Here is a 72,089-nt window from a genome sequence, read left to right on the forward strand (position 1 = left end):
TGACCAGCAGCCCATATGAACCCACAAGTGGCTCCCAGCTGTAGCGGGGCCTAAAAAGAGGCGCTGTGCTTAACTTTCTCCAGCCCACTTGCTCGTCTGAGAACATGTGTGAGGTACGAGGGAACAGGTTTGTCTTTGATGAGAGAGTTTGTTTTTGGTTCTCAGTGAGGAGAGAGAGGTGGCATAGTCTGGCTGCTGACGTAGCCTGTGGGACAGCCGAGACCGTGTGGGGGGTACAGCTCGCCAGGCAGCTGGGAGCTCCTGTGCTGGGACGTCTGCCTGTGGATTTAGCTCTCTGTGGACATGTCTAGATACTGTGTCTTTAATTCCAATGGCCAACCCGCTGGACAAGAGGCCTGTACTGTGTGCTCTCCGAAATGAATGCTCCTCTGTTAGAACTTTTCCAAGCTGTGCCAACTGTCCTCTGACTGTCTGATGTCTGCAAAGCTGACCTAACACGTAGTTTAATGTACCAATTAGGGGCGTGATGACATTTTGAAAATGAATTTGGTAAAAGAGATGCAACAGTTTACTCAGTATGTTTCATAAACATCACATAATTCAGTTGAGTTTATATAAATGTTCATACGCTACGGCATCATTCACAAACATGCTTCATCAAGTCCTGTGTTTCCAATAAGGTTACAATTTTCAAGACGTATGTTTTTGTGACGAACAATAATTTGTTTCACACCTAACAGAAAGCAGGGCTGGGAATCAATTATTTGCATGATTCAATTTGATTCCGATTCACAAACTCCCGATTTGATTCCACTTTTGTTCAGTTTCAATTTTTTTAGACAGCCTATTCTGAAAATTATAGCGTGCAGTGTTAGAGATCCGGCTTAGGAAATCGGGTTACATTTCTCATGCTGTGTCTTTTGATTTACTAAAAAAACAGTCCATAAGAGTCGTTTGATTCGGGAATCCGACTACTCTGGTCGCACTGTATGGCTGCGTCTGAAATTGCATGCTCTCTTGGGTAGGTACTTATTTTGAATAAGTAATTACTTCACGAATGCTAAATATGTACGTTCTATATAGTACGAGTGTGTGTATGAATGTTTTCTGGACATACTACAGCCGCCATGTTGTCGACCAGCGTCAGTTGCGTCGCTTCACTGCCATTCTCAAACCCTCTCCCGTGGCCTCATGGGATAGTAAAGTGTCCATCGTACGCACACTTCAGAATGTTGCGTGTTTCCTGTACCACTTTTCTTTGTCGCTGCTGTTTAATTTTCAGTCCCACTGCAAATTTTTTTTTTTATATCTTACCTGAGTTATGAATGTGATTTATCAGTGTGATCAACTAAAAAAATCGATTTGAAGAATCAATATTGGAACCGTTCAAATGATGATCACGACCAGTACAATGTACATTATACATAAAATGTATATTTTCCCCAGTTCTAACTGTTTTCCAACCATGAATCACACCAATATTGCCAGTTATAATAAAACAACACCCATTTTATTGTCTTTGAAGAACTCTCTGCAGTGGCCACTCACTGAATCCTGGGAGCGGAGAGGAAGGTCCAGGCTGCTCATGGCCACAACCTGATTAAGTCCACAAAGTGTGCCCGAGGTTGGAGTCAGACAAAATAAGTGTCAAGCGAGCGTGCTGCTAATTATGCCTTGACTATTACCTGGACTGACAGCAAGAGAATGGGAGGAGAGGGGGTGGGTCCGGAACATTTAGTCAAGCAGAAAGTTCCCAAACGCTGAGGCTAACACAGGTCAAGTGATTTGGCGCCTCGGGTGTATTAAAGCTATTTACAAGAGGCAGAGGGATTTATGGTGCTTTTGCACAGTCTGTTCTTTTATATGACCTGGCACTAGGTGGTCATGCTTTCTGACCTACTCAATCATTATTTCGACCCAATAAAAATCTTTCTTTTCATATGTATTTAGGTTGCGTTTTAGAAACTCGAAGTGTTCAACGAGAGAATCTCTGCAGGCACCATAATCTCAGTCAAGCTGTCTTTTTCAGAATGACTCTATAAATAACACAGGAGCACAAATGTTTTTGTACTGTTTTACAGTTGTTATAGCGTGGGGTCCACAAGTTATTGAAACTCAAACAAAGAAGTGTTATGATCTAAAATAATAAAGAAATATTTAAGATTCTCCACTAATCCAATAAGTCAATTTGTGACATTGATCATGTGACTCTGTGGAGAAACTCAAGTTGCGCGTTGAATCATCTCAAATCACACTGGAGAACATGATAATTTGACACAGTTTTCACACAAACTTCTGGAATTCATGCAGCTTGTTGATGTCATTAATGCAAAAGAGAGACAAACCAAATTCTAAGTATTTTTTAGTTCAGCTTTTTAATCAGTAATATAATTTATCATTAATAAAATGCAAATATAGGCTATGTATACGTGTCATAATTAATAGATATATTTATTTGTTACATGTCTCATGATGATTAGGTTTTAGATTTTCAAAATTATGGAAAAAATATATATTATTTTTAAAATCTAAAACCTAACGTTAAAAGAAATCTAATGGAATGCAACCACTGATTGGAGAGGCAGGTAATCCATGAACTCATTTTTGCAGCTTGCTTATACTTCCATCTAGTGGACATAAATGATAAGATGGATAGAATATAACTGCGATGAAACGGATTTGTTATAGAGTATAAATCTTAATTGTGTCTTTCTTTTAGCAAATCATGGTATATTTTACTGTAGATTATTATTATTCCCATAAACAATAGGCTATATATATATATATATGAAGAGTTCAGATGCAAAAGCCTCTAAGTGCCATCTGAAATTTTCTTCTAGAATGATCATTTTTATCAAGCTTGTATATTTAAGTTCAGTAATTTCACTTAAATGGCAATGAAAATGACCTATTAATTGTCATTTAAGTGAAATTACTTAACTTAAATGTACGAGCTTGATAAAAATGATCATTCTAGAAGAAAATTTCAGATGGCACTTAGAGGCTTTTGCATCTGAACTCTTCATATCCATTAACAAAAATACAGAAAAAACTGTAATATTGTGAAATAATAGGCATATTAAAAATCAAAATAGTGGTTTTCTATTTTAATATACTTTAAAATATAATTTATTTCTGTTATGCAAAGCTGAATTTTCAGCATCATTACTCCAGTCTTTAGTGTCACATGATCCTTCAGAAATCATTCTAATATGCTGATTTTATTATCAATGATGGAAACAGTCGTGCTGCTTATTATAACCTGTGATACTTTTTCAGGGTTCTATGATGAATAAAAAGTAAAAAAACAAACAAACAAAAAACAGCATTTATTTAAAATAGAAATCTTTTGTAACAATATATAGCGTTGGAAATTTTTGGGGTCAGTCATTTTTTTTTTTTTTTTTTTGAAAGAAATTAGTACTTTTATTCAACAAGGATGTATTAAATTGATAAAGATTTATATTGCCAGAAAAGATTTCTATTTTGAATAAATGCTGTTCTTTTAAACTTTCTATTTATCAATGAATGCTGAAAAAAGTATCACAGGTTATAAAAAAATATTAAGCAGCACAACTGTTTCCAACATTGATAATAACTGAGTATTAAATCAGCATTTATTAAATATATATATATTTAATGTGTGTGTGTGTGTGTGTGTGTGTGTGTGTGTGTGTGTGTGTGTGTGTGTGTGTGTTTAGCAACACATCTGGTCAGTGACATAACATCTGTCTGATTGCTCAACAGGGTTCGTGGCCCCCGGTGTGCAACCAACTGAGAGCGTTGCCATGACGACACCAGCTGCACAAGTGAGATAAAAATAGTATGAAAATCAGAAATACATGAAAAGGTTCAAACATAATTTATGTGATTCCATATATCTCATAATTAATGTATTAATGAATTTGTTTTGGATGTGGGCTTAATGTGGGATGGTTACAGAAATATGTTAATTACAACATAGGACAAAAAACCTTCAGTCTATTTCTGTTGTGCTTGTGGAGTATTTCCTCTTTATTCAGGTTCTTGCACGTTATGTTAGTTTTCCTCAGTTGCACATATTGTAGTGACAAGTGTTGAATTCTGACATTTTTGTCCTTGAATATATGTTATTGAGCTCAGTTGATAGCTCATCTGTCTGTCAAAACAAAAGGTCAGTTTCTTCACTCACTTTACATGAAGAGCACATCGACGGACACATGACAAAAGGTTAAACCTCTGAGAATAAAGAAGGTAAAAAGCATTTTTTTTAATTTTTTTTATTCACAGTATTGAGCCATTCTTTCCTAACAACATTCTTCAGTTTTAAGGACTTTTCTTTTGAGAATTAAGCTAAATTTACTTTGTTGGTGATGAAGAGAGATTTAATCAAAGTATCCAAAAATTGCAGTATGTGAATGATATTCACTCTGCATAATTCAGTTTGACTTTCAAGGGATTTTCAATTGCATTTTACTTTAAATAAACCAAGTGCCCTTTCACTGGTATTTGCATAACCAGGATGATTTGATTTCCTTATCCATGTATGATAAGTTTGTGATTAAGCAAACACGATGAAGGTTTAACTTTTGGATGGAGGTTTGACAGTTAGAAATTGGATTCTTGCTCATCTCAGAACAAATTGCTTTGTCATATTGAACTACTTTAACCACTATTTTACCAATTTGTTGAATAAAGTTGCATGCAAATAATGTGTGCATATGTAGCCAACAGACTGTAATACACTCTTAAAAAATAAAGGTTCTTTTATTGGCATAAATGGTTCTATGAAGAAAGTTTAACATCAATGGAAACATTCCATTGCACAAAAGGTTCTTTATAGTGAAAAAATGTTCTCAGATTATTACGTGAAGAAAATAAAAATATTCTTCACACTAAGGTTCTTTTAAGAACTGTTCACAGAAAGGTTCTTTGGTATTCTCATAAATACCATATTGCATAAAACTCTCTTTTGGAACCTTTCTTTTTAAGAGTGTACTTTTTATTACAAACCTGCTGACATGTTTCTTGTAGACATTAGTCGATTTTTACTGTACTTCAGTGACTTCATCTTTCAGGCACACTACATGCTTCTCTTTTGAGGACGGAGAGAGGCCAGAGATACATGGCTCCTCCCCTCAGTGTAAGTAAAAACATTCCAGCCAAGCGAGAGAGCCAGCGAATATGAAACCCTGGAAGTCTCTGATTCCGGTCCCTTCTCCTTGTGAGCACTCACACGCTTACTAGAGGACAAGGACGCCCCATAAACAGCTGCAGCACATCTTTTTTGAGACTTCTTTAGTTTTGTGGAGTACCTGAAAGCGTCCCTTATCCAAAGCCACCATGAAAGCCACCATATTTTTCATTCTCTTGACCGTATTGGCTCATTCCAGAGGCCAGTACCACTACCAGGGCCTGATGAACTACCTGGAAAACAGGATGATTGCTATGGAGGTAAGATCATTTTGGTTCATCTGGCCACGTTTCAATATACTGTCTGCAGTCCTGCTAGTTTTCAGCCATTTTACAGAGACGTCCACTTTTCTAGGAATACGTCAAAACTCTGAAACCATGCTAATTCTGAGAGTTCTTTACATTTATTCAACTCGACAACACTTGAAAATGTTGGCAATATCTGTAGCACAGTTTGTTCAAAGTGAGAGTACACACACTCTGAAGTAACTTCTCAAACCAAAGAACCATAGCTTAGATCAACAGACAAAACAAAAAGTCTTCATCTATGCAAGTGCTGGCTCACATTTACTTAAGATTTAAGTCTTAAGTAAATGGAGACTTAAATAAAGTGTTACCAAAAAACTACTTCAAACTTTCAAAAGTAATGAAGATTTAAGTAGTTTAACTTTATTACATGTAGTTACTATAGTAATAACTATAAATTACTAATCCTAACCATAACCCTGTAGTAAGTGCACATAGTTAGTTAATATTACTCCGTTATGTATAATTACACTGTAACAAAGACACCTTAAAATAAACTGTAACCCTTTTTTTCTTGAGTGAAGTTGTACCCCAGTGCAGAGAAACATTTTCTTGATTGACAGAATAGTTTATCTCAGCATTTTTGTTCAGTGAAGCTGTGCTGAAAAAATTCTAACACTGATTCAATAAGCAAAATAATTACTCATGATTAAGTAGACACTTCATTAGAATAATGAGTTTATTCTGTCAATTTACTGTCATAATTTCTGTCATGTGCAGACAGGACTTGATTACCTGAATCAGCAGGAGTCCACTGAACATGCTGTTACTCTTAAAATGTGTGTGATGTACGGTACAAGAAGACTAAAAGCCTTCTTTCTGGTTAGAAAAGTCACTTTAGATTAGGGTACAATTCTCACTATTAATAACTATTAGCAACAACTTTTTGCCTCAATAAACTTCTAATTACTGCTTATTAATAGTTAGTAAGGTAGTTGTTAAGTTTAGGCATGAGGTGGGATTAGGGATGTAGAATATGGTCATGCATAATATGATTAAGGCATTAATATGTGCTTTATAAGTATAAACAGCCAATATCATAGTAATATCCATGTTATATGAGCAACTAGTTAATAGTGAGAATTGGACCCTGATCTAAAGTGTTACTGTTTTTTTTAAATCTGGTCCCAAAGTAAGGACTAAAAAAAAAAAAAAAAGATTTTCAATTAATATTTATGGAGCAACAACATTTATGAGAAACAAAGTTCGTTTTGATTCAAAATCATGCAATATTAAAGTCAGCTTGAGCAGCTAGCCTACAGCAAAAGGCCCCTGGGGTGGCCACACTGATATGGTATACATATTTAATGAAAATTCTGACAATTCGGCACCATATTCAAGTACTTTTAATATAGTAATACAGTATGGGAAGTTTTATGACTGTAGCTCCGGCAACAAGGAGGTACCTCAAATCATTTCACTCTTTTGGCAGTTTTTTAATAAGAATTAATAGTGGGAATTTTTATTTTATTTTTTTATAACTGATTTGTGGAACTGAAGGGTCTCGAAGATTGTAGACCCCTTCAACTCTGCAATGATTTTTCACAATTTGTTAAAAATATGTATTGAATTTTATGGTGTCCTTGACTGATAGCCTCAGACATCACTCTGAGGTTCTCCTGAATTCAGATACGAATTGATTTTGCCTTTGACTGGGCTAACACATGCTGTCCAGAATTACTCAACACTTCTGAACCATTATTCCCAGCAGGCTTATTCACCATTGGAAGAAAGAAAGAATTTGCTGCACTTTTTGATCTGGCTGCAGAGTCAGATTATCTTAAACAATTATGTGACTCAGTGCATTTGTCATTTTTCCAGGAACGCATTGCCTTGTGGCATGAACAGAACAACCGCTACAACTCCGACCTGAAGGAATTCAGGCAGCAGGCCGCAGACCTGTTGGAGAAGTTGGGCAAGGAGCACAGTAAACTGCGTTCCGACATGGAGGGCGCAGGAGCACGGGTAGACCGCGTGGAGCGTGAGATGGACTATATTGAAACCAAGAATCCACCTAAGCCTTGTGTGAAAGCAGCAGACAAAATGGTGGAACAGGACCCGGTTTTCAAAGAGAGCAAGAAGGAAGATTTCTTTGAGCTGTCTGGTGAGTCGGGGAAATCAGGTTTTGAAAGCTGAAGCCCAGCTTTTGATCATTTACTTTCAGTTTTAGCCTTGACATACTCTTGGTCGAGGAGATTTAGCTTACCGTTACAAAGCAGTAATTTCCAGACTTTTTGTATTTTTAAGACATTTGTATTTTATGAGAACTAGCATCCCAGTTACACTCATCCATATTGGGATTGTGCTCAACAGTATAATGGTAGAATTTCTGCTAATGCTTGGTTGCCTTACACTGAGGATTTATTCGTTTATAGGAAAAATGTGCTGCATCTTGTTCATTAGGAAACAAGGAACAAAGAATCAAGCCAGTCAGTTCACTAGATTAGCCATTTGGCTTTTGTGGTTAAAATGTTATGCAATTGTTGTTGGGTTCTAGCCTATTTTGTTATCCAGAAGGCTGGAATCAAAGCAGATGAATGGATTTGTGTTTCATTTGCCTATTCATCTGACAGCTTTACAGTTCATCTGTCTCCTCTGAAGTACAGTGTTGTTAACCAAAAAATCCACTTTAAAGCTGAAGGCTGCAGGCAAAATTCCAGTCCATTACATTTATTTATTTCCTTTCAAACAAAAGATATATTTTTATACTTTATTCACTATGGTTCAAAGGTTTGGGGTTGGTAAAACAGTAATATTGTGAAACAAATACAGTAAAACAGTAATATTGTGAAATTGCATTACAATTATAGAATGTCATTTATTCAGCATCATTACTCAGTCCTCAGTGTCACATGATCCTTCAGAAATGATTCTTAAATGCTGATTTGGTGATCAAGAAACATTTATTAATATTATCAATTTTGAAAACAGTTGTGTTGCTTAATATTTTTGTAAAAACCATGATATACATTTTTAGAATGTTTTGATGAATATAGAAAATATAAATGCACAGTATTTATTTGAAATATATTTTTAACACTGCCTCTGCTGTTACTTTTGATCAATTTAATGTGTCATGCTGAATAAAAAATGATAATTTGTAAAAAAAAAAAAAAAAATTATCCTATTACTGACTCCAAATTTTTGAACACCAGTGTATATATTATCAAAAACATTTTGTAACAAAGAATTACTGGCAAGGGAATCTATCTACAAATAAAAAGTTAATTAAAATAACATTAACATTTTATTAATCGAATGATTGATATAAGCTTTATTTTATATATTTTTAGAACAGCCTGACTCAATTTATGTTAATAGAGTTTCAGCTACAAATGTGACAGATCATGACAGGAGACACTAATAAAGTTTCAATTTTTTTCTTTGAAATTAAATATCTTAGAAGAAATAGATAAGAAATAGTTCCCAAAGGCCCGTATATTAAAATGAAGATATATTAATAATAATAATGCTTGTTAAGCCCCACACAATCCTGCACATTTATAGAAGCATACATGACATTTAAGGGTGAATCTCTCGACTGTGGAAGCTTTTCACATTCAAGTTGTCTAGGTTTATTTCTTCCATAAAGAAAAATAAGGGTTCAAACTCTATATTTTTTTCATAATGCTGTCTTCCAGTGCTTGTGCAGACTAAGCAGTCTGTATAAATTGCTTTCAGAGTTCGCAATATTAATCATAGTATGGTCCCTGTAGACATTAATCATGTTTGTTTTCATTGACAGTGTGCGTGAACATTGTATCCAGACTAAAAGCAATGAAGATCCTTAAAAGGTTGGGGAGCCCGAAAGGTGTCTGGACCAAAGATGCCAGGTCAGCAAAAGTCTACATCTTTAACGGCACATCCGACAACACGCTGTACGAATTCAACTCAGTGCGAGAGCTCTCTGCATCATCAGGCGTGTCTAAAGGCAGGCAGATCACCGTTCCCACTGCTTGGAATGGGACCGGTCATGCAGTCTACGATGGCTTTCTCTATTATATCAGTGAAAGTTCAGAGCTCCAAGTTATTAAATATGACATCAAGAACGGTTCGGTTGCAGACAGTGCAGTGCTTCCCATGGAGGACCGCAGCCCAGTGTACCAACTCAATCCAGAGACGCTGGTGGACCTGGTGGTGGATGAGGATGGGCTATGGGCGCTGTATCCAGCTGGAGACACTATCAATCTTGCTAAAATGGACTCTAACTCTCTGGACATAGAACAGATGTGGGACACGGCGTGTCCAAGAAACAACGCTGAAGCTGCTTTTATTGTCTGCGGCACAGTCTATGTGGTTTACAACACCAAGCCGCCGAGCCGCTCGCGTGTGCAGTGTGTGTTCGATGTGAATGACATGGTTAGCAGTGGCGAAGCTCCTCTGATTTATTTCCCCAGGCGCTTCGGGGCCCATTCCAGCCTCAAATACAATCCTGAGGAGCGGCAGCTCTATGCATGGGATGATGGGTACCAGATTCTGTATAAACTAGCGCTGAAGAAGAAGCTATGGGCGATAATGCCACCACCTGAGGAATAGTGGACCTCTTACGTTCTCAAAGGGCTTTATTTTCCTGGCTACAAAAGGTTACTGAAAATGAAAATCCTGTCATCATTTACTCACCTTCATATTGTCCGTATGACTTTTTTTCTTCCATGGAATTCCATGGAAAAATGTTGAAGAATAAATGACAACCCAGACTGCAATATTAGTGTTGGCCCAGATCCGGCCCACATCTGGTACGCATGGAATCCACATGTACCAGATGTGGCCCGGATCTGGGCCGGCACTATGTTGCTTTCTGGGAATGGATGAGGATTGAGACATTCAGTCGTCAAAAAGGACTCAAAACCACCATCAAAGTACTAATCCAGTTCACAAAACCAGTCTGAATGTTTTGTTCACGACTGAATCTGTTCTCAAGTTCAATTCACTGATTCAGTTATTCAGTTGCAGCGGTTAAAGGCTCACTGAATTATCTGTTAATGTTAAACAACTTGAATCTCACATAAAGCTATCATGACTTTTTGTGAAAAAACAAACAAACAAAAAATTTAATAAAAATATGAATCTGAAGTTGAATGATGGTTTTAATTACCTGTACCTGATTTATGCTTTAATTTGAACTACTCTTTTTCTACAGTACAGAATTCATTTTAAACAACTTAAATTTTTACATGAAGTTTTTATATGACTTGAAATATAGTGGCTTATATAATTTGGAACGACATGAGGGCAAGTAAATGATGGCAAATGTTTAATTTTTGGGTGAACTAATCATTTACCTGTTGCACATTTTATTAAAACTATGAGACAATATGCAGTCTCTATAATGTAACCCACTATTTGTGATTTGATGACAGAAGTTCACAAGAGTGAAAGAGAAGCAACTCTGTCCTTGAAATGGCTGAAACAACATTTTATTTTGGCATTTTTGAAATACAAGAACCTTTTCAAACATTACAAGTTATATTGCAAGTACAAATGATCAATACAAAATTAGAAAGTTGCTCAGATTCACAAGGGGGCAGAAACAGGTTGTTAAAACACCAGCACACAAGAGTTAGTGATGAGGTAAAGAACCAGATCTAAACCTTATTAACTTTACATTCACCTACAGAAACACACTTTATATTATCTGAGTATTACAACATTGGTGATATTGTAAAAACAGGACCAAAAAGTTTGTCACTTTGTCACAACCATTTCTTCAACAAATTGACTTTTTGACAGAATTTTTAAAGATTCTGTTAAAATATGAAATCTATATATAAATTTAAAGCTTAACAGTTACCCTATGAGATGATGGAGGGCATTATGTAAAATAGCCCAAGTGCCATGTATATTTCAAGATATTTCAACACCACCAACTGGAGCGTAAAGTCATTCATCATCTGACAGTGAACTGCCTGCATAGGGTTTCTTTTTCTTTTTATCTTTTTCATCTTTGTGACAGATATGTGCACTTGAATGGTCTGTCTTTTCTTATTTGAAACATATAGTCAAAATGTCCAGGACTCGGAAGGGAAGCTCTGAACTAATTCAGTAATTTCTGTGCATTTATGCAACTTATTTCCAGCATATGCATTACAGTATGTTTAAAAAAAAAAAATGACATGAGAATATACTGCAGTAATCATAATTTATCGTTTTGCTGGGGTTTGCCTGAGCATATCTTTCTGCTAAATTTAAATTCCAAGTTAAAGGAACTGTATGTAAGATTGTGGCCAAAACTGGTACTGCAATCACTTTCAAATTACTGTAGAGCGGTGTATCCCCTCCCCCTCCCCCCCTGACTCGAGGTTGCCAGATAGGCTGCAGGATCCAGCAGGAACGTTTGTAGCTGCAGCTGTGGTAACTAGAGCAGAGCTGGCAACCCGGATGCCGAAACACTACTGACTTTGTGATTGGTAGATAGGTGGAGGGTGGGGCATCAGGCCAAAACACAACATGACAACATCAACATCAGTTGAGGGCTGCAACTTCACTTTTTAAATGACAATATCCTGGCCGGACTATACTGTTGTCAGTGATATAAGTATTTGAAATGAACATGATTTCTTAATGTCTAGTGACATATCAGGGCCATTTTATGATTAACTGAAATACATTTCTTACATACAGCTCCTTTAAATTGTGTTGAATGAATGTAAAACAAAACAGAGAAACCACAGGGATAAACAAATAAAATATTGTGGGCAATGGAAGTTAAGACATTTATGACATTAACAATTTAAAAAATAACATTATTATTTTCACTGCTCTGTTGAGCATTACATATTATAAAAATAACACTTGCACAAGATGGCATGACTTTTTTTAGACTTACTTAGTTGACAGTTATATTGAATTGTTTGGTTATGCAGATATTACCATGTTGCAGTTCTGCTGGATACAGACTGTACAGTGCCACATTATTTTATGCACATCCTTTCAAATATCCCTAATTTTTTTTACAAATAATTGTTGTGAAATAAAATAAAAATATGAATCTGAAGATGTATGTTAGTTATTTTATGTAATGTCAACCCTGCTCTTTTAAACAGTACAGAATATGAATATATTTTATAAGTCTGAGCATACATTGTTTACTCCAGACATTTTTCCAGACAAAATATGGAAAACTTTGACAGTACAATTTAACTCAATAAAATGACATGTCAAAAGATGAATGAGATCAGCGTTAGACTATTAAAACAACAGTGAATACAGTACAACCCACATAAATCAAGGCAGATCTCTATGGATATTTCAGCACTTTTACCCAGTTTTACTTTTACTTTTGCCCAGTTTTGTACCTGGTCTTGACGATGAATATTATTTTAATCACATAAATGTATTCAGCTACATGTGAAGTGTTTTTGTGTGTGAACAGGAAGTTCTTTACATGTAAACCATCTGTGTTTCATCAAGAAATTACTGGATAGGAAAAGTTTGTTGTGCTCTGATATATATATAGACAGTCTCTTTTTACACATAACATTTATACAACATCTATAAACCGCTAAATATTTCAAAAAGTACACGTTCACACAGGTTTTGACAGAGAAAATAGTTTGTTCGTAGTAGCCAATAGCACACGACAAATCCGTTTGCGTTCTCTTTTTCTCACTCACACAAAACATTGTCCTTTTCCCTCAATATTTTATATAGGCTACCAACTTTTTTGACTTCATTCTTAGGACTTCCAATATTTAATCTTTCATTCATTGTGTGGAAACTTCTGTTTGCACGTAGACCGCTTGCAGAACACCGCTTCGGATTTCAAATGCTTCAGGAAAATTCATATTGGAAAGAAACATCTCCTCTGACGATACCAAGCTATTCTAGGAACACAAGTTGGCTTTGCAGAGTATTCTAGGTACAAAGGTTTGTACAACACTTCCAAGAACTGACTGAGGATCATAAGGACTGGAAGAGCTTGAACATGAGGAACATCGGGGCAAAGATAGTAGGGTCTGATCTTAGATCAACGTTTGGGAACCATCTAAATCAACCCGTAGGTAACGTGAAAGTAGCAGGGCTCTTGTTTTCATCGGACAGACAAATGGACTACAGCGAGAATGCCGAGCCTGTAGGTTTACATATGGCTCTGATCAAGGGCTGGCAGGAGGTTTGGGGGAGGGACAAGACCCCTGACTGTCAAAACTGGCGGTTCTAGCTTTCCACTGTAAGAAAAGACACATGAAAAACCCATCAATGAGAGCATTTAAGAGTAGAAGCAGCACAGCAGAAGAGTGAGCAAATATTGCTCAGAAGAGTGAATTTTACACTGTGGTTGGATGAAACTGATGCATCTGAAGTTGTCTTATAAATTAAACATATTTGTTATTTTTTGTTAATTATTTTCTATGTAAAAATAAATATCATGCTTTTAATTAATGCAAATCCAAACACATCTAATCACGTTCCACTTAAGCAAACTGCATAAATGAGACTACAAATTAACTAATTAATCCTCAACCTGATTTTTCTCATGCTTTTATGTAATTATTTGCACATCACGGTCAGTTGTAAAAATGAGAATTAGCATTTGTTGCTAATCGAATGCAACAATTTTTCAAACAGATTTGTTGCCTGTTTCTCATACACTAGCAGAAAACTTCTCTGGCACCCTAATTTATTAAGTACAAACTTAATTAATTATTAATGAAAAATAATTTAAATAATGGTGACTTCCAATAAAACATAATTTAACTCAAAACAGAAACACAACCATACCCCTTTAAAAATGACCAAAAGCAATGCCTTACAATCTAAGTCACCAATTATTTCTCAGGTCTACTTAATATTCAGATAAAGGAGTGTGTGGCCACGCCCCCAAACACAATGTATAGATGCCCAGACAGGACCACAGCTGAAACAATGGTATTTTTTCAGATTAATTTTGAATGATTTGCCAACTTTGTTCAAGATAAAGACAATATTTATTATATTTAACAGAAGAAATTTAAGTAAATTGAACGAAGAGAGCAATATGCGTAACTTAACATTTACATAGCACCAAATACTCTTGATTCTCTTGATTAACTCTTGACCACATTTCAGAAAAGGGGACAGCATTTCAGTGTGTGAATTAAAATCAGCACTGACATATTCCACTCATGTATTATTCATGAAGCACAGTACAAGTTTGAGGATGTGACTAGAGGGATCTGAATATTTACAAAGAGAGATTGGCGAGTAGTCAGAAATGAATTCTGAAAATGCAATTTGCATTAAAAAAACATTTCTTAGCTCTATATAAACCAAGGGGGTGTCCAAACTCGGCCCTGGAGGGTCACTGTCCTGCAGAGTTTTGCTCCAACTTGCCACAACACACCTGTCTGAAAGTTTGTAGTATGCCTAGTAAGACCTTTATTAGCTGGTTCAAGTGTGTTTAATTGGGGTTGGAGCTAAACTCTGCAGGACAGTGGCCTTCCAGGAGACATCCCTGATATAAACACTAATTCAGAGGGTTATTATGCCTACCCTTCATGTTTATGTTTGCATTCCTGGAGGGAGGGTTACTTACCACTTTTTCTGATTTCTTAGGCTCCACCAGGGAGTGCCAGTGTGCAATTGGCTTACGGGGGTATGTGAGCATCTCATTCCAGTGGTCTCTACCTAAACCTTCAGCACCACAGCCCAAACGACACACACCAATTATCTCATTGTGGCCCACCCTGCAAGATAAGATTTGTTTGTTATAGAATTATGCATTGGTACATCCGTTTATTTAAGTGATCCAAATAAACACATCCACTCTGGCAATGAATAATGTATCTTAAAGTTTGCATGACCCAAAAGCATTTTGTTAACAGACAATGATATGAGTTTGCCTGCCAGTGCAACTGACCTATTTTGCAGCAAGGTATGTGTGTAAAAATATGTGCATATATTCTGAATCAGAGAGAGCAGCTGAAGTGCCACAGGATAAAGAAATCAACATACAGTACATTTACCTCAGTGGTGCTGAACCTTACGTGAGTCGTTTTGTGAACCCAAGGAAGAGAATTACGAAATAGCAGTTTCTGACATCTAATCGTGTGTGTGTGTGTGTTCTTGTCTTGGACACTGACTGCTCGAGACTTGAGAATGTTGGGTACAATGTATGCACCCGGTTCTTTGAGCAGTTACCCAGCTGTAGAGAAGTGAGCGGTGAATGCTCTGACATCTGACCTTTTCCTCTTTCTACTTAAGCACATGTACTGTACCATGTGATCATTCTGATGTCTGGTGATCCTGCTATTCTAATATATCCTGTACAGTTTGTTTCAATATTTCAATATTTCTCTGTTTGGGTTGTGTGAATTGAGTTTGATGCACAATATATTACAACCCCATTTCCAGAAAAGTTTAGTAAAATGCAATACAATAAAGAATCTGTGGTTTGTTAATTCTCTTGAACCTTATTTAACTGACAAAAGTACAAAGGAAGGATTTCCAATGTTTTGAATGACAAAATTAATAAACAAATTTTGATTTTGATGGCTGCAACACACTACAAAAAAGTTAGGACAGTCGATCGGCAGGATTGGGCACCCCTGATGTAGGGCAAAGCAGGAAACCTCTGTTGAATGTGTGTGACCTTTGAGCCCTCAGAAGCCACTGCATGAGAAACCATCATGCTGCTGTGTTAAATATATCCACATGGACTCGGGAGTACTTTTGAAAACCATTTTCACTTAACACAGTCTGACGCTGCATCAAGAAATGCTGCTTGAATTTCTGTTACGCAAGGAGAAAGCTATACATCAGTTCTATGCAGAGATGCTGCTGAGTTCTCTGGGCCCGAGCTCATCTCAAATTATCCAAAACACAGTGGAAATCTGTGCTGTGGTCAGATGAATCCACGTTTCAGCTTGTTGGGGAAAAATTTACATTCTCAGTTCTAAGTTTCCAAAGACGAAAGGGACCCTTCAGACTTTCATCAGCGACAGGTGCAAAAGCAAACATCTGTCATGGTAGCATCAGTGCAAACGGCAAGGGTGACTTGCATGTGTGTGAAGGTACCATTGATGTGGAGATGTATTGGGATTGTACAAAGACATATACTGCCATCAAGATGACATCTTTCCTGGGAAGCAAGACAAAGCCAGGCCTTATTCAGCACGTGTGCTACAACAGAGTGGTTTCGTAGACACTCTACACCTCAAAAAAAAAAGTATATTTACAAAATGCATTTAAGTTGGTCAGTAAAAACTTTGGAAATGTTTTCTTTGTACTTTTGTTAGTTAAATAAAGGTTATAGAAAATTAAACCAGATTTTTGATTTTATTGCATTGTACAAAATGTCCCAACTTCGATGGAAATGGGGTTGTATAATAATACATGAACTGTGTTAAATGTTAAAGGAATAGTTCAGCCAAATATGAAAAGTCTCTCGTGCTGTCACAATTATGTTCAAAGTAGAGAATGCCATGATATTGCAGCCCAAATATATTGCCAAAGATATTGCACAGCTTCCTTTTGTGTCGACAGTTACTCCTGTTGGATGTGGTTTGTCCTACGTGGAGGTATGCTGACATTACCCTGGATATCATAGCTCTTGATACACCACAAAGACTTGCTGTACTGGTCACATATGAGCCAGCGGGATGCGCACCAATAATTTGTCCTCTTTTAAACTCTGATATGTCTCCCATTATGCTATGTGGATGGCAACATTTTATATACAGCTGCGCCATTGCTCTGTTTACTCAACCTTCACACTCTGCTCTTACTGATGGAGAGTAAAATCAGTGAAGATTGGCCACCAGGCCGAGCATATATAGACGTGAAACCTCCAACAGTGTTTCAGTTTCATTGTCCAACCCTGTATCGTTTCGCTTCAGAAGACATTGATTCATCCAAGTGGGGTCGTATGGATTACTGTCACAATTGCTGTGTGTGGTTTTTCAAGCAAAGGAGCGGAACCCATTCAATGGTATTTTATGGACTCACAGAGATGGATTATTTTCCTCATATTTTTTGTTTGTTTATCTGAAGAAAGAAAGTCATTTATACATTGGTAATGGCATGAGGGTGAGTAAATGATGAGAGAATATTTGGGTGAACTATCTCTTTAACACTGTTAAAGGAATAGTTTAAATGAAAATGAAAATGTGGTCATTTTCTCATATTATTTCAAACCGGTAAAATTTAAATTGAAAATGAATAATAATAAAAATATATATTTGTTTTTCCTTATGCAATTACAAAGAATGAGGGCTGTAGTTTTCATGTTTCAAAAATCAAGAAAAAAGTATCATAAAAGTAAAATAGTATGACTTCTGCATTACATATAAGCCTTCTGAAGACAATAGCTTTGTGTGAGAGAAAGATTGAAAACTGTTATAGGCCTTTATCTCATTTCCTGGTTTCGGAACGTTCGAAATCGCCAAGCAGTGTACTCGCACTTCCGGTGGTTACTTAGTTACACATTTAGATGAAAAGTAGGTCAGTAAACTTAAATAAAATCGCGATATAGACCAGTGTCTGTCAATATTAAACCGCATAAAGACTATTTAAATAGGAATCGTGCATGTTCTGCGTGTCTCTGTGAATGAATGGCACCGACGCGTTTCATTTACCACACACACACACACTGAGGCACGCATGACGCTCGCGATTTTTTTCAGCCTTACTTATTAACATTAATGCACTTCATCAACACAGCCGCTCTGAGAGTCACTTCAGCAGCATTTTTTAGCTTCATTTGAGAGAAACTATCATCATAAAACACAGAGAGAAGGTCTACACGGCAACCCGTCAAAATAAAAGTTTGGTTAACCTTTGAAGAAATTTTTGCTTAAATCATTACATTTTAAACAATTGGTTATAACAATTTAATTAAACCATTCAATTAAAACTTTTGGGAGACGCGAGAGCGAAGTAGTCCAGTGATAATTAACATGAAGCCATGGTGAATGCAATAACCGGAAGACGCTGTACATTGCTTCGCGGCTACTTCCGGCGTTCTATTGTGTTGTGATAAAGGCCTATTAGCAACATGACAGTGTTACGGGTAATTTGTGTCATTTTCTGTTTTTGGGTGGGTTGGATGTGTTTTATTTCAGTTTCCTGTGTTTCAGTTAGTTTCTATGGTTTCCCATTGATCTGATTATTATGTGCACCTGTTATTCATTTCATTGATTGGTTTGTTTGGGTATTTCAGCTCTGTGTTTCTTTCAGTTCATTATCTGTTCTCGTTGCGTTTACTCGGTTCAATTTAAGTTCATGTTAATTATCAAGTGTGTTCTGAGTATTTTGTTTTGAGTTTTTGTTAATAAATCACTACTGCTGCGAACAGATCCAGCTCCTTTCCTTTACTTTTGCAACCGCCGCTGACAGACAGTGAGTCAATATTGACAGAATTTTCACTTTTGGTTCATCTGTCTCTTTAAATTTCACTGTATAAATGATAAATAGCTGTTACATACAGGTCATAGTCCATGACTGAGATGTGCAAGCTGACTTGGTCCATGCTCTCCGGAGGGATGTCAAAGATAATAGCCTCATTATAAGTGGGATTCAGGGTGTTTTTCTTTGTTGTGGTCTTCTTCTTTTTGAGACGTCTCCCGTCACAATTGAGGGATACCTTCACATAGGGATCTGCTCAGAGAAAACACTGGTATTAGTTCAGATCATTAAAACGCTATTAATTTCACATTTGCAGTTTGACTTTTCATTAATTAATGTATTTTTTTACTTTAATTGAAACTAGTGCATACTACAATACGTTTAATCAATCATCAACCAATAGCTTGAAGTTGATGAGAGTATTAGATGAGAAGATTAGAAATGAATGCTGGGTATCTTCATAGAGCCAACTTTGCATTCAGTGCGAATAGAAGGCCATTGAGATTTAGAGCTTTAATGAAATGACTTGAGCGCTGATTCTAACATCAGAGCTGCATACTGATTTCCATCCCTCTCCATTATTGCGCAATTTGTCTGATCCATTTATCGTGTGCATTAGTAAGCCATAAACTACTTCCAGCTTGAGCAGAACAAATCACATGAGAAGTACTTGTTCTGACACCAAATTAGCTTGGGGCACTTCTAAACAGATATTATCCACTGCGTGTGAATAAAATTTTACTGCAAATGAAAAAACGTTTACTCTTCAGCAGATAAAAGTAAAAATGTCTGGTGTGTGACACACTATGATAAGAGAAAACCATGATAGTGTGAGTCATTCATGTTATTAGAGCTTAAAATTGTTCCCTGCATCACATTCGTAACGCTTCTTTAGACTGTCTGGCTTAACTCGCTCAGTGATGCTGCTGATTTACCTCTGGGAAAGTTTGTTAATATGAACAGACTCAACAGAAGCCAATTTGTAACATGAAAACATGATTAGAACGTGCTGGACGTGTGCATTAACAATATATGAGAAAATAAAAAAAGCTTTCCAGAAGCCATAAAACCAAATGGACCAATTATAGGGGAGAGTGGTGCTACTTTTTACTTATGTTGTCCTCTAGGCAAGGAGAAATGAGACAGAGGTAATATAAAATAGCTATATTTCAGGATGTGTCAGAATTGGACCCTAGTGAGAATTGGACCCTAAACTAAAGTGTTACCAAATGTTTCTTTCTAAATGGATAGTCACATAAAGTATGTTCTTTAGATTAAGAGAGTGCTTATGACACTTTTCACCCCACTCTCCCCTATACTTCTAATCGCATGTCTGTATTTTGATGCTCAATGGCAGTAAAGCTTTGAGTGGTGAAATTATACCTGAGTATCCTGTAATGTCCATTGCCTTTAGGTTCCTGCACTTGATAACTGTGAGTGTTAATCTGCCTGCTGTAGGTAGATAGCAGAGTGAGAACATGATCTCCCCGAGGTCCACGCTCTCCTGTCAGACACAGACACAGACAAATCAATGTAGCATGATGTATTGGCACACTTTGTTACAAAGGTCACCTTTTCAATTCAATAGCTCCGGATATTAGAGATAAAAATAGTAATTGTGCATTAATGTACCAGCGACAGATACTATTAGAGTAGACACTGTTCCACAAGCATCACTTCCAGTCAATATATGAGTATAGAAGGCCATTTCCACCACATGAGGAGAAAAAAATGAAATCATGCCTTGGTCAGTTATGAGATAAAATGTCATAATTCTAAAATGATAGTCTTAAAGGTGCTCTAAGTGATGTTGGGTGACGTCACTTCTTGTTGACGTTTAATGTATTGTCAAACAAAACGGAAGCTAGCTAGACCCTCCCTCCTCCTCGTCCGCGCACTAACCCCCAAACCCCACCCACAAATCCTTCTTGTTGGTTATTGGCTGGAACAGTTTGTTATGTTTCGTGGTGCGGGTTAGCCCAGTTTGTTTTTCTTGCCGTTTGTGGAGCCTGGGGTGACAAACAGAGACCTCGTTTTTTTACAGTGTGTTCAGGAGACAGGCAGCTAGCGTATGGTGTTTGCTGTACGTGACAAAAAATGTTTTGGCCTAAAAAACGCGTGACATCGCTTAGAGCACCTTTAATTATGAGATACTTAGACATAATTATGAGACTAAAAGTCAAAATTATGACATTAAGCATAATAACGACATAAGTTGAAATAAGATAAAAAGCCAAAACTATAAAAAAAAAATCATAATATTACATACAGTAAAAAGTCTAAATTATGAGATTAAAAAATCTTATGACAGTCAAACTTTCAACTCTTTTTCATAATTATTTCAACTTTATATCTCATTATGACATTTTGTGTTATAATTTACCACACCATTCTTTTTTTTTAATGTGGCGGAAACAGGCTTCCATACAGACTTACCAATGCTATGACTACTTGTCACTAGCGGTGTTTCTTTTGTGAACGAATCTTTGGAGACAAATCTTTTAAGAGGACGAATCATTGTAACAGTGTTGATAATCAGTAATTATTTACTTTCCAATCTGCACAGTGGCTGAATAGAGTAAGATTCTGCATCAATACGATCAATACAGTCACTTTGCTATAGTGTCCTGGATATGCTAAAAGCTAGTTAGTACTTCAAGAAGTTATTTATGGGTATTTGTGGTTTGGCATTTTGACTATGACGGTTGGGTTTAATAAGCCTTTGACTTAATATCGAGGTCTAGGGGAGAACTGTTTGGACAGATATAGCCACAGTGACCAATTAGTTGTTGCTATTCTCCAAGCCGCGAGCTCTCCTGGACACCACTCCAGCAAACTGTTAATTAAACGTCAACACTCCAAAACATTTCGGCCTTTCCACCAGGGCATGAGGTCCATCATTTCCATCCCAGCTGATCCAAGCATATCAGGTTTCTTTTAGATCAGGATAAAACAAGTGTAGGCCTATCCAACAAAAATAAGGCAATGCATTGGAACAGTGGAATTTTTAGACATTAAGACCACCCACTTTGTCTGAAAGTTAAGCACATGCGATGCAAAGGAAGTTAGAGTTAGCGTGTTAGCGTCATCATCTCAGCAGTATTAAGACTGGTGTAAAAATTAATCCCTTTAAATGAGTTTAATAAGCCTCTCTCTGACAGACATATCCCATGACTCCCCTACTTGTGGCTTAATGTCTCTCTAGCCCTCTTAGGTGATTATTTGTAGTGTGCACTTAAGTATCATATAGGGACTTTTTAAAGTGAACTGATGGATGTTCAAAATGACAGCTTGACAGAAAGAAAATTTGTAAAGCAAGTAAACTTTAAGTAAATAAATTGACTATTACTGAACAATATGGCACAGGTTAAAAAGTCAAGTAATCAAGCTTACTAAATTATGTCTGATTTCCAGAGGAGTAACAATGTGTGAATACGGTGAATGTGTTCAAGTTTATGTAAAAAAAAATGTGACCATTTCTCAGATACATTTAGCCTATTGTTATTCATTGGTAAAATCCTTCTTCCATGAAATATAAAAGCAGGAGTTTAGCTGTATTTTTATGCTCTTTTTCTTACAATGAAAATAAATGGTGATATCAAGTTTCTTATCCCAAGCAATCAATAGCTTTTTGTATGAAAAAGAGTAAAATTTATATTTAGATTATTTTTCAATAATCCACTCATCCGTTAGGTCTGAAATCTCATGCACACTCACGTATATTTAAATATGGCATGTCAAGACATGTCACACCATGTTTGACCAACAAGCCATTGGTTCTTTTGTCTTGGAACCATTTGTGACACCAAATTTTGACAAATGCACAAATTCAAATTACGTAATTGAATAACAACACAAATTTGAATATGCACATATCCAAACTGCGTACATGAAAAGCAACTTAATCTTTAGTTGTTTTTTCTACGTTTTTGTATAGCTTCAGTAGACTTGATTCATATGGACCACTTTTATGATAATTATTTGTTGCTTTTTGTCATTTTATGAGCGTGAGAGTCCCTATTGTCATTATTAACTTGTAGTGTATGGAAAAGAGCAGGATGTTAGCCTAACATCTCATTTTGAGTGTAAAGGAAAAAAAGAACATAATAGTTTTTTGAGTTTTGAAATGAGTGTATTGAGTTCCAGATTCAAATCTCCTGCCAAGTACAACGGAACGTGTGCTATTGTTCAAGGGGCAGCCGGCCTCCTGCCACGAAAGCAATAACCACAGGTTTATTGAATTGCTCCTCTGAGGATAGCTGTAAATCTAGAAAACAGAGAGAAATAAGACTCGTCAAGGAGTATTGCCTGCCGTTATGGAGTAATCAGCAAACCTCAGATGACCTCAGAAGCTATACTTCAATATTAATATTATGCTGTGATTGACAGTACCTCTTATTAGAGCCCTTTACAAAAATTAGGCAATTACTTTGTCCACACAATCAGCCTGTGTCAGTCATCTCCATGTGTCAATTACTACCTTATCTGTGTGTTAATGAGGGTAGATCCCTGAACTCTCATTAATTCGGCTGTCTTGGTGTAAGCAGGTGTATAGCACAGTGTTGAATATTGTGTCTGCATTTTAACAGACTATGTCAATAACCCAACAAGGTAATTCACATACCTTAGTCGCCATCTAATGGCCTTGTTATTTAGAATTAATTTATTTTCTAATCTACACTAAACACAAACTGTCTGACCAGTGCAAAATCAAGTGTACTTGCTAAGGTTTCAGGATCCATCCTTCCTTCTCTTACCAACAAAAATTAAACTATAGTGTCTAGAATGTTGTAGATGACCTGGATGACTTATGACGTCATGTGGTACAGTGGGGTCCAAAAATTTGAGACTACAATTAATACATTTTATCTGTACGATTTTTATATTTTTTAAATAAATTTCTTATGCTCACCAAGGCTGCATTTATTTGATTCAAATATTATTACAGTTTATAAGAACTGTGGTCTATTTTAATATGCTGATTTGCTGTGCTGCTTAATATTTTTAAGGAAACCTTGATACAATTTTTAAGATTCTTTGATGAGTCAAAAGTTCAAAAGAGCATAATTTGGAAAATAGATGTAAACATATTTATTGTAAACACATTTAGAATTTTTTGTAAACATATTGTAAGTAAATTTTATATTGTAAATATTATTACTTTTGATCAATTTAATTCATCCTTGCTGAATAAAATGTTTCTTTATATATATATATATATATATAGGCCTATATATATTTCTGTTCAAATACAGTAATATAACATTTTATAATATAATAATATAAAATATAATAATCTAATTTAACCTGGAAATAAACCTTTTTTATTACCGTTAAAATATAAAATTAACAATTAATTTGTTTGTTTTTTTATTTAGATTTAGATTTCACTATCAAAAAAGCTAATTTGTGACATTGATCATGTGAACAGTTTTGTACACATTGTCAGATGTCCTCAAACCAACTAAAACATTGTGAAATTTTAATCTACATTTTACAAGTCAACTTTTTACTCAAATTGTTATGCTCATATTTAAATTTGCAATAAAAAAAATTATAGTTTTTTTTTTTTTTTAAACTAGTGGTCTCAGACTTTTGTAACCCACTGTATATTAATTTACAGATCTGATCAATATGTGATCAATACATATGAGCATCCTCATCATGCACCTCTCCCCATAAAAAAATCGTCTTAAAATCCGGCAGAATTTCACGATTTGGCAAACACATCAAGAGAAGAGAGAGCGGCAAGGTTCTCTTACAGAGGTAGCGTACTGAATGTCTCTCCAGATGGAGGTTTCCCTCGAGAGATCAGACACTTCTAACAGATTGTCCAATATGACCTCCCCAATCATATCGTGCCGTGAGAACCGGTCGAAGTCAAAAACGCTCAGATGGAGCTTCCTGGCGGGAAGCTCATCATAGGGGACCGGAAACTGGAAGGACTCGTCAAACGTGGGGTTGAGCGTTTTACGATGGACTCGTGTCTGGAACTTCTGCTGCCGATCGGGAAGCAGGTAGATCTTGACATAGGGGTCGGAGCTGCCGCATAGATCCTTGGCTGGTAGATCAAATGCCTTGAGTATCTTGACAAGTATCATCTCATTCTCATAGTCATAGCGGAGAGAAAAGTTGATCTTGCCACAGTTTTTGCCGCCTTTACTATTGTCGGAGTCGTCGTTCTCTGTGGTCATCTGCTTGTAGAGTTCAGGCTTGATACGGCCAATGCTGGTTGGCTGCTCATCCACATCATAATCATCTCCTAGGTCCAGACTTCCAACCTGCATTTGACGGGGAAGGTGACGTTTGAAGGAACTATGCCTGAAAAAATTAGATAAAGGAGAGAAAGAGTAACATGAGGGATTTGATGATGTTTGGAAAAAGTTGAATTAAAAACTAAACAGCCCAAGGCAAGGTTTTGTAACTAAAATCTGAATGTTTATTGTACTGAAATCCTACTGATATGTCAACTGCATAATTCATAGACTATACATTACGTATAATATTGTTATATACACTTGAGGTTTGTCACAATTCTATAGTGAAGACAAACCTCAATACCATGAAAGCAATTGTTTCATCCGTAATGTAACAGCTGTTCTCAAAAGGAGACCGGGTGTTAAAATTAATTCTGGTGTAGTTAATTCAACTGTAGTGCGTACTATTTAATATTAATAAAACTCCATATTTCCCTGTCAGGCTGATCTCTAGGAATGCTCTGTAACAAAAAGCAGTGGAAAATCTTCAAAAGCAGCCACATACTGAAGCCAAATTAAATATTACTCTTTAATGAGCAAATAGTACATGACATATTACATTTTGAGTGGACAAGTTCTATGCCGTATAATTAAGGTCCCTGGAACAAGCCCAAATGAATCAAGTATGCATGAGCAGCGCTTCTCTTGGTTCCAGTGATTATGAAGCAGCTAAACATTAAAAACCGGCCCTGAAGTGATACTGAAATACATTATTGAAGGGATAAAATAACAAAGCAGTCACAGATGAAAGATTTCAAAATCCTCTAAAATATTATGCATCATCAGCAAAATACTTTTCAAATATAAATGATGTTTCTGAGAAGTTTACATTTCTCTTGCTGTTGTTAGTATTCATCTGTCCTTTATGAGATCCTCTAATGGGGTGACTGTAATTGATGTTTTGAGCCATACTGGAATAACCACCTTGGAAATAGAGGAATGTTTACACAGATCTAATAATACAGGGAGGGTGGTCTGACAGTCTGATTCATAGTCTTCATTTCCTTCTGGTATATACAGTTCTGCATGTGACGAATGACATGCAGGCTGAACATTGATCAAAGATAGGAAAAAGGGGAAAGATGGGCATCCCTTAAGAACAGTGCGAATTTACAGCTACATTTTAACATATTTAGATGACTTTAGCATGTATGGTTTATTATTAAAGGAAATGTTGTTATTGCAATACATGGAAAGTCATGAAAGGGGTAAGATGACCCTTACCTTGGGCAAGAAGCTCCCCTTTTAAACTTATTTTAAAATGTTTGCAGAATATATACTGTAGAATACATCTGATTTCGTTTTAAAGGGTTAGTTCACACAAATAAAAATTCTGTCATTACTTACTCACCCTCATGTTGTTCCAAACCCTTAAGACCTTCGTTCAAGTCAAAGTGAAAGTCAACTTTATTGTCATTTTTAGCACATTGCATGGCAATTGTTAAAAACGAAACACAGTTCCTTCAGGGAACAACGGTAACACATTCATGAAGACTAAGAAAAGACAACAGTAATGTAAACAACAGATATACAAAAAGATGGAAAATAAATTATACAAATAAATAAAGCAATATATATTTTAAATGTAGCAGCATTGAGGTATGAGTATGTTTAAATAAATAAAAAATAATAAAAATTAATTATTATAATGGGGGTATGGTCACAATCTTTTGGCGGGTTGGGGGTGGTTAGGTGCGTTCCAGAAGTCTGACCGCTTGCGGGAAGAAACTGTTTTTGAGTCTGGATGTTCTGGCCTGGATGCTTCTTAGCCCAGATGGGAGGGCCTTGAACCAGATGTGGGAAGGGTGAGAGGAGTCCTTCAAGATGGAGGTTGCTTTTTTCACACACCTTGTGTTGTAGAGCTCTTCAATAGCAGGAAGGCTGGTCCCAGTGATACGCAGTGCCGACTTCACTACCTGCTGTAGGGCTTTCCTGTCAGATGCAGAGCAGTTTCCATACAGACCGTGATACACTCTCAATGACACATCTGTAGAGAGCAGTGAGGATAGAGGGGGTCGTGCCTGCTCTCTTCAGCCTTCTTAGAAAATACAAGCGTTGTTGGGCCTTCTTTACTAAGGAGGAGGTGTTCCATAGACTACTGTAACGTGCTATACTTGGGTGTCTCACAGTCCATATTGTCACGTCTTGTTGCTGCTGATTGTTAACAAGAACAAGGAAAAGCAAACATATTTCGCCAGTATTGTTCTCTCTCCATTGGCTTCCAGTTAAACATTGTATTGAGTTCAAAACACTATTGTTTGCTTGTAAGGGATTGCATGGACTGGCTCCTCCATACATCTCTAATCTCCTTTCATCCCATCATAATACTTTTAGAAAACTTAGGTCAAACCAGTAGTCTAGAGCTGACTGTTCCAAGGACACGTTTAAAATTGAAAGGAGATCGTGCCTTTTCAGTGGCCACTCCACAGCTTTGGAACAATCTGCCATCTTACATAAAGACTGCACCAACATACATTGATTTTAAATCTTTGCTTAAAACCCACTTATTTACTGTTGCTTATGGTCATAAGTGGGCCTAGTGGTATAAATTGTAGTGTATTGTTTATCTGTGTGTTTTATGTATACTCATTAGGATACCTATTTACACTTTGTACAGCACTTTGGCCAACAGCTGTTGTTTTTAAATGTGCTCTATAAATAAAAATGACTGACTGATGACCATGTGAGGTCACTGGATATGTGCAGGCCCAGGAATTTAAACTTCTGTGTTGTTTCGACTTCTATGCCTTTGATGGATAAGGGCTGGTGTGGGGCTTTGGTGCGTCTAAAGTCTACAATCATCTATTTTGTCTTGTTGACATTCAAGGCGAGATTATTGTAGTCACACCAGGCTGGTCCACTTCATCCCTGTATGCTACTTTATCATTGTTGATGATAAGCCCCACCACTGTAGTGTCATCTGCAAATTTCACAATGCTGTTGCTTTGGTGTTTTGCAGTGCAGTCAACAGTGGACTCAGTACACAGCCTTGTGGTGCACCTGTGCTCAGTGTGATGGGCTGAGAGCTCTGTGTATTGATTTTGACAACCCGTGGTCTGTTGCTCAGGAAGCAATGGTTCATCTTCGGAACACAAATTAAGATATTTTTGATGAAATCTGAGAGCTTTCTGACCCTGCCATAGACTGGAATGCAATCATCACTTTCAAGGCCCAGAAAGGTAGTAAAGACATTGTTAAAATAGTCCATGTGACTACAGTGGTTCAACCTTAATGTTATGAAGCCATGAGAATACTCTCTAGTCTCTGATGCTGTTCACGTTGTAAACACAGTGCAGCGCTTCCGGGTCTACGTCAGAACGCCGGCTCATTATTGGATGGATCCTGCGTCAGCATCACACGTTTTTTTTTTTTTTGGACACAAAAAGCATTCTCGTGTATTTCATCATTCATTTCATAAAACAAATCTTAATTTGTGTTCTGAAGGTGAACGAAGGTCTTACGGGTTTGGAACGACATGAAGGTGAGTAATTAATGACAGAATTTTGGGTGAACTAATCCTTTAAATAACTTTGACAATTAAAATAAAAAAGTAATAGAAGTATTATAAAAAAAAAAATTAAAATACAATCACAAAATATTACTATAATAAATTCTAAGAAGGACATCTTGACACTCAGTCATAAAAACGTGTACATTTTTTACTTACTGTCAGCAAAGACCCTAAATAACAAATAGACATAAAAACCTTCAACATTTATCAACATTAAATTCATTTATCACAATTAGCCAATGACAACAATTTAGTTCAAACGTTTGGGGTAAGTTTGACTTTTAATAAGAAATGTTTCTTTAGCAGCAAAATCAGCATCTTAAAATGATTTCTGAAGGACCATGTGACACTGAAGAATGAATAATGGCTGCAGAAAAATCTACTTTTCATCACAGTTGGGTTTTTGTTTTCACTGTAAAAATATTTCCCAAGATTCCTGCTTTTACTGCATTTTGATCAAATAAACGCAGTCGTCTTTTAGGAAAACATTATCTCACCGACCCCAAACTTTTGAAGGGTAGTGTAAGTGTGAGTTTCTAGATGCTTTTTGGCTCTGTTACCTGGTGGATGACGCAGGCTCTGTGGTCTGTCTCTGCATGCGCTGTGTACGGCGCAAAAAGTGCTCCCTCATGGAGAGCTGCACCTCGGCGGGGATGTCGGGAGACGTGCGGCTTATTTTAACGGCTGCCTCCAGGAAGCCCATCGACGCCATAGAATACTTCTCCTTTTCAGTCGCCATGGCGACCTCAGACGGCTGAGGACTGGGCAGGAGAGACGGCAAATGAAGTGAGGGGCAGTCGTCAGGGGCGAGGACCGCAGAACTTGACGAGAGGGCTTTGTTCCTCCAAGGAACCCAACACAGCCTCCAGGAGACAAATGAGGAGAGCAACAGCAGCGCCAGGCCACACGCTATTATCACACCGATGGGGAGGCCAACAGTGATGTCTACAGCCGGGCGGAAGTGATGGGCCGCACAATATGGACAAACAGATGGTCGAAACAGTGAGACAGACATAAAGAGAAGTGCATTAGTTTCAAGAAGGTTCAAATGAGCAATGACTTGTATTAATATTACTTATCTAAAGATCCATGGGCTCCCTGAATCCCTGAATTCGATACCACGCACACACTCACAAACACACAGTGCAGAAATGATGAAATGTAATTAAAGTTATCGCAGATACAAGGCCATAATCTATTTCCAAGGGAACAATGCTAGCGGAAGATGCCGCAGCAATATCAAGTGCTCTCACTGCGACGCTTTCCACCCATCAATGGCTCTTACGCATGTAGGCGGAAAGCAAGATCAAACTCATTTCTTCACGATTACAGAGAATTTGCTTGCAAAAGAACAAACAGACTGGAGAAGCTCCAAGACTGCTGACAAGCACCGTGCAAACAACAATGTAAAATAAAAGGGAGAGTTGTCATTTTGTGTGGGAGCTCTATATAGGTTTTCGAGCAATACTATAGAGGCGGCTAAATTCATTTTTATTTTCTGTCTGAGATGTGTTTTTATAGTGAGAAACGCTGATTACGGTTTTTTTTCTCCCAACAGTTGTATGAATGCTCTCCGCCCACTGCTTCAACTGGTTTGATTTATTTGAAATAATGCATGCTGAGATCTCCCTGGGCTTCCTGAGGAACGTACAATGTGTCCTTGCTCAAATGGAATATAAATCTTTACTGACAGTTCAAAGGGCTTGGGGCCACGTCTAATTTGGAGTATTTTACAACTTTTGTTCTTCAGTCAGTTCCTCATTCCTTTCCAAGTCATTTGTCATTATGTGACTACTGTAAGCACACAATACCAAGTAAAGAAAGACTCAAGGTCAGAACAGGAGAAATGAATCAAGACTTATTTTTATTCTTGCAAACTTTTGACAAGTAGGCTACTGTATAAAGTATTTTTAAAAATATTATTATTAAGTCTCTTATGCCCACCAAGGATGCATTTATTTGATCAAAATACAGTAAAAACAGAAATATTATTACAATATTAAAGAACTGTTTTCTATTTGATTATATTTTAAAATGCAGAATTTATAAGCAATCATTACTCCGGTATTCAGAGTCACATGATCCTTTAGAAATCATTCTAATACGCTGATTTGATGCTCATCGCAAATACAAATGTATCTTCTGTTCAATCTGTATTTCTTAAAAATATGTAAATAACCTTACAGAAATATTTAAGTTAACTTGAGAAAACTATTTTTCCCCAAGCATAAACACAATCTTAATTTAAGGATGTTTAGATGAAATAAGAAAAAATACTTTTTTGTTGTTGTTGCATTATAGCTTCTCTAAATTTTATAATATGTTACAAGCCGTATATTTGCTGAAGTTTCCCATTTCGTGTGAATAAGCTGTCAGTTCTGTAAACTGTGTAAACTGCTTTCTCTAAAATGTCCATTTGAAGGGCTCAGGGTTTATCCCGAGTGGATATGAAATTTCTAGGTCCAGGGATTTATGTGTTCAGAGGATTTTCACTTTCAAACGCTGCCATAGCTTCTGGTTTGTCAACTGAAATGATCCAGACTCCAAAATGTGGCTCCCACTGGTTTGCCACTGTTGTCTTTTGATTTCTAATCAGTCTGGCTTGCCTGTACAGCTGGACAGGGCTGATAATGTCAAGTTAGTGTGGAAGTTTCGTGGTGGGGTTAAACAATATTTTAGTCATGTGGAAAAAAAATTTGTGATAAAATGTATATGAATGCCAATTTGATCCTTTTCACTTCCAAAAATAAATAATGCGGCTATTGACCGTTTATGGCATGCATACTGGACATTAATGATGATTTGGCTGTAAATCAGCATGAAGAAAGCAGTACAGAAGACAGTAAAGCAATGAGCTTCCACCCATTGAGATATGGGTAATGAATCCAAACAGTGTGACATTGTGACTCCCCATGGACCTGGTTGCCAACCAGCATGACTTTCACACAGCTCTGGTTATAATACCCAGCTAATGATCCATGCACATAATGGTTCATAAATGCAATCAGTCAGTCACCAAATGTTTTTCTCAGGCCTGTCCAAGACAGAGGGAAGCCGTAAAGTTTCAGGTGGTTAAAGTCAAAAGCCTAATCTAGGGTCAATGACATGTTATTAATCTTGTAGCTTCACTGCATGTGAGTGTAATCAATGCTTTCAAATATATATTTTTAAATATATCTATATTTTTTGTACAGTATTTTTTTCAAATATCATGAAATATTAATTCATACATATGTATTACTGTAATTTTACACATACACACTCACACACACACACACAAAATTAAATATATTTCCAGATAACATTATTTATTCATATTTATTCATTATTTATTCATTATCAAGTTTTAGGGACTTGTACCAAATTACATTTTACAACATGATCTATACTATCCTTGTCATAAAAAGGGCAATTATCTGTTAATTATTATAATTTCCTATTCCATTTTTAATGTGTTATTTTAGTATCATTCATATACTATTATAGTTTTTAATATTTTGCATTTATTTTTATTCTTATATTTTTCATTTAAATGTCTATATAGTGTTTATTAGTTAGTTTTAGATATTTTAGTAGATCAATTTAAAGTAATTGAAAATGAGAATTGTTCAACTATAAAAGGTTTAATTTACGTTAACGTTTATTGTATTTCTTTGTTTATTTAATATACATATATTTACATTTTATTATACATTTTTCTAATCTCATGCTCAGCTCATCTAAACATGCTCATCAAAATGTTGGATAATATATACAGTTTTGTCAGGTCCGTTGATCAGACGGCAAATGCACCTGCTAATTAGATATGCAGTCAAGCTTTTCTTTACTCTCTATGTAGCTAGTATCCTGAAAAACGACCTCAACCTCTGATGCATAATGAATCCACAGCATTTATGTTTGTGGAACCTGTTTCCCATCTTGGCGCTCAGCAACATTTTCCAGCCCAGTGCTGCAGAAGCAGAGAGGAGAACATGCTGTCCTATGAGATAACACATGAAGGGAAGGGGCTGTTCATTTCCCCCCTCCTCCTCAGGCACAGGGTTCACTAGGGTTGGGCCATGTCTGGAGCATATGAGTAATATCAGGAGGTCCACAAATTCAATTAAGATTTGTTTTGAACAGTCAGGGAACAAACTGGGGCCCGAGGGTTTTCCCTTCAAATGTCTTTGAATGTAACCTGGTTTCCATAGAAACCCAGCTATAAGACGCAACATGTGCCCTGTCAGATCTCATCATCTGATCCCGAGCAAAAACAAAAAGCTTTGTTGTGTGCTCAAAGGACAGCATGAAATTAAGAATTAACGTGTGAGGACATAAAATGTGAGGCGACAAACAACATCTTCAGAGGGGTCATCTGAACCTTGAAATGAAGCCAATTAAACAACCTCTAACATGGACCTTTTTTTAATTACAGGGTAAAATTGCAACAAAATGGAACACTGTGCTAACACATAATTTAACCACACACAAAGGGCAATCAGGAAGACAGTGTGTTAACCCAACTCAGCGGACCTCAATTACACAGTCTCTCTTCCACCCACGCATCTCCGACAGCTGATATTTTCAGGACAATGGGAGCCACACTGATAGGAACTGGCATCACAATCAGTGGCCACCATTAGGGAGAGCTCAGAGGCATTGTCATATCATTGAACTAGATCTCTGTTCCCATGGAATAAGCGGGAAAATACACTGCAAAGTGTAAATCTGTCTTCTATAGGGTCTATCTCTTGAGGATGTATGCAAATATAGCCACAGTAGGACTATATAGCTGCCTCCGAGTCCAAAGCCTTGCTACGTTAGTCAAGATCAATTACATCGGCCTGAACAAATCAATGTGACAACTCAAGAGCGCTTTGTGATTTCTAGCACCAGTACAGTACACATTACCAATTAAAAGTTTGCAGTCTATCATTTTTTAAAAAGGAATTAATACTATTATTCAGTGAAATTCAACGATGCATTCATTTGATCAATAATGAAGCATTCAACTTTACATTCATCCTGAAAAACATATTAAGCAGCACAACGGATTTCAACATTAATTAAAGCTGCAAGCAGCGATGAAAAGGGCCCTCGCACCCCTGCCACCGCCACCCGGCGCCTTTAGTAAAGGCCTTAAGATTACACTCACCAAATTTGAAGAGGATCAGATCAAAACTGTAGGAGGAGTTCGTTAAAGTACAACATCAGGATATTACGAAAAATGCACAAAATCTAGGAGGAAGTTCAAAATAGCTGACTTCCTGTTGTGTTTAGGGCTATGCTCCAAGAGACTTTTTTGTAGGTATTGGGTCATTACATGTATGTACCAAATTTCATACCTGTACGTGAAACCTAGAGCCGGGGCAAAATGTGGGGGCAATCATTTACCGAATTTGCACCCCCCCCCCCCCCCCCCCCATTTTGAAAACCATATCACACGTAAATTTTCACCACTTCTGAAGCGTGTGCAAAGTTTCATGAGTTTTCGAGCATGTTAAGGCCCTCTAAAAAGCGATTCACTTTGGAGAAGAAGAAGAAGAAGAAGAAGAAGAAGAATAAACGGAGCAAAAACAATAGGGTCCTCTCACCATCGGTGCTCGGGCCCTAATAATAATAAGAAATGTTTCTTGAGCAGCAAATCCTCATATTAGAATGATTTCTGAAGAATCATGTGACAATGAAGACTGGAGTAATGATGCTGAAAAATCAGCTTTGCCATCACAGAAATAAATAACATTTTAAAATATATTAAAATGGAAAACAATAATTTTTTTCATTGTAATATTAATATTCCAAAATATTACTATTTTTACTGTATTTTTGATTGAATAAATGCAGCCTTATTGAGCATAAGAGACTTTAAAAACATTAAATTATTTATAATAAATTTATTTTTTATTTTTTTAAATGTATTATATAATATTTATTTATATATAAACTGTATTTTAATAATAATAATGTGTGTATAGTAATGTATGTATACATGTGTGTATATAAGTCCTCCAAGAGGACAAGTGAAAAAATCAAGGTGCAGCCTGGGGGTCATTCCTCAGTTGGCCGCTTGTATAAATCACTTCACATGATGCTGCATGACATCCCAGGCTTTAAAAGGGGAGCTTTTCTCCTTGATTCTACACAGAAAAAAAAAAACATCGGCTCTGCAAGCAAATCTCCATGCCACATCCGGGCCATTTTTAGATTGCTCTATTTCATAGCTCCTTCTCCACTGCAATCTCAAATCCCCTAATTCCCAGGATCTCAGAGTGGCGGAGCGCCACAGCAAACAAAGCCGGGGTTCTCAAACTGAAGGACTTCTGGGAGCAATGCAGAATTCATACGCTAAGACTTTGGGAGGTAAACAGACTCTCGTAGAGCTTCAGGCACATATTCATAAATTCATTGTAACAACATCTGGACCATGTTTTTAGCAATGACACATTGTTGTTATTCTTAAATCCCAGAGCTTTACAGACTCCAAGAAGATTTGGAGAAGAGATTTTTTCCATGTTAGTGTAATTGATCTGAGGAATATCCTGCTCATACAGAACTTTAAGCTAAACCCAAAGGTATAAGAAGAGAACTGCGAGCCAATCATCAAAACATTCGTAAGCTCAGAACCCCACAGACACAGTTTCTTGAGGGATAGTAACCAAAAGAAAACTGCTACATATTCACAGAATCATATTCCAATCTACTACAGACAGGCGAAGATTTTGGAATTTAGCCCTGAATAAAACATCTGAAATGTCAAGAAAACTACAAAGATTTTTTTTTTCCTTATAGTGTAGAGAAATGGAGATAGAAAAAAAAATATTTTGTTAAAAGTCTGGCTTCTATACCTACTTCATTGTACCCAGGAATACCGGTGGGTTACTGCCAATCCTGGACCTGCGCGTCTTGAACCGATCCCTCCACAGACTTCCGTTCAAGATGCTCCAGCCAAATGCATTTTCGAATGTGTGTGGCCACAGGATTGGTTTGCAGCGATCGACTTGAAGGACGCCTACTTTCATGTCTCCATTCTTCCTCGACACAGACCATTTCTACGGTTTGCTTTCGAGGGGCGGCATATCAGTATGTGGTTTTCTATTCCATTCGGGCTAGCCCTGTCTCCTCGCATCTTCACGGAAGTTGCCGAGGCAGCCCTTGTGCTACCACGGCAACACGGGGTTCGCATCCTGAACTATCTCGATCCTAGCTCACTCCCGAGACCAGATTTGCGAACACAGGGACCTAGTGCTCCGGCACCTAGCCCGTCTGGGCCTTTGGGCCAACTGGGAAAAGTCCAGGGCTGTCCCCTGTGCAGAGGATCTCTTTTCTCGGTATGGAAATCGACTCGGTCGCCATGTGCGTGCAGCTTACGAGCGAGTGTGCGCAGTCACTGCTGACTTGCCTGAGACAGTTCGAGGGCAAGAGTGCGGTTCGACTGAAGTTATTTCAGAGGCTCCTGGGGCATATGGCATCCGCAGCCGCAGCTACGCCGCTTGGATTGCTTCATATGAGACTGCTTCAGCTCTGGTTTTGCGATCGAGTCCCGAGGTGGGCATGGAAACAAGGCACGCTCCGAGTACCAGTTACTCCGACCTGCCGTCAGACCTTCACCCCGTATGTCGCAACTCGCCCGCCACCTCCTCCTATGGAGTCAGAAGCAATTGAGGTCGCTTCGAGCCATTTATATCCCGGGAGACCTGAACCGTGCAGCCGAAGAGCTCTCACGGTTTCAGCCTCTTCCTGGAGAATGGAGACTCCATCCCCAGACGGTTCAGCTGATTTGGGAATAGTTCGGCGACGCACAGATAGATCTGCCTCCCACGACTCTTCCCATTGCAGCCTGTTTTACTCCCTGACCGAGGGCATGCTCGGCACGGACGCACTGGCGCACAGCTGGCCGTGGGGCCTCCGCAAGTATGCGTTTCCCCCAGTGAGCCTTCTTGCACAGACCCTGTGCAAGATCAGGGAGGACGAGGAGCAAGTCATTCTGGTGCTCCGAACTAGTACTCCTCGCAACAGCACCTCCCTGGCCAATTCCTCTGAGGAAGGACCTGTGGCTCCTGGACGGGACGAGGCAGGTTTGAGTACCCTATCACCACTGGTGGTGGCTACCATCACTTCTGCTAGAGCATCGTCCACAAGACATGCCTACGTGTTGACGGGAACCGAACCGCTCCATGTTTAAGTCGGCATGAAATGGAAGTTGTGATGGTATTTTCTTTTCTATTGTGATGTAGGGGGAAATTCAGGATGATTGGGACACTTTTTTCCATTGAGATGTGTGGAAAAAGTGTTCCAATCAAGCTGAATTTATTGAAATGATACGATACGAATGAACGAGAAAAGGTGTAGGGCGGGACTTGATTTTGTCCATCAGGAATTGATTGGATCGTTGGATGGTTGTGGCTTGCTACTGCTGTGATCACATGTGAGTGGCATACTGTCATGCCCTCATGCCGAAAAACACTGCAATATTCCATAAAAATAAGAATTGTCCATTTTGATTTCATGGTGAAATCTTTAAATAAAACAGCTTTTAGTCTACTGGAGTCTTGTCTCATATGAGTTTAGGTGGACGTGATTTCTCCAAGTACAACAAGTTCTTGGATCAATATCTGGTAACACTTTATTTTGATGGTCTCTTTTGAACTTTCTGTTGACTATAAGTAACTTTGCAACTACATGTCAACTAACTCTCATTAGAGTTTTAGTAGACTCTGCTTAATATCTGTTGTGATGGTCCTCCTACAGACATTCTACTGACTTTAATTAACTTTGCAAGTACATGTTAACTTATTCTAACCCTACTCCTTCCAGCCTACTAATACTCTACTAACACTCTAATGAGAGTTAGTAGACATGTAGGTGCAATGTTACTTATGGCAGGAATGTTGTTCCAGGATTAACCAAACATGTTGATCCAACATGTCCTACTGTGATTTAAAGCGCCCCTTTTTTGCTAACTTTCCTCATTTTGATTTATAGATCTCCAACAATAGATTTACACACATTTAAAAGTCATGGGTACAATGGAAAGATGTAGCGAAGCATAATTTTACCCGCTGTCATAGCCAGTCCCATGACAACGTTAATCTGCCTCCCACCTGAATGTCTCACAAGATGGTTCAAATGGCTTAGCAACACACTGCATGCACACACACACACACGCTATTAAATTCCTGAACTCACATCCTTTATTTGACACAGCGTGATTGTCTGAAGTGTTTATCGATCTGAATCCCCCACACACACCTCTCTGCAAAAGGTGTTACAAATCACATACTGCTGCTGTGCACCTTCACATCCACATTCCCCCATTAGAAAAAACATGCCAGCACTGATCATTTCAAGAGTAGACAAGTGTTTATGTGAGAAGGTAAAAGATAAACCAGTTGTTATTCTATTTTAACAAAAGGCGGTACCATGTTTGAGTATTCGATATGGCACTTGATTAGAAATCCTATAATATTCCATACAGTACAGATTGCTGATCTACTGTATGCAATCTCTGCAATTAAAATATGTCTTTGTCAAATATCACAGTATATAACCAAAGCAACAAATGGTCAAATGCAACATTTGTCATAATTTGTGTTTTCAGTCAGTGAACATTAGCCAGGCACGGGAACATTAGCATTTTGCCACTTTTTTCTTTTTTTTAACATTGAGACGATAGTCAAATGTTGCAAAGTTTACCTGAATTCACTCTACTGATGTTAATTTAAGTATGCTATGATATATATTTGTCAGATGTACTGTATGTTCAGTTTGTTTGTGTTTTCATTTTGGTTTGCCCTGTCTGCCTGCCTGCCCATCTGTATTCACTAGTTATTCTCGATGGTTACTGATTATGTTACGCACCTGTTTCATATTCTGTTGATTAGTTACACTGATTAAGCCCTTAGTTTCCTTTTTTCGGTGTTCGGTGTTGTCTATGTTTTGCGTGTTCGTGCTATTATGTTTCCCTATTTCCTGCATATTCATTATTGGATTTACTAAAGCTGATGACAATCATATAATATAATCAGTTATTTGATTTCCAAAGTCTTCTATGTGTGCTTCTGTCTCACTACCAAAGATGGTAAATCAGGTATTAAACATATGCTATACTATATCACAAACACGTGCACACAATTTCCTCACTTTGAAAAAAACAACAACATTGCAACATATAATCTGCCTTTTTACTCCAGTAGCTAATGGGGTAGCAGTTTTTATTCAGGTCTCTGCATGCATGCATACATCTGCATTTAAAACCACCATTTCGAAAGAGAAAATTAATTATGATGACTAATTCAAACCCTGGCTGAATGTAAAATAACTATAATCTTCGCAGATGTTTGAAAGATGCAAAACACTGTAAATTAATTAAAAGTTGCATCTTGGTGGTGCAGTTTAAAAAAAATGAGAGAGTTGCATTACATCTTTGCCTTGGCATTTCTGGTAAACAACATAGGAGATACCATACAGGCTCAATAAACAATTGTTTTCTTTTACAAAACTGTACAATCTATGACCTATGACAATTGGCTGGACTCAAGTCTGAGTTTGTTATGCTTATTTTTAGCCCAACAGATTCAGGTGTGTCAATTAACTGTGTGGGCTGGCAATAAAAGAGCTGCTGTCTGTCCCTGCTGCCCACAGCAGCATTTACAATCTCCTTAATAACTGACTCCATCACACAGATATTCCTATTACACATACACTGTAAAAAGTAATTGCTGAATCTACTTAAGAAAAACTAGTGAATTTAACTTACTTTGGAAAATTTGTTGATTTAACTTGATTAGACTTTGTACTCTGAACTTTTAGGTGGATACTAAACAAATCTAGTACATTGTACTTAAGATTGTTAAGTGTATTGTACTAAAGGCATGTTCACACTATTGCAAACTTCTTAAGCACAGAATTTGCTAATAATAATTATAATCCTAATAATAATGAAATGAATAAACATTTTAGTAAATACCCTACAATTAGAAACGGTTGTTAAGTTTATACACACACACACACACACACGTGTGTGCGCGCGTGCACACACACACACACACACACGTGCGTGTGTTTTTTCCTTTGCACTAAATAACTTGGAAACTACTAAGATTAAAGCTTATTGGCAAGCCCATTTGCTGCTGCTGTGTCACAATCCATTATATTTTTATTAACAGATATATTTGCTGCCCTTTATTGGTTAAGTTTAAGCCATGATTTCAGCATAAAACGAAACTTTTAATTTCTTAAATGCATTTTCGTCTCGCGCATGCGCAATGGGAAGGTTTGGTTATTGTTTGAACTTGAAGACGACAATCAACGAAGAAGAACTTCAGCTCGCTCGTGTTCTGGATGCAACAGCAAAATTAGGTAAGCTATTTATAAACCTCAATGTCATTGTATTGCTTATAAAAACGTAAATAAATTTAATTAGATTCTCACGTAAGTGGAAAAGGCATAAGTTAACTGTTACTTAAGTAGTTTTATGTCGAAATAATGAGACCAGCTGAGAGACCAGTGGCTTAACTTACTAGCTAGGTTGCAAAAATCGATTTTTACTGAACACTTTTTATGTAACTTAAAGTTTGTAAGCTATTTTACTCGGTTGTAAGTTCGGGGTTTATCATTATGTAAAAACCTGCGCGGCCTACTTTACGAACATTCTTTCTAGAACGTTCGATGCTCACGTGTCGTTCGTTCACATGGAAATGATCAACAGTTAAGAAAGCGTCACTAACTAACAAGTAATTTATTACCTTCTTATTTTTGTATTTTTCTTTTGTGTATGCTTATTTTGGAGACTTAATTGATGCACTGAACGTGCAAGTTCTGCTTGTTTTCCTGTGAAAAGAGGTCTCAGCTGTTGAAACACTTTAGATTAAAACATGGAAGCTACTCTAGAAGTAACGTTACTCCGATTCCATATGTCTACAACGTTTGTCTGTGTTCATTAAAATAATTAAATGCACTAAGAATGTACTTAATAAAAAATCATTAACATTAGGTACATGGTAGCCAATCCAGTTCATGTGATAACATCCTTTTGATATTTTACTGCCCACTTTGCAGTTTTGAGGAGCTTTGCTGTGAAGAATAGTGGAAAGGTGGCAAGCCCTCTTCACTCAGAGTCAGGTGAGTAAATATTCCTGTCTTTATTGTTTTCCTATATAATTCAATCTTCAACATTTTCAAAGCAAGTTGATCATTAACCACTTTTGATGTTTAATTCATACTCTGACATTTCAGTGAAAAGTGCTTAATGTCAGTTTGTCCTACTTTTTTTTTTTTTTTTTTTTTTTGATCCTGGCAGAGTTTAGTCTTGTATTTGGCAAAAACCGTCAAACTGAATTCTTTCAAGAACTGGACCAATTCACTCCACGTTTCATCGATACCTTCTGGGCTAAAGGTGAAGACATTGGCTCCAGACTTAAGAAGATATTGCAGCAGATTGAAAATAAAGTAAGCTCCTCGACATATCACAATAATTTTTCGATAGCAAAGCAACTGTTACCTTTGCTGTTTTTGTTTGCTCTTTGTTGTGTTAGTGTCATGAGCGTTATAATATACATTTTTATAACTTTGCAGAAATCCAGCATCAATGCGGTTCGAACAGCCGTTCTTCATGGCCTACCACTCCTCCTCGGAGAGGACCCTTCTGATTTTTACAAGATACATTTTGTAAGTATTTTCTTCTCTGATGTTATTCTTATTTAAAAGGCAAACTGTTCTTATAACAGTTTTGGCATTTGGCAAGAAGAGTAATGAAGGGAAGATAAAACAGTCAGACACAGAAACAAAGTAAGGGATAGAGAAAATAATTAAGAAATTAGAGGAAAAAAGACACAAGATACATTTTATATTACATAAAGAAATGAATGAAAAACAGTTGTAAGAAAGACAATATATTTTTTTGTTATTTTTAATTTGTATAGCTGGCCTTCAGTTTTATCAGTCTTTTCATGCAGTGGTTTGATACATACATTCCTCCCTGTATCCACTGCTGTGTCCTGTTTGAAAGGGCCTTTACATTTAGTGATTTTAATGCACTTTGTGATTTTATATGTGAAAAGCGCTTTATACATTTTACTTGCTTGCTTTTACTTAGACATAATACAGTGTTATTAGTTTCATGCTTTAATTAGAGTATGTGCTCTTAAAGGGATAATTCACCCAAAAATAGAAATTGTCATTTACTCACCCATATGTTGTTCCAAACCTATATGAGTTTCTTTCTTCTGTTGAACGTACAGCAGAAGAAAGAAACTCATACAGGTTTGGAACAACATGAGGGTGAGTAAATGATGATATAATTATTTTTGGGTGAACTATCCCTTTAAAATAAGTTTTGTGGCTTGATTTGACCTCATTTTTGTTATATGCTATTCCCATTTTTAGGACTGTGATGACAATGAAGATATTTCCCACACTGAAAAAGGCATTGTGATTCCAAAGGGCTCTGCAACCATACCCTACTCCCTGCATCTTGATGCCACAACAACAGCAGTCATTTTGGAAGGTACAGTGGTTGTGGATGAACATGAAAATATTCCACAAGCAATTTGTTTGCTCTTTGGACTAATTTATGCTCTAAACTTATCCTGCAACACTGAAGAGCACATTCGACTTCATATAGAAAGAGATTTTGTCCATTGGCCAAAATTTTAAAGAGAACTGTAGTAGGAAATGTGTCCTGTACTAAACTTGTTACAGACTTGTAAGCTCTCCTTTTGACCACTTTATAAAGATGTTAAAAACATATTTTTATTGTCTTTTTGTTTTCTTGAGTGCAGTATGTGCTTTTTTTTCTTCTAAAATGTTGTAGTGGGCCATGTTGATTGGCATGCCTTAAGTAATGTCTCAAATTAATATTGTTTTATGGAGCAAATAAACATTCTAGTGTTGTGCCAAATCTGCTGTCTGTCTTTGTATTCTCAACTTAGAATTTTGAGTAGAACTTGCTTGAGAAATTTAAGGCAATCAGTTTCCACATATTCCTCTAGTAAAATGAACAAGCAGACATGTTAAATTAACTGGTTTGTTTAAGTTCACCTTACTTAAATCTGCAAGTTGCCTAAACTTTTGAAATTGAGTTACCTCTACTCAAGTTTTATGGTAATCTCTACAAATATGCAAGTTAACTCTACAAAGTAATAGAGAGTAGTATCAAATCAAAAATTATGACCTAATTCACTTGAAAATTTTGAGGCAATCAGTTTCCACAGCTTTTCTAAGTAAAGTCAACTTATTACTTTTTACAGTGTACCCTGGACTTTAATTGGTTCCATCAAGAGTGATATATATCTAATTTATATGGAGAGCAAAGCACATCCCAGAAATCATGGAGGCAGATGCCATCAGATGGACACCGGGAGCTTTATATGAGTGCCGGGAGATTTATATGACACGGAAAATGTGATAAAGTTTGTAGGATTTGGCCCACGCATCTCCTGCCAGTTTATGGCTGCTTTCATTTGAACACGTATCACAATAAATTCACCAGGTTTCATTTCTTAGCTGTAAAATTAGATTAGGCTCATTTAATGTTTCACTTCTTTTTACCACAGCTAGCATTAAAATGTTAAGCTCTATCTGTCCGCAGAAATTAAAGCTGATATTCTCCAAACATGTTATTGCTAAAATGAGTCATGCTTCTGCTAGGCAGATCTTGTGGAATTTGCTGTTTTATAAAACTATAAAACATAGGTAGATGCTTTCATTTAACATTTGATTGCATCCAAGAGAAAAAGAGCGTGAACAAAATTGAAAATCCAACCTATTGATTAGCCATTAATATCATGTTCCAGGCGGACATCTTGGTTGAAATGGATAATTTATCCGAAAAAATTCCCAAAGAGAAATATTTAGCTTGTAGGACACAGACAAAAATATAATGTATGAAAACATTATTATTGCTAATCAATATAAATCATTAATATAAATAATATAAAGCAATAATAGGTACACTTTATTTTACAGTGTCCCTGTTACACATCTTACATGTACTTACTATAGTAATAACATTAAATTATGTATAATTACAAGCAAGCAGCCCTAAACCAAACCCTAATCATAACCCAAATTATATAGTAAGTATATGTTGTTAATTAATATTACTCAGTACCTATTTGTATAATTACAATGTCACAAGGGGTGTAACGATACCCTCTAGTCACGATTTGTTACATAACACAATACAGAACTCACGATATGATACTATTGCAATTGTCCAAGACATATGATTAAAGGTTAACAAAAAATGTACTATTGATTAAAATGCTAAATATGATATTACATTGTGGGTGTAAATGAATAGGCTTTGTGCTGGTAACCCAATGCACAGGACAATGGTGACACCAGAATAAAAATATTCATGATTCTGAAGCTGAAAATACAGAATTATTTTTAGACGAATATGCTTGCACTCTGTCACTGACTAGATATATTTAAAATTATGTAGGACACTACTGGTAACAGAAGACATTTGGCATTATCAGGAACCACAAATATTCCCCCATTACATTATTATACATTATATTCAACATTATAGTAGTTTAATGTGGTATTGTCACTAAAACTCTGAAAATGTGAATTTTTTCTTACACAGTAATTTTTATTTTGGGTGAACCATACACAATATACAGTTTATTGTCACTATCCACGATACATATTGTTGCATTTTTTATTGCGATATATTGTGACACAATATATTGTTACACCCCTAATATATATACAGGTATATATATATATATATATATATATATATATATATATATATATATGTATGTATGTATAATGTAAAAAAGTTGAGGAAACTAGAGTGTCAGTAGAAGGTAATATCAGACCTTTTCACATCCCTTCCTGTCAAAACTGTCTATGTGAATTACTCACATCCAGTAAACCTCAGGCCTGCTCTGGATCATGGTAAGGTCGGGCTAATTGAAGGTCGGACAGATTGTTGTAAATATGAACCTTTGTAAATAACATTCATGCTTTTTGTAAATCGCTGACTAATCAGTTGCCTTGGTGGCTCGGGGTCTCGGTTCCTTCTGGCCTTTGGCCTGTGACATGAAGTAAACATCATGTCACCACTGGAGAGAGCAATGCATCACTTCACTGATCTGTGACTTGACAGTGGCATGACAGCGGGAGTCACGGGGCTGTTGGGCAAAACATCACACCGCATTAGGACTGACAAGAAGTGCATCGGGAGTCTATTTTGCACATATTCAGTGTAGAAGTAGAACATGGAAAAATCATGTTCAGCTAATGCATCAAAACTAGAGGAGTACATAGTTCTTATTAGTAGTTACTAATTATTATTTGCTCATCTGTCTGAAAATAAATTAAAGCTAAAAAGAAATATAAAAAACAAAAAATAATAAAAATGACAGGCACATAAAATTAAATTAAAACAACTGAAAATATTATTAAATATTATATATTATTCAGAATATTATTAAAAACTATAGGCCTAATAGTATATAAATAAGACTACATTTTTTTTTTACTTTATTATGTATATTAGTGTGTTTTTGCTGTATTTAATATAAACTAACTTGTTCAAGTTTGATAATGTCTCCAAGACCTATTTGAAGAGGCATCTTACGGTTTTACAAACGGAATCACACTCTTAATGCAGGACTGAATGTAATTGTTAAATTACAGTTTTAAAATTAAAATTGCATACAAATTCAGCATAGTTTCATAAAGTTTAATAAAGCCCAATACATTTGCAAAAACTGCATGGGATCTCCAAAATACTTAGACCATTATTTTTTTTTATCTTAATTTGAATGATAATTGACAAAATGTCAAGTTGCCAGACATGACTGAATGTATGTCCAACTGAAGAGATACTATATTATTTGTCTATTTTAATATATATATATGTATATATATATATATATATATATATATATATATATATATATATATATATATAATACTTCAATAAAGAGATACTTAAAGACTAGTCCATTTTATAACTATATCATCTACACAAGCCATTGTGCTTGAACCCCGATGATCGCCTCAAGTTAAACTGCATTGTTTCATTGACCTTCTGTGTCCTTGCCCACAACGCTTCGAGAATGGGTCTTTGAAATAGTAAACAGGGAAAACAATAAAGGCATGACTTACATCGCATCCAGCAAGCCAACTCCATCCAAGCATTATGATCCTTATTTTTTTCTTCATTTGAACGCCTTGTGAAAGGATTTTTTTAAAGATAAAACCGAATTTACTTTCATCTCAGAAGAGATGTTGCATCTACTTGAAAGTCGAGAATGGTCCAATCACATGAGGCCAAAATACACAAAAAAACTGCTAAAATCAAAAGTGGGAGGGTCTGGGGCGCAATCTGAAACAAGCAAGACAGTCACAGCTTAAAGTCACATGCGTTTTTAAAAGTTTATGGACCTACAGACACTTGACCACATAGTCCATTTGTCCACGCCCCTGCACACACAAAACAAACAAAACAATTTTTTTTGTTTTATTTCTAACAGATGCTAACATGACTACCAGTTGAATGGCTAAATAATGGCTAAGTAATTATTAATAATAACTTATTTTTAACATGTTGAAGTAGCCTTGGCTAACATGAGGGGGCGGCGGCCCAGACCGGCTGCCACTGACAATTACATATTTATTTTTGGTGAACTATCCCTTTAAACACAAGCACTATTTTCACCACACTCTGTACAACATTCTTCATTTACCCCAACCCATTAAAGATTGATTTACTAAGAAAGATTGAACTGTGCAGAAACATGTCTACTGGCCACAAGATGTTCTCCACATGGGAAATAGTTTTGTAGAACTGGAGCGATTGGGTGTCCTTATAGCCTTGCTCAAGGGAGAATTTCACATTAAAACAACACAAGGAATTAATATCGCATGGGTAAATTATTGATAGAACACATTACAATCTAGTGCACGAAGGGATACACGCTTTCTTTCTCTGTGTCTGTGTGTGACATAAAAATGAGATGAACAGCCCACAGCTACCCTCCTAATCTCAGAGAAGTACTGTTCGAATAAGTATCTGCATCTCTTGTTAGGTTTTACTAGCCTGAATGATGCTATTTTCAATAATTTTCCACTCAAAAGTGAAGCCTTGGTCTCATCCAGGCTTATCCCAGTAACACCCATGGGGAAAAGCACTACTGTGTTTTACACTCATAAGACAGACTGGTCCTTTAACAGTCCTCCTGGGATCACACACATTCTCAGCACATCTCACACTTCTACACTCACATTTTCCACCTGCCAGTATGACTTTACAAGTTACAAATTCCATAGTGTCTCACTTGGTTCACACATCCAGCTGTTGTATCAGATTTTTTTTACAGTTTTGTCTGCTGATGACATTTGTAAAGCCCTAAGGGTCCTGCAGAGCCACAACCATGACCCATCAGTGCATGCACATTAAATAGAATGAAGAATTTTCATGACATGTGTGCATGGTCAGTGAATTTTTTCAACTTAGCATCTAAATGAAAAAATAACACCTGGCTTAGGATATCTATTAGCATTCCTGTTCAACTCAATGGTATTTGCTTTTATTTCTGGACACAATTGTCTTTGAGCAATAAATGTCATGTGACTAATCACTAGAGCTGCAGGAAAAATTATGTCATTAAACTGCTGATGGCACAACAACAATCCCAAACCCTTTTCTAGTAACTACCCTGAGCTGTGATGTGAAAGGCGGCAGACAGGGGGAAAATACAGTCCATTTCGCTCTTCAAAGGGATAGTTTACCCTCACATCATTCCAAATTTGCATGATTTTCTTGATATAAAAGATGATATTTTGAAGAATTATTTAACTGTTTTTTGTTCATACAATGTCAACAATGAACTCCATTTCATTATTTGGAGCAAAAAAAAAAAATTATATACTGTATATATATGTAGTTCAGTCATGAAACTCTAGAGGGCGCAGGCTGATAGGTCTTTTACATGCAATCTACAAGCAATCACATCATTACTGCATGGCACAAGCTGATTGGCCACTGCTGATCCTGCAGCCAATGAGATTGCTTGCTCAACATTTAAATAGCAAGCAATTTAAATTTGCTGTAATCTTGTCCTGCAGCGAGTTCATCTGAAACCCTCCACCTCCCCAAGCTCCACCTGCCTAGATCTGCTATGGGGATTTATGTATGTCTATTTTTACAGCAGCATATATTACATGCTCAAAGCTGCAGCAGCAGCAGCAGCAGCAATAATCAACAGCAGTAGCAGCAGTGTAACAGATAGTCCACCAAAACCAAATACATTTCCATATTCAATAACATGCTAAAACTATTCTAAGAGTGGTCATGATTGAAATATATACATACAAATTTTTTAAATAAATAAATGAATAAATAAATAAAAGCAAAAAAACATCATTACGTGTTCCACGGAACAACAAAAAAGTTCAGAGACTTGTGGGTGAATAAATGATTTTCTGGTGAACTATCCCTTCAGGCATTGACAAAACATGTGTAATGTAAAATCAGCAATGTGTTTCTTACAAAAAAAAAAGCTGATATTTGTAATTACAACATCTACCAGTAGGTGCTAACAGGGACATGTTAACTAGCATCCTTTCTTCGGTGTAAAAAAAACCCTAATTTGTGGCGTATGTCTTTTGAACAAAAAATCTTATTGTGGCTTATTGTGTATAAGCCTTAGGAAAAAAACTGACCGTGAAGACAGAGAGTGAGAACGACAATAAAAGCAGTGCAGAAACAAGAAAAGAAAAAAAATGTACTCAGGCTAATCAACCCCAATTAGGGAAGTGTGTTAATCTGCACAAGAAATTACTAAGCATCTGTGCCCAATGCAGATATAAGATGGACTTCAATTGACAGCATGAAACAAGTGGGTAAGTGTCACCGCAACATGCACAGCATTACAAAACACTGAATAAAGCCATGGGCTGTGAGCCGCAGATTTGTGTTTTTCCACCATCAGCACCTAAAACACTTTTTCCACCATACATAATGCAACACCATTGATTTATGATAGTGCTGTATATTAAGGAGGTGATAGAGCCAAAGTTTGCTCACTCTGACTGCACTGCTGCACTGCCGGAGAAAGACTCTCTCTCTGGAACGAGGGTGTGCCGGTGCCTGCGCTGTGCTTCACAGATGGACTGACATATTTACGAGGGGTTTCCAGCATGGTGAAACACTGAGACTGGCCCCCAGTTGATCGGGCTGAGTTTTACCGAAGCTGACATCTACCCCATGCACTGTTCTTGAACTCATTCTGATGCTAGGATCCCCTGTGCAGCAGGTAAGATAGTATTACTGATGGGAAGGGGAGATTTTTACATCCCTGCAGCTATGATTGCTCACTTAATACACACACGCACGCACAAACAAACAAACACACAAAGTGATACAGGATCACAGTCGCAGTTGTGCGCTGCTGAGCGCAATTCACCTGCCAGATCAGTGTGTACTCTGCTGGCAGATGGAAATAACTCATAACAGAAAGAAAACACAACAGCAACAACAAAAACGCACACAGAGGACGTGGTGTGGGCAGAAACCCCTTTGATTAAATATTTACAAAGGCTTTTGAAAGGGCAAGAGATTAAAAAAAAAGCGTGCCACTCAGTCATCATCTGCTTTCAAAGTGTTTGATGTTCAACCGGAGAGATGAAATAGAAGCGATAAAGAGCACACAGTTGTTGTCACTGGAGCAACTGCATCCCTGCTTTGGTGTGATGGACGCAGCGTGCACGTGCACACACACATAGTAAATGCGCACATTGATACACCTGCTGGGAAATCCAGTTGTTTAAACTGGTCTTTAGCTAGTCTAAGCAGGTTGACCAGTTGCCATGCTTCAGCTTGACCACCTTTTAGCTGGCTTAATAGCTTAAAAAAAAAAACCTAGCTACAATGCTCAAAAAAGCATTTTAACGTAGATTTAAATATAGCATAATCTGGATTTTCCAGCAGGAACTACTTCGGACAGTTGTAAAAAATCAAAGTAACACGTGTATAGGAAGCCTCTTTGTTTCCCTCTATCACAGCATGCTCATGCAACCTGTTTCTCCCTTGATGGACAAATCCATCTTTCCAAGCCATTCAAACAAATGCAAACTACTCCAAAAAGGTGCAACACTTGTGTACTCACCAATACTTGTCTGTTTCTTCTTACTCTTTCTCTCTCTGTCCTCCTTGATCCATCTGATGCTTACGCTCGGCAGCGCCCAAGCAGAATGAGTCTCCACCGCGTTTAAGAACCCCGTTTCTATGGCAGTGAGAGCAAGCCAGTCAGCAAGATACGGCGAAAGGCTGGGGGCAGATCCCTCACTGAGCTCTACGCACTTACATACACTCCACACTCCCATTATCCCTGTGGTGTTGCACCACACGGCTCAATACACAACACGCAGGGCGAAGACCTATCTGTCACGGGGGCAGATATACATCAGAGATATAAAACACCAGAGAAACAGCTGTGATCTAACTAGAATAACAAAGCAGCGGTGCTGCATAAGTTTGTTGCATGCATATTAATGAGGCAAACTCATGAATATCAAACATATTTATTGAATGCGGGCAGCAAAGGAGAGATCAAATGAGTTGAGGACGTGTCAATGGATGAAAAGGGACCATTGTGCAGCTTGGTTCCGACAAAGTGATTAAAGAGACCCGTGACAGCTGGAAAGATGGATGGACGGAGAGCATGTGTAAGACACGCCAACAGCCTTTTAATATTCCAATGGCTGTATTTCACTCCAGCCTCAGACTGCGGCGTCAACGACGGGGTTTGAACCATACTGCAGCACTATCTTCACCCGAGCTGGAGAGATAGCGGTTCCCCCCTGCCTCGCTCCGTCTAGATTACCATCACCCTATCGGCATGCATTCAGCTGAGCACACTGAACGAGGAGAGCAGTCAAACCGTGGGACCACCTTCCTCCCGCTATCTTCTGCACCAGGGATGCACCTTGTGCGTCTCAAACTGGAACCATTATAGCAGCCCTAATGAAAGAGAGCTATTTTCATTCACATAATGTATGCAACACTACACAAGAGCCCCTGAGTGATTTCAGCAGCACTGTGGTGTTAAATTGATTTTCCTTAATTTGTGGCTCAATTTATTGAGGAAAAAGTTATCTTCTTTGCCTAAAATATCGGTATTGTGAAATCAGGGCATGTCCTCCCCTTTATCTAAAAGGATAGTTCAGACGAACATGAAAATACCTCTCATTACTTTCTCACCCTTGTGTCATTCAAAAGCCACTTTATTTACTTCTGTGAAATATAAAAATGACATAATGGGCAACTTTTATGGTGACTTTGTCACTTTTTGAAGGTTGAAAGCCTTATTGCATGGAAAATAGTGGTATTTCTCCTTTTGTGCTCCACTGAAGAAAGGAAAACAAATGTGTTTTAATTTTTCGGGTAAACTATTCCTTTAAATTCCACTGCATTACAAATAAATCAATTATTCACACACACACACACACACATACAGGTGTATATATAATATATATAATTAAATGTACCTGACAAATAATGGTGATCGTTACATTACATATAACCTTTGCTGCTGCATTTCAAATACTTCTTACCTTTCCTTTATACTTATATGTTCTAATTCAAATACATAAGATTCCCAAGGAAATCACTATGACAGGAGACCACATATAAAATTCGTGAAAGGGTCACAAAGTGCACGTCATAGACAGCGATTTGAAAAAGCACTATGCCACATTTTATCTTCCGGTGTGAAACTATAACTATATGCAAGGGCTGACACTGTAGGCAATTTCATTGACAAGCCAAGCTTTTTGCACAAAAAGGCCTCATTTATTTATACATGTCGGATGCCTGAAAGTTGTTTATTGTATTTTCAAGACAAATGAGATGGTTTTCTGAGCGTCAATAAAGAACACATCAGAATTTTTCATTTTTTCGACACAAAGTTCCTGCATGAGAGGTTACGCTTTTTAAAAGCCCCTCTAGGGAAAGTACGATGCCTGTCTCCGCAATAGGAGGAAGTGGCGCTCTGAACTTTCACAAGCTGTGGTTTCAGGGTCAGGCATCACCAGACATGCCATTCATCTCTCTAATGAGCCATATATCTACACCTCAGGTCATCTTTGGCAGCAAGCGTGACACAGATCTGACAGCACCTGGAAGCCTGCTGGGAGATACTGGGTGAGAGGTTCAAAGCAAAAGAGGCTCAGGATTGAAGCATCATTCTTTAGAGACTCAGCATGTGGAAAAGTAAAATCAAAATCCTATTGGTTCATTCTAAGATGTTTCAGGAGTGCTTTAAAACCTGTCGAAATCCGCCAATCCCTTAACAAAGGGCACTCGCACTTAAAAGGAGGAGAGGAGGTTAAGGACGGACTTGTGAAAATGATCTGAAAAGAGCAGTGTGGGGAAAAAAAGTGGAGAAAAGGTGAGTCATATAGGACTACCCACAGTACATGATCTGATCAAAGATATTATGTCTCTTTTTGGAATTTGGAATTTGCGCCATTGTGTTTCAGACATGTTTGTCTGCAAGCACATTAATGAGCAAATGAGTTTTATTGGCAGTCCAATTAATTTCCCAGTAAATAAACACTCAAATTAAAGCTCTAATGTGAAAGCACATTCCACAGAGCTGCATTTCCAAGCCAGGCACTTTGCTTGTTACAAAGGAAGCAAGGAAGGAAGGAAAGAAGAAAGGAAGGAAGGGAGAAAGAAACTACATTCTAGAGAGGAATGGAGAGACTGAAATGCATCTGACTGAAGAATGACACACTGGACGATGCATAATCCACTTAATCTTAGCTATTGAATAAAATCCCCAAATCTTGCTGATTCCAAATGGCAGTGAGAATGAAGAGATGCTAGAGTCTTTCACAGTAATCTTACATTTCCTTTCACAGTTTCTCTACATTTGGCGACTTAAGACATCACAGTTATATTATTGACTCAGTGTTTTCGCCAGTGCAGCAGGTACATGGTTTGAAGTGTTTTGCAGTGTTTTTGTTTTCTTGAATTCTTGAGAGAGTACAGTAGTCAGCAGAAATCTTCCATATTGTACAGCTAATCTTCACAAGCTTCTCTGGATTGATCTGTCATTCAATGACTTTGGAGTTGTTGGCCTCAGGCAGTCTCAATCCTATTTTCCAATCACTAATTACAACAGCTTCTCAGGACAGAAATCTGGGATATGCCAATCAAAATGTTTGCTTTGTAATCTTTAAAGATTTTACAAAGGAGAAATAATATTGACCTGCCAACACTGGTATTACGTCAGCACAACCTGGAGAAAATTTAGCTTAATACACTTTTACACAACACTGTTTTCAAGTCTCTTTAATTAATCCACAGTCATTAATCCACAGTCATAAATCCAAAACAGAGAGCGAGAGCTACTCTCACACACATAACATAGACCAGTGGTTCCCAATTCCAGTCCTCGTGACCCACTGCTCTGCACATTTTGTATGTCTCTCTAATCTGACACACTCAGTTCAGTTCATGGAGTCTCTCCTAATGAGCTGATGATCTGGTTCAGGTGTGTTAAATAAGGGAGACATACAAAATGTTCAGAGCAGTGGGTCACGAGGACTGGAATTGGGAACCACTGACATAGACAATACCCAACAATGAACACAAACAGAACTGAACTTAAGTACATGTGATAACGAGGTAGATAATGAGTGCACAGCTGAACATAATGAGTGACCAAGACAACAAACGACTAACTCTGGCAGAAGGTGGTGAAACTCAAAAAGTCCAAACTAACAGAACCGTGACAATAATACAGTATGATCAAGATTAACATCATTAGAATGAAAATCAGACAAAAAATGATACATTATGTAATTTGTGTCTACATCATTGTCGTTTAAACGTACCCTTAGACTATATACAATACGTACTAAAACTAGAATCTAAAATATGAATAACTATGCAGGTAGTTTCTGTAAAAAATAAAATAAAAAGAAGATAATTCAAAGTTGATATTTTGAAATAAGAAAAAAAATCGTAAATGGAAAAGTCACAATGTGCAATATGAAAATCTTGACAATTGCAACTTGAGTTCTGATCATTTGGACTTATATATCTTACAAAGTCACAGTTACAAGAAATTAAGGAGTACTATCAAAATGTTGTGATATTTGCATTGTGAGATACAGTATGAAGTTGAAATTGTAGATTAAGACAGGACAAATAATGTCAATTGTTCAGTTACTAAAAAAAATAAGGCTGCAATTGTGAGACAGAATTCCAGTTACGACAAATAAAGTCGCAATTGTGAGATATAAAGACAGTTACTAAAAATTATGAGATTACTCAATTACAATTACAACAAATAAAGACACAATATTAAGATTTAAAGATGGAATTATTGAGACAAAGTTACAATTACAAAATTAAAGTCACATTTGTGAGACAAAAAGACTTAATTCTATGTTTGTTTGTGTTTTACTACAATAAAAGTCCCAACCGTTTTTATTAGTAGTTATTTGACTCAGGCAGAAATGGGCTTCCATAAATAAACAGATATTGCTCCTGGCCATTGATGGGGGAAAAAAAGCAATATTCTCACATTTTTCTTAAGAGACAGGCAGGGCAGAAACCTCATATTATTTTAAAGACACACTTCATTTTAAACATTCATATCAGACAGTTGGAGCAAAATGTTCCCTTCACTCACGCCACCAATGACTCCTCGTGGCTGTTTAACATGCAGCGTGGGTCTCGTATTCCGACCCTTACTCACCTCCTTCAGCGCCTGTTTTAATGGTTAGTGCATTCATTTCACATTTTTTTTCCAATGTACATCACACATTTTCTAATTACATTACATCTACCTCGTCCCACAACTCACGGATGTAATTTTTACAATGAGGGTCTGCATTTTGGTGAGGAGTGCACTCCAAACTCAATTCAATCCACAATATCATTAGTGCTTGTGTGGAAAGATAACAGTTTTCTTTTGGTCCGCTGTTCATTGTTCGGCTGCGCAATATAGCTGTTTTGATGGTTAATGAACTGAAATGGCTCAATGCGTAAACAGATGAGTGGAGTAGGCTTCAGACATTGTGCTGTCGCTGAACAAGAGGCTTGTTTTTCACCGGTTTTTAGCATTAAAGCAGAGGAAGGCCGATGAAGACCATTACTGACATTGCATGAAATAATACACTCTTATTGTGTTCGTAATTACACGCCTCACTGGATTACTTTGCTGTGAAAGACAGTTGTCAGATAGAAAATGAATTATTATGTGGATTTTAAATTTGCATGTTGGAATTTCATGAAGTGACCTAAAGGTCACAAGCATTCGTGCATGTTTAAAGATGTCTTACAAAGGCCAGTGAGCATGAAATTATAATATATGGTACAAAAAGGTGAAGATTATAATGCTTTTATTTGAGTTTATTATGAACATAATAAAGTCATAAGCCTAACAAATCAACAGTTTCAGATGTATCATTTATGGTAAAGTCAACAAACTCCCTTGTAAATTCAGCTCTAAAATAAACAATTGGCTTTGCATTAATCAAATAAAATCTGCCTGTTTTGCCAAATGTCTACTTGCACACTTTTTGGTCCTTTCATAAATTTTCAATTACTGTCTGATTGCCACAGTTAGTAAAAGATAGTTTATGTACCCACAGGCAAATTTTCTGATTTGAGATTTAAAGATATCATGCAATTGCTTGACTAGAGCAGTTTTCTGCCTTATTGAAACAGTAAGTCTGAGTGAGACACATTGAAGGATTTTTCTTAAAGAATATTAAATACTTTTAAAAATATATATAAATAGTCGGTAGGCTTTAGTTATATCATAGCCATAAATCACTTGCTAGTCAGTTATAGGTGGTTTTGGCGGCGGGACATTCTCATAGGGAGTATTTGATAAAAAATAAAATCTGTGTAGTTCGGCATGGGTCATCTACACTGTTGTTCTCATTTTCTTGTTGTTCGAAATTTTTTAAAGTGCCCCTATTATGCTATTTTAAAGGTTCCTCATTTTGTTTTGAGGTCTTCGACAAAAATCTAAGGTCAAAAAGTACTTTCATTTTCTCATAATATACATTGTGCATCACCTCATTTCTCGAAGAGTCTGAAAACAGTTTGTTAGAAAATTCAATCTCTATAATTCCCTCCTTTCCGAGAGCTACTCTGCTCTGATTGGTCAGACGGCCCAGTCTGTTGTGATTGGTCTACCGGTTGCACTGCATGTCTGTAACAAAACCCTTATTACCATATCTGAATTTCATATCCAGAGCACTTGATTTCCTCAGCACTTGATGCACAGTGATACGAACAATGGCATTGTTTTTTCCATATCAATTCCAGCGCCAGCGCTTATCCTTTTGAAGTGCATGCAAAGTGGATTCGCAGCGCTGAAAACAACGTCTTCTTGACATGTTGACAACACGAACCAGGCCTCAGCTACGACTATGTTTGAGGGTGGGTTAAAGTAAAGTAAATAAAGTAAATGTCGTTCATGGGCAGCCAGTAAAGACCATGGAATTATGCAAATGTTTTACATTGTTATGTCGGTATGTAACAGGAAGTAAGAGTGGAATTGCAATGACTCATTTCAGCAGTTCAGAATCAACTCTTTCTTTTAGGAGACAGCTTTATTTGTAGTGGACTTTAAAACTTTGCAGATATTATACAGCTATATTACACATTGCATAAAAGGTAATATTTGAATAATACGGGCACTTTAATGTGTATATCTGCTAGTGTTATTTATGTATTATTTACTGGATATACTATTACATTACAAAATTACTAAAACTGAATACATATGTTTGTTTTTTTAAATATTTATATATAGTTTCATTATTTTTATTAGTTTCTATTTTAATATTTATTTAAATGATTTAATAGTTTTAGCTGTAGTAAACAGTATCAACACTTACAACTTTGTCAACCTTTAGAAATACACAAGCATCTAGAAGACCTTAAAGCTAATAGACATGGATGAAAAGCCATTTCATGAGGTCAGGCAAAAACAAACCATGAATAAAAAATAAAAATAAAAAAATGAAATCCTTTTGTTCTTGAAATCCTTTCTAATTCATATATGATATTTTTCTATTTGTCCCTGATGTAGCGTGGTATTCCAGTTCTGCTTGTTCACATTATACCCATAATGTCGGCACCTACTGTGATGGTCATATCTGCAGGGGTTCCAGATAATACTTTACAAGAAAACACAGCTTTTTCAACTGAGCCTTTATGCAGGAAACAGGGAGATAATGTCTGTAAAGCTTTGTCATTGTTGGAGCAGATGCTCGTGCTGCACCGTAACACCCAGGCTGTCTGTTAACACAGCACGACATAGAACGAGAGGAAGACTTTGCTGCCAAACAGGCTTTCTCATTTGCATTACACTGACAAGGAACATATTACATGCCATATAATGTAACTGCATTGATTGATGGGCTTTATACAAAACAATGAATAATGAGCACACGAAACTGAAATCATGTCTAACGAATTAGTGTCAAAGATACTAAAAACTTTCACCATATATGGTTTAAAGATCCCATGAAATTTAAATTTGAGTTTTGTGGTTTTTAGTTCATGTGCTTTAGCTTTGAGTTCAACTAGTATAGTGTACTTTTAAAAAACTAAACAAAAAAAAAAATTCCTTTAAGGAGATATTTAATATAAGGAGATATTCCTGTGCACTATAGTCTCTTCCCAGAAAACTGACGTAGTACAGTATATTGATGTTATAATGACAGGTAATCGGATAACCTGAGATGGATCTTACCATGTGTAAAAAGAGCCATAGAGTGTAACTGCTAATGACTTGATTTGTTTTCTTCAAAAATGTATATTCTTTGAACCCATGAAAGCGGTGGAATTTGGTCTGTAAAGTGTGAAGTGTTCTCATCCAATTAGCAATAAGGGTGCTGCGACCTCTCCCTCCCTTCATTAATCTGTCAAGCAATTACCCTGCAGCTTTGCTTATGCTGTTGGTGTAGGCTGAATATTCCCATACACAAAAGAAATATATTTGAAATATATTTTCAGAATATATTTTGGAATATATGCAAATATTTGAAATTGGTCCAATAAATATATTTCACACTTAACATCATATATTTTTGTTATATTTCAGAATATATGTCAATGTATTTTTTTCTGTATGGGTCCCCAAAAGTGTCAAAATATATGTGGCATATATTCCAAATACATTGAAATATATTCTGAAATATAACAAATATATATGATGTTAAGTGTGAAATATAATTATTGGGCCAATTTCAAATATTTGCATATATTCCAAAATATATTCTGAAAATATATTTCAAATATATTTCTATTGTGTATGGGTAGGCTGCTATACTGCTCAGGTAAAGAATATCAGGCATTTCTGTATGGACACACAGACGGTACAATGTGTTTCTCTTCAGTCCTCACTCATCGCTGTGATGAGCATTGAAACATCCTGTGGCATTCTGAAAGATATCGTATTTTATTGTATGGTATGGTATGGTATTGTAAAATGATCAAAAACGCTGGTGGTGGCTGGCAACTTTTTTTTTTAAACGCTAGCAGGGAAAGAGTTAAGTGAATGTAAACAGTTGAGAAAGAAAAGCATGTGCAACAGTATATCGGATCCTGCATGAGTTTTTAAAGTGACAGCAGCCTAATAAACCTGCAGCAGTCTGTGCCATTAACATTAACCAAAGAACAGGAAAAAAAGAAAATCACTCACTGATATTGACTGAATAACTTATGTAACTTTAATAAGAATTAATCTATATTTTATTTATTAAAAAAAAAATTGCCTCGTTGCCCTATCAGGCAATGACTTTGCAGGCAGCGTCTGCGAATGAAGGTACCTCACGAAACTGATTTCGGACAGACTTCTGAGGCGGCATAATGGTTTAATGATCTACAGCAAAATAGAGAGAGCTTTGGTGAAAATTAAGTGAATATTTAATGACTACAATAGTAATTTCCTGCTAGAAATGACATCATAAGTGGAAAACGTTTATCAAACATTTACAATTACACACAAATTGACCACCAGCTGCAACTTTCAGACGCCATCTTTATTTTTGTCACAGAATGGAAAGCACAGGATTGTAGGATATCAAAGGCAGTGAAGGATAGATCTACGCTGCCTTCAAAAATCGATCAAATGAAGGAATCTCAGGAGACAGGAAGTGAAACTAACATTGCATTCGGACATGCCGTGATACCTTCCGTCCTAGGAATACGTCCTCCGAAGGCAGCATTTATCAGTTTTGCGGATGCAGCCTATGAATCACTGACTGAACCAATTAATTTAAAACAATTAAATGACTGGTTGCATCCAAATATGCACACTTCACTACCGAATAGTAGGTGAGAAACTGTATTTGAAAAAAGTCCTTAAAAAGGAAGCGAAATGTAGGTTTGTTATGTGACAATGACAACATGACGGATGTAGTAGCCTATATCAGGTACACCGACACTACATTTATACTATATACAATGTACTTTCTTACCTACCCAGAGAGTATTTGATTTTGGACACAGCCACTGTCTTTATAAGTGAATAATTTATTTATTCAAAAAAACGTTTTGTTCAAAAACACTCATTCATTCAGAAACAAAACAAGTGACTTTCTTTATGAGTGAGTCAATAAATCATCCACTCAACCAATTAGTTTAAAAACACTGATTCATTCAGGAACAAGCTGCGTCAAAATGACAAGTTGACTAGCTGCGTCCAAATCGCATAGGCTACTATATGGTCGGTATGAGTGAAATCCGGAAGTACATCTGCCATGTTGTCCCTGTCATGTGATCTATTGCATCAGTTGTGTTGCTTCACTGCCATTTACGAATCCTTTCCCGTGGTCTCATGGGATATTAAAGTGTTCATCGAATGTGCACTTCAGAAAGTCAGTGGAAGCAGTAGGTCATCCGGGCGGGTACTTTCTGCTTACTGTTTTATGAATACTATATATGTGTAGTATGGAAATAGACAAAATCAGATGCAGCGACTGTCCTTGAATCATTCACTGAACCGGGTAGTTCAAAAACACTGATTCATTCAGGAAACAGCACTACTTTGTGTTGGCCGGAGACTATTGAAGAATATTAAGAGTATTGAAGATGCTTAACTAAGAACTACACTCACCTAAAGGATTATTAGGAACACCTGTTCAATTTCTCATTAATGCAATTATCTAATCAACCAATCACATGGCAGTTGCTTCAATGCATTTAGGGGTGTGGTCCTGGTCAAGACAATCTCCTGAACTCCAAACTGAATGTCAAAATGGGAAAGAAAGGTGATTTAAGCAATTTTGAGCGTGGCATGGTTGTTGGTGCCAGACGGGCCGGTCTGAGTATTTCACAATCTGCTCAGTTACTGGGATTTTCACACACAACCATTTCTAGGGTTTACAAAGAATGGTGTGAAAAGGGAAAAACATCCAGTATGCGGCAGTCCTGTGGGTGAAAATGCCTTGTTGATGCTAGAGGTCAGAGGAGAATGGGCCGACTGATTCAAGCTGATAGAAGAGCAACTTTGACTGAAATAACCACTCGTTACAACCGAGGTATGCAGCAAAGCATTTGTGAAGCCACAACATGCACAACCTTGAGGCGGATGGCCTACAACAGCAGAAGAATCCACCGGGTACCACTCATCTCCACTACAAATAGGAAAAAGAGGCTACAATTTGCACAAGCTCACCAAAATTGGACAGTTGAAGACTGGAAAAATGTTGCCTGGTCTGATGAGTCTCGATTTCTGTTGAGACATTCAGATGGTAGAGTCAGAATTTGGCGTAAACAGAATGAGAACATGGATCCATCATGCCTTGTTACCACTGTGCAGGCTGGTGGTGGTGGTGTAATGGTGTGGGGGATGTTTTCTTGGCACAATTTAGGCCCCTTAGTGCCAATTGGGCATCGTTTAAATGCCACGGCCTACCTGAGCATTGTTTCTGACCATGTTCATCCCTTTATGACCACCATGTACCCATCCTCTGATGACTACTTCCAGGAGGATAATGCACCATGTCACAAAGCTCGAATCATTTCAAATTGATTTCTTGAACATGACAATGAGTTCACTGTACTAAAATGGCCCAGATCTCAACCCAATAAAGCATCTTTGGGATGTGGTGGAACCGGAGCTTCGTGCCCTGGATGTGCATCCCACAAATCTCCATCAACTGCAAGATGCTATCCTATCAATATGGGCCAACATTTCTAAAGAATGCTTTCAGCACCTTGTTGAATCAATGCCACGTAGAATTAAGGCAGTTCTGAAGGCGAAAGGGGGTCAAACACAGTATTAGTATGGTGTTCCTAATAATCCTTTAGGTGAGTGTATACTGTTAGGGTGAGGTGTTTTAATGATTTGTATAGACATGGTTTCCTTTATTTGTTCACATCAGCTGCAGCATGTACTTATATTGGACAGATTGGTTTTCACACCTCTCTCTTTTCAGACCCCAGTCCCCTCAAGCTTCGGCCCCAACAACACACACTCATCCACCACAGCAACAATTACCCCAGTTTCAGAATGACACATAATAATCATGTAAATTAGCCAGTGCTGTTGGATTTGTCGTAGCATCTATTTGCCTCCGTTAACACCAGTGCAGCAAAAGTCTATTATCTTCCCGAGCCAAAATGGCTGCCAGCCAATTTGAGGGGTAAAGAGTGTGTTTTCTATAAAAAACATGATGAGACACATATTAATTATTGAAAGCGTATACGCATGTAGAGTAGCTTATTTTACACTACTTTGACTGCTTTTTTCTGCACCTGCAATGCATAACTTTCTCCATCCTTTCAAAGAATACAGCACAGTGTATAATAAATAATCATCTGCTGCTAATGTCCTCTGTAGGGAGTCTGATGATGAGATTGTGAAAATGAGATACAGTCTAATTAGAGCTGAAGTGGAAATCTGACACCTCACCTGTGATTCGCCATCCATCATTTCAATAGGTTTTCTTGTGGACAAGGACAACTGTGAGGGTGTCAGTCTGTCTTTAGTTATAAAACAGCACTCCAAACTCATAGAGGTGCGTGTTGATTTTCTCCACTGTGTGCGCCTCATCATTAGACATATGTTGACTGTTAATGGGATTGTGCAGAGCCGCACTCTGTCCTACCATCCCTGAACAGCATCTGCGCTTCATTGGAAACACTCACAAAACAACCTATAGCAGTGTAGTAGCCCCTTTAGTGCACTCGCAAATAACGATCTTGAATTTGAAACACAGAAACGTTATTGTTTTTTAATTTTTGTCAGAACGTTTCAATTTTGCCTCCCCCAGAGTTTGCCAAAGATTAGCAATCACAGACGGACATGTTGAATGCCTCAGTATAAACAAAGCATCTGACATTTGAAAATTGGTTTGTTTACAGAATCGCAATGATTTGGCAGACAGCAAAAACACGGGAAGAAACTCTGCAAAATGATAAGCAAATATTGAACAAAAACATCATTTTATTATCGCATGATGCACCACGCATGATTATCACCTTCTCGCACAATTATCTCATGATGATGATGAGACTGAGATTTTCCATGCAAATTGATCCTTAGGTATTTCCTCCCACTTTCCAAACACAGCAAGCTGCTTGACATTTCCCTCTGAGGGAAACCTGACACTCGGCTTTAAATCTGCCCGACAATAACAGAAGAGCCCCTATTCAGCTTTTATTTGGCACTAGTGATTCACAGTGATGGTCCAATAACATGTCGTGGCATTTAGTGCCCCCACGGCTCAGCCATGGATGCCAATGGTGGGCTGGAGGGCCTTCGAGTTGACTAGTGAGGTTAATACAAAGTGACAAGATTTTTGTCTACATTCACATGACACAATTCTTCCAAGCAGGGGTCTGTCAACACATCGACAAGACAGAAAAACAAAACCAGCCAAAAAATACCCCCAAGTCTGGCTGCAAGCAAACCGATTGAACAGGTCAAAATAATGAGACCTTCAAAAAAAGTTGAATTGTAATAAATAAACAAAAAAAATAAATATACATAAAATAGAAGCAGCCTTTTTACATTAGAAATAAAATATTAATAATAATTGTTTTATTGTTTTGTAATAAATGTAAAATACTTTTAATGCAATGCTTTTTAAAAATATTAACACTGAAGTTAATAAAATATTAATAAAAAATATATTTTTCATTTATTTTTTCTAATAAATGTAAAAAATGCACATATCAACAGTAGGCATTTTACAGTAGCTTTGAAAGTAAAAGGGTTGTTTTTAATGCAATGCTTTTAAAAAAATTCTTGCCCTTTCATACTCAACAATTTCACTAATTAATTGCAATGTTTCCAAACTTTCCAAGCACCTTTACATCTCTGAAAAGTTTACATTTAGTTTTAAATTAATTAAATTGCATTTAAGTTAATTAAAAAAAGGACAATTTAATTACATTGTAACAGACCTAGGGGACCCCAACTCAAGAAACCATGTCAAAACTAATAATACAGTTCTGGTAAAAGCATGAGCATAATGTTTATGTCACAGTGCATAAGCACACAATCTGTGGCAAATCCAAACGATTTTTATCTCCCGGGGACACTGAACAGTTATTGCCAAAGTAATTTTCTTAACAGTAATGTCTGATAGGAATCTTTTGGCTGGAAGTTCTGGATTTAAAATAATTATTCCCACTACATCCCACACAATGCAATCAAGCAGGTCATTTAAACTTAATGGCTCTGTTTCACAATGCTTTCTGAGCCAAAATAAAGCATTTCTGATTTAAAGGAGATACTCATTCAGAAAATAAGCATCTACAACAACATAATCCACTCTACAAATAGCAGAACTGTAAATCTCAAGGAAAAGAATCGTCATTACCCGAATCTTTGTGGTCGAACTCTTGATTGGAGATGAGAAAGAGGAACTCCTCACAGGTGTCGTGGTCCAGCCGCGGGCTGTCCTGCATACAGAGGTCAACTATGAGAGACACTGCCTTCTGACAGATCATGTCATGCCCCTTTCCGACAGTAGTCATGCTCCCTGACACATAATAATAATAATAATACACATCCTCGGTGTGACTGGCTCCTCCAGCGGGATCTGAACACACCCCCTCCAAATGCAAGTTTCTCCTGCTGCTGCTGATTCTTATTGTTGCTCAAGTGTGTGTGCAAGAATGTGTGTGTGTGAGACAGTTTTTGTTTGTGCATTTATGTGGGTGTATCATGCAAATGTGTGTGTGTGCCGTGCTTAATGATTCACTAACGCCCCCAGGTATTCAAAAGACAGCGTTATTGCATCACATTTAATCTCAAGATCCACAAATGAAATGCAACAAAATGAGTCCAGTGGTGCAGAAGGGAGGCTGTGATAATAAAGCGCTGAGCATCTGTCTCCTTCAGCCCCTTTTTTGCTCTCCGTGCCCCCGCCCCACACTAATCCATGCGCCCTGTAATGAATAGCCTCTCATTATGACCATTGGGCTTGTTTTTCTCAGGTCGATGTGTCCCTCAGTGCCGCCTCCTCTTCTGAGTCTGTCCTCAGAGATCAGAGCCCTGTGTGCATATGTGTGAACAGAGGGAATAGTGTGTGTTTGTGTAGGCTACATATGTACCATTTGTGAGTCTTTAATGATGCTTCTGTTGAGCAACTATGTGGGAGATTCATTACTCCAATTTCTGTTTTATGATGATTGTAACTATATGTGGCCGTTTGTAGTTAACGGTGTTTACATATTCGCTGCCTGTGTGATATATGGGGATTTTAATATGTTCAGAGCACTAAGTAAACAGCCGTATTAACTCCATGCAAATCAACTGCCAAGAGGAATCAGTGTTACGGGTGATTTTGTATCTGAAAAAAAAAAAAAACAAGATATAAAAAGATATACACACATGCATATATAAAATAATGATATTACATGTATTTATATACATGTATTTCATATTTCATATAATACACAACAAACAATGAATGCAATAATAAGTAAAACATACAATATTCTTGGTCCAACAACTATAAATAATGTCAACCCAATAAAAATGACTAATTGCGGCCTTTTATTATTAAATAAAAATAAAGTGACTACAATTTTTTTTAACATTACTGATGACAATCGAGTTGAAACCCATAAAATCAAGTTAAATGATTTTGACAGCCTAGTTAAATGGACTAAATTAAAGATGTTATATTATGAGATTAACAAAATCTTATATAAGTATTATGTTAAGTATTAAAATATTCTTATGATGTACAATACTTTTATTTTTACTTATTAATTTAAAAGCAAGGCAAATTGAACTGCAAGGAATATAATGATATTATTTCACCTTTTTGAGTGGTACACACCAAAGAATATGCACTGTGAAATATATTTTGATAAGTGTATACACGCAGTTGAGTCAAAATTCAACAAATAATATGCAGAGCATGAAGACTTCCTTGCTAGTACCAACCCCCCTTTGCCTTCAGAACTGCCTTAATTCTTTGTGGCATAGATTCAATGAGGTACTTGAAACATTCCTCAGAGATTTTGGTCCACATTGACATGACAGCATCATGCAGTTGCTGCAGATTTGTCGGCTGCACATCCATGATGCGAATCTCCCGTTCAACCACGTCCCAAAGGTGCTCTATTAGATTGAGATCTGGTGACTGTGGAAGCCATTTGAGTAAAGTGAACTCATTGTCATGTTCAAATAAACAGTTTGAGATTATTTGAGCTTTGTCAAATGGCGCGTTATCCTGCTGGAAGTAGCCGTCAGAAGATGGATAAACTGTGATAATACTTAGCAACAATACTTAGGTAGGCTGTGGGGCTCATCAGAAGCAGGTAATGTTTTTCCAATCTTCTATTGTCCCATTTTGGTGAATGCCCATGTGAATTGTAGCCTCAGTTTACTGTTCTTAGCAGGAATGGCACCCGGTGAGGTTTCCTGCTGCTGTAGCCCATCTGCAGGTTTCACGTGTTGTGCGTTCAGAGATGCTCTTCTGCAGACCTCGGCTGTAACTTTCTATCAGCTCAAACCAGTCTGGCTATTCTGCTTTGACCTTTGGTATCAACAACATTTTCGCCCACAGAACTGCTGCTTGCTGGATATTTTCTCTTTTTCGGGCCATTCTCTGTAAACCGTATGAGATAGTTGTGCATGAAAATCCCAGTAGTAGATCAGCAGTTTCTGAAATACTCAGACCAGCCCGTCTGGCACCAACAATCATGCCACGTTCTATTTTTCCCCCATTCTGATGCAGTCTGAACTTCAGCAGATCGTCTTAACCACGTCTACATGGCTAAACGCATTGAGTTGCTGCCATGTGATTGGCTGATTAGATATTTGCGTTAACGAGCAGTTGAACAGGTGTCCCGAATAAAGTGGCCAGTGTGTATGTATATACTGTATGTATAGCAAAAATAAATGAAGGCAATTTTATTGTGACCTTCACCTAGCAAAAACAAAAAGAGTTCATTATGAAAATGAACCCCTAGGACATAAAAGTGCCCAAAGTTGAAGATTAACTAACTGAATCAAAATCACCATTTTATGTTTTCCACTGAACACACAGGGTTAAGCAGGTGCTCACATAAACTTTTTTTTCTTCTTCTAATTTCTGCATCATTAGATTGTTATTTCTTCTGGCTGCACTGATCGGATTGTGAAAAGCAAGAGATGACAGGCGTTAGAGACTCTGACACAGAGGAATGGCTGAGGTGACACTTCGGTTATTCATGCTCCTTCGTTTTTACTAATTTCCTTCAGCAACTCAAATCACTCTATTGATGCAATCTCAGCCTCTTGCCTACAGTCTAAACAGAAGTGAACTACATATTTTCATTGGGATTTAGACAATACAGGTTTAGACAACAGTATATTTCAGCTTAATAACCACTAATCAAAAACTTAGTAGGTCTGATTAAAACCAACATTGGACTTGAAAATTCTGTTATCATTTACTCACACTCATGTCATTCCAAAACCCTTAAGACTTTCGTTCATCAAAAGCAAATTTTTATGAAATCTGAGAGATTTCTGTCCCTCCATATATGTGAATAAAAGCCTAAATTCAATCTGTTCGTCATATAAAGCAATCAAATCTCTTCATAAAATTTGGACTAAATCAATTAATTCATATGGATTAGTTGTACGATCTCTTAATTAACTTTTTGAAGCGACAAAGTGGTAGTTGCGTGGACTGTCAATGGAGGGACAGAAATCTCTCCGATTTTTTATCAGATAATTTAAAATATCCTCATTTGTGTTTAGAAGATAAACGAAAGTCTCACAGGTTTGGAACGATATGAGGGTGAGTAACTAATGACAATTTTTTTCATTTTTGGTTGAACTATCCTTTTAACTTTCAGATTTTTATGATTTAGCCATAAATTGATTAGAGCTAAAAACTAAAACAACAACAACAACAACAACAAAAACTATACTCATTCCATGAACCTGGGGTTTATTGCAAAGCTGCTACCTGCTTTTTAAAAAATCGAGACTCAGACACAATAATCTCAATATTGATTCAACATCTTAGGACTCAGCATTTTATCTGGAGAGAAACATTGAGACTGTTTTCTCAGTCAGCTGCAGACAAGCTGAACAAGATTTCAACCATTTCAACGAGGAATGTATTCAAGTTTAGTAAACAATTCATAAAAAGTGCATATTACTTGTGAAATAACTTCATCAAATGAACAGATCAATATGGTTTTCTCACTCTATGTTGCACTGTAAAAATCCAACTCTTTCTCTCGTAATCATCCCCTTTATGCATGTTTTAAGGGATAGTTCACCTAAAAATAAAAATTTTGCCATTATTTACTCACCCATGGCATTCCAAACGCATACAATGTCAAGTTTGTGTGTGGATCACACACAAAAAGAATCTGAATGTCAATAGCATCAAACTTAATTTGTTCTCAAGTGCCTCGGAAACAAATGTCATGACATTTAAGTGGTCTATTCTTGCTAAATACATGGACAATGGAAATATTTATATACTACTTGGAAAAAATGACCTGTTTTAATTATTAAATCAAAAAGTGCCCCCAAATTCTGTTATTTTATTGTCCTGTTTTTTTTTTTTTTTGACCCAGAAAATACCCCAAATAGATATTTAGTTGAGATAACTAAAGTTAATTCCAAGAGTTTGGAATTCGTCCATGTGGAAATCAACAGTGATGAGTCTCTAAAGTGACACAGCCATACCTGCAGGTGCAAAACTTCTCTGTCTGGCTGTCGCATGGCATAAGAGGCTGCTTATTCAAATCATGCTAATCAAGGGCTGTGTAATGGCACAGATGGAAGAGATATGTGTTTATAAACATACAGAATGTTTTTTATTCAAATGGAGGAATATAATGTCTAGTAGTCAATTTGTGGCCCTATGAATCCATTTAAAAATGGAAAATAAAATAATACTTTCAGCAAATAACCCAACCCCACAGGAAGTGCATCCAATCTTAAACGAAGCTTACAGGGATCCACACAGTAACCTACTGGATTTCCTATCGTTTTCTCCATCAGCCTCTTAAACCTCAGAGGAAGTAAAGGACACGAGGGCAGCGGTATCTGCGATCATCTTCTATCAAAGCATCACATTTCCAACACAACATACTTTCATTACTATTGTACAAGGACATTTCTTGATCACATAAAACATAAGCCTTGTTGTAAAGTTTTCTTTGTTCGAAGCAGAGACCAGTGAGACAGTTGGGATCGCGTTCAACAGAAGTTATTCTTTATTGAGAACTCTGCTGTACGCGGCTGTAGAAACTTCCAACATGATCTAACTCTAATACAGTATGCATTGTAGTTATATAGATTCCAAGGGGGAGGGATTACATAGAGGTGGAGACTCTGAACAAAGCATGCAAATGAAGTAGGAACACACCCTACTCTGAGTCCAATTGAATCAGCATAACTATTCACATGCTGATACTGGCCAGGAACTCCAATTCCAAGAGCCATCCCAGAGCCATTAAAGACAAAAGGTGAAAGTCAATCAACCTAACGATTCAACGTCTGGGCTCCGAAAGGTGAGAATCAAGTGATCTGACTCATTTAAAACACAATAGAGAAAACAGGTCTGGCAGGAAAGGAGACTCTTGCTGGAGACTCAATAAATCAGTCTATAAACTTTATCAGTTTATATACTATTGCAGTGGAAAAACTAAATTAAACATTTAATAAAAATGTAATCCAACAGCCTTCATCTCGACTACATGCTGAACCCTGTAATCAAACATCATCCCAGCATGCTAATTAATCTCCCTTAACATGCACCTCTTGGAGGACAGAACGTATTTCCAATATAGTGTGTAATTTCCAGTTGTGTCTGAAATGAAGCTTTATTTGAATTACACATTACACTTAAGTGAATGGTTTAATGTGGAAGTTATTTAATAAAGTACAATATTAAGAACACAAAATCAAGTCAAGAGCATGTTAGCACAAACATTGTTTCACACTACTGTTGCTATGCACTAGTTGGTCTTGATCAGTTCTGAACTGGTTTTGCTTCACAACCCAGATGTTACATCAAATGACAATCCAACACACTTGTTTGTCATAAATAGTAAACAAAATGAAATTATGTATTATTTATTAGTATATAAGTAATATTATAATAGTAATATTTAAAATAAAAACATTTAAAATATGTATTTATGTAATTATATTGTTTTAATTATAAACTGAATATGAAACTTGAAAGTTGCATTAATGGATGACAGTTAAAGCAATAGAAAAAGTTCATATGCAAACACAAATATGAGTGCAATAAATATTTTAACAAGTAGCGTGAAACTAAATCGAAGTCAAATTTGCACATATTCAGTATGTATATACACTATAACATAATGTTACATATTTTCAAAATCAGAGCTGCATGTGAGCAACGGATGCAACTTATTTATTTTCCCTGCACAGTGCTTTAATTTCAGTCTGAAATGAAACAGTTTGAACACAATCAACCTTTTTGATAAGAGCAAAATGAAAGAGAGCAACATAAATCCAAGGCTAACTTTGATTTAATCCGACAGGAGATCACAGAGACGGGAATGCAAATGATGTGCTGCTCTTTAAGAGAGGACACACTGAACATTATCCTCAAAGTCCGAGGCTGATATTGAGGACACACTGCTCACCTGTTGGGTACATTTTCGGGCAGCCAATCGCTTTGAAGTTTACATTTAAATTAATTCATTTTTAATTCAGACAAAGTCGAGTTTGTTAAAAGCTTTGTATCACTTTAAAATAAATCTTCAATGAATACAATTGTTCTGTAAACAGATTAAAAGTGTATCAATGTAATGATCTCAATTTTCTTGATTTCTACATTGTTTGTATTGTTGTCTGCAGGCTAATATCAAATATTTAGCTGCTTTTGCTCTTTGTTTCAGTGTAATTTCCCTGATTTGTTCATATAACGATGTAAAGATCAACTAGTATACCCTCTCCCTCCATATTTACTTTGTTATTAATGTCCTGTTGCATTGTTGCTTCACCTGAGGCGATGAGAGATACACCCAGAGAAAATGTCAAAACTCCTCTACTGACTCAAACATGGCTTGGCATCTCCTGCAAGCAGAACTGAGGATGTGGAATTAATTCAAGGGTCATTGCCATCTCAGATGAGGTATACTTCACGCTGCCTTTGTTTGTTCAGGTGACTCATATCATTGATTTCAGAACTGCCAAGGGATTGAGGATTAAATAACATCTTACTTTTTATATTTTAAATAATTGTATTGATTTATTTTAAATAAATGTATTGATTATTTTTTATGAAATGTATTGATTTTGTTTTGAATAAGTGTATAAGTATGTGTAATGAATAAATGTATTGATTCATTTTGAATAAGTATCAGTTAGTTTTTAATAACAATTCATTTTGAATAAATGTAGCAATTCATTTGTAATAAATGTAGCGATTCATTCTAAATAAATGTAGCGATTCATTTTGAATAAGTAACTATTCATTTATTTATGTAGCGATTCATTTTTAACAAATGTGGCGATTCATATTGAATATGTATCGAGTCATTTTTAATATATGTAGTGATTCATTTTTAACAAATGTAGCTATTCATTTTTAACAAATGTATGATTCATATTGAATAAGTATCAATTCATTTTTGAATAAATGTAGCGATTCATTTGAATGAATGTAGCGATTCGTTTTGAACAAGTATCGATTCATTTTTAATAAATGAACTGTAAAGGACCACTTTGGAGTTTTAATGTATGTTGTTGATTAAATGAAATATGGGTTGGGTTATTGGTAAAATATTTGTGTAAATGTTGGTAACTTATTCAAATATTTCTATCTTTTGTATGTGCTTTAATGTTATTTGTATGTGATTGACCGGAAATTCTGTGCACCTGTGATGTTGAAATTTGTCCCTTTGGTGGCACCGTAGTCTGCACAAGAGAAGATGAGCTTTTAAAAGGTAGCTGGCGGGTGTGAATGGTACGCAGCTGTGTTTGAGCATGTATGTGGATTTTATCTGAGATTTTGTTTATTCATGAACTTGAACTCGACGCCCGTTTTATGACGGAAGAAAGGACTATCGTATAATGTTTTGCATTCCTTGTAGTGGAGCGGCTAAGTGATATAATCGTTCAGTTTATGATACAAGCGTGAAAATTGGCATGAGCAGTCTCCATGGGTCACTTGACAAGAAAATTGTCCGAGCCACTTGAAATTTCAAGATTTTAAATTTTTCAAGATGGCTGACACCTTAGTGGAGCAGTTAATTGATATAGTGGTTTATTTGGTGATACAAGCATGAAAATTGGCATGAGCAATCTCTGATGGTCACTAGACAATAAGCCACCCACAGCTACTTGAAATTTCAAGATGGCGGCCATTTTTCAAGATGTCCGACACCTTAGTGGAGCAGTTAAGTAATATAGTGGTTTATTTGGTGATACAAGCATGGAAATTGGCATGAGCAGTCTCTGTGGGTCACTTGACAATAAGCCACCTACAGCTACTTGAAATTTCAAGATGGCGGCCATTTTTCAAGATGGCCGACACCTTAGTGGAGCAATTAGGCTCATGGCAATTTTCATGCTTGTATCACCAACTAAATGATTTCTTAAGCCTAATTGCCCCACTAAGGTGGTGGCCATCTTGAAAAATGGCCGCCATCTTGAAATTTCAAGTAGCTGTAGGTGGCTTATTGTCAAGTGACCCACAGAGACTGCTCATGCCAATTTTCATGCTTGTATCTCCAAATAAACCACTATATCACTTAACTGCTCCACTAAGGTGTCGGCCATCTTGAAAAATGCCCGCCATTTTGAAATTTCAAGTGGCTCGGACAATTTTCTTGTCAAGTGACCCATGGAGACTGCTCATGCCAATTTTCACGCTTGTATCATAAACTGAACGATTCTCCCAAACATAAGTACTTAGCCGCTCCACTATTGGTGAGCGCAGCGAGGTACGATATGTTTTCATTCATATAATTCAGAAAATTGTTTGCACATATGTATGATTTATTTTGTTGTTGTAATTAATGTATGTCACCCTAAATATTTGTTTACGTAATGACGTTTGTAGCCGTGAAAACAAGTGTGTGAAATGTTTGTTTTAGGCCTATGTATGTTTTCAAAACG

General features: G+C 36.9%; 3 protein-coding genes across 4 annotated transcripts; 2 read left to right on the plus strand and 1 right to left on the minus strand.

The window, feature by feature from the left end:
• Positions 1-5,095: 5,095 nt before the first annotated feature.
• olfml3a (olfactomedin-like 3a) lies at positions 5,096-10,898 on the plus strand. The gene is made up of 3 exons (XM_084100008.1): positions 5,096-5,394; positions 7,261-7,543; positions 9,185-10,898. Exons 1-3 carry the CDS (start codon positions 5,284-5,286, stop codon positions 9,973-9,975), a joined length of 1,185 nt encoding a protein of 394 aa, XP_083956134.1. The 5' UTR covers positions 5,096-5,283; the 3' UTR covers positions 9,976-10,898.
• Positions 10,835-49,878, minus strand: syt6a (synaptotagmin VIa). Of its 2 annotated transcripts, XM_084100006.1 has the most exons (7): positions 49,638-49,878; positions 29,088-29,472; positions 24,522-25,080; positions 20,143-20,263; positions 18,840-19,011; positions 14,951-15,101; positions 10,835-13,604 (listed from the first exon to the last, which is right to left on the minus strand). In XM_084100006.1, the coding sequence occupies exons 1-7, from the start codon at positions 49,852-49,854 to the stop codon at positions 13,533-13,535; spliced, it is 1,677 nt and encodes a 558-aa protein (XP_083956132.1). In that variant the 5' UTR covers positions 49,855-49,878; the 3' UTR covers positions 10,835-13,532. The 2 variants fall into 2 exon arrangements, with proteins under 2 accessions (XP_083956132.1, XP_083956133.1); XM_084100007.1 differs by lacking the exons at positions 10,835-13,604; positions 14,951-15,101; positions 18,840-19,011; positions 20,143-20,263 and adding an exon at positions 22,703-23,026.
• Positions 39,771-42,403, plus strand: LOC311073716 (uncharacterized protein; the record flags this gene model as incomplete). The annotated part of the gene is made up of 5 exons (XM_084099656.1): positions 39,771-39,864; positions 40,564-40,626; positions 40,805-40,953; positions 41,080-41,172; positions 41,890-42,403. 5 exons carry the CDS (start codon positions 39,771-39,773, stop codon positions 42,157-42,159), a joined length of 669 nt encoding a protein of 222 aa, XP_083955782.1. The 3' UTR covers positions 42,160-42,403.
• Positions 49,879-72,089: the final 22,211 nt, after the last annotated feature.

The sequence above is a fragment of the Abramis brama genome (genome assembly GCF_963993115.1).
Source record: "Abramis brama genome assembly, chromosome: 22".
In the NCBI taxonomy this organism is placed as follows: domain Eukaryota; kingdom Metazoa; phylum Chordata; class Actinopteri; order Cypriniformes; family Leuciscidae; genus Abramis; species Abramis brama.

What these genes read in the sequence shown, in the direction of transcription:
- syt6a (XM_084100006.1), bottom strand. Translation starts at nt 49,854, where the DNA reads ATGGGAGTGTGGAGTGTATGTAAGTGCGTAGAGCTCAGTGAGGGATCT. An exon ending in ACATTCAGTACGCTACCTCT is followed by an intron (nt 20,264 to 24,521) that starts GTAAGAGAACCT and finishes TGTGTCTGACAG; the next exon opens with GAGAGCGTGGACCTCGGGGA. An exon ending in GGACATTACAGGATACTCAG is followed by an intron (nt 19,012 to 20,142) that starts GTATAATTTCAC and finishes TTCTCTGAGCAG; the next exon opens with ATCCCTATGTGAAGGTATCC.
- olfml3a (XM_084100008.1), top strand. Translation starts at nt 5,284, where the DNA reads ATGAAAGCCACCATATTTTTCATTCTCTTGACCGTATTGGCTCATTCC. An exon ending in ACAGGATGATTGCTATGGAG is followed by an intron (nt 5,395 to 7,260) that starts GTAAGATCATTT and finishes TCATTTTTCCAG; the next exon opens with GAACGCATTGCCTTGTGGCA. An exon ending in AGATTTCTTTGAGCTGTCTG is followed by an intron (nt 7,544 to 9,184) that starts GTGAGTCGGGGA and finishes TTTCATTGACAG; the next exon opens with TGTGCGTGAACATTGTATCC.